Here is a 72,089-nt window from a genome sequence, read left to right on the forward strand (position 1 = left end):
TATATGATCAATCTCACGACAAGTTAGCTGTAGGGAAATTCGAGCCCATGTGGCATGGACCTTACATCATAAAATGCAGTTTAGCTAAAGGTGCCATGAGATGATTGATTACAATGGAGTTCCTTTGGGAAAACCCAGAAATGGTCTTTACCTAAAGAAATATTTTTCATAATTTTTTGGTGAAGATTTGTAGATTATTTACCATTTTTAGGTATGTGTGGTAGATTAGTGTTTTTACTGCTTCTTTTGCTTATCTCATTTTTACACTTGATTTGTAGATGTCGATTTTTTCTCAGACTTACACTGGCCTTGCTAATGGCACTAGTCTTAGTAATCAGAATTTATCTTTTGCAGCCTGGGTTATCTATTCACCCAATAACAAGCTAGTCTCTATTCATGGAATATGTCTCGGTCAAACAATGAACAATATAGCAGAATATACTGTAGTCATTGAGCTATTGGCTGATGCCATCACATTTGGTATCCGATGTTTGGTTGTTAGGTTAGATTCACAGCTCGTAGTATTACATTTCAATGGTGTCTATTTATTTAGGAGACCAACCGTGTTAAGGATGTCTGTACGAGTCCATCTATTGGAAATACAATTTGATTATATCGAATATCAACACATTCTGAGATATTTAAACACATTGAAAGATGCATTGGTGAATCATGTGTTAAATATTGTAACATTTGTAAATTAAAAACAATATTCATTCATACATTGATCGAGATAAACATAGTTGAAAGTAACATATTTTTCATTAACATAGAGTTTAGGTGTGTCTAAAAAATATGTCATCCGGGACATAAGGCCTCGTGGCCTTTTATTTTTTGAATAGTGCAGAAATGAAAAGGTCAATAATGGTCCTAGAAACTAGAACAACTATGCATGGTGATGCTTATGATAACAAACGATAGCACGAGCAACTCGATGCAGCCAACATCTAAGCAACCCAAGAAACCCAACTACATGCCTCTGATAGACGCGTGGAATGTCATCAACCCCAGTCTCTGGGATGTTGACAGTCAACCTCTCAAGGTTGTACTCCAACATTATTAGGATGTCATCCGCCTCTCGGTTTGTTGCCATAGCAACTATAAGATGATCATCTTATCTATCATACTATCTCATCCTAGCTGGTCAAGTTGGACCCACATCTGCACATACATTTCAGACAATTAGCCCCTGAAGACAAAAAACACTTAAAATTAAAAAACTTTGAAAATATTCCAAAATGAGAAAATCTTACCTAGATCACCCCACTGAGCTTCGACTGGAAGTGGGATATCAGGGTCACCTTTGTAATCTATCCCAACATAAGGAAAGTGCACGATCAAAACAATTTGCTGGCTTAGCCAGTCAATAAACTATATTGTATACCTCACTATAGGACCATCACCACCATGGTGTGCCATCAGTGCAACCCACCTCATCAAGCATGGATCCCTCGAACTCTCCTCATCTACCATAATATGTTGTGGCCGAAGAATAGGAACCCTTTATAGGGTAAAAGCAACTAGAATGGCACCATAACTAAAAATTTTCAATTTACTATTCTTTCACCTAGTCAACTAGCCCTTCATATTCAGCACTAGTTGTATGTCATGGAGTCCCAAGATTCCACGACCATCTACATCTATGCCTAGGTTTCTAAATGGAGGGAAACACTACCACGCAGTTTGAAAATAGTGAAATAAATGGTCCTCAAGGGTAAAAGTTTGATGGACTGAATGCTAATCCGTCCATTTTTGGGCAGTGGACCTCTACAAAAGCACTGTAAGTATCCATCAGTAGTTTCCCCCCATGCTCTCGATCCAAAAAGTGAAATATTAGCTCCCAAATGAGATAACACAATCAGGAAATATATGTCATCAACATCAATGGTGAGGTGATGATCAGTAATCACGAAACACTGTTCTTGGACATTCCATGTCCTCGCCAACCATGTCATCAGATCTACCCGGGCTTTCATCCTAGGGATTAGGTAGTATTTCAAAAGGCCACAATTGTTGAGAGCCTACAAAGTGGCCTGATTCACCAGAGCAACCACATCATTGGCTTTGTGCTCCCTTTCCCTCCATTCCATTTTTTAGCAAGAAAATGACATGAAATGACCATTTTAAAGCAGTTAGAATCTTTCTTGAAATTCATTTCATGTTTTTTGGACCCCAAAGTTTGTTTTAAAAATAGCCCATGGCACCTGTGTGATTTCCCTTTTATGGACAGAATGCAGTTGCGCAGAAATTTCTAGAAGAATTCCGCACAGGAAAAGAATTTCTATATGGAAAATTGTATCATTCTGCACGGGCCTGATTGAGCGAAACCCACGTAGGGTCGAGTGCGCATTTTTGGACAAATCTTTGACCCAAAAAACCAAATGCAAGCTTAAAATGAAAAAATAGATGGATATAAAGCTAAATTATGGAAAATCTTCTACCCAAATGAAATGACGCATGATTTTGTCCAGTGGTTGGATCATAATTAGGTCTGGAAGTTTCACGGTAAAAACCCCTCTCTCTACTCTCAACTCATGAAAATGGAAATGGTAAAAGTAAATTAATTTTTCCCACTTTTATAAGTTTTTTAAGCTTAAAAAATATTATTTTTTATATTTTGATTTTTTTTAAGAGGGAAAACACCTGTTTGAGTAGTTATGATGATTTATTAAGTTTGAATGTGTAGGATCATTTACGGAGTCAAGATGAATAATTTATGACATTTCAACAGACTTTTATCACTTTTCATGCTCTTTAAAAGTTAAGAAAAGTGAAAAAAATATGAAGTCTTCTTTTAAGCCCTTTTCAAAATTTTTCAAAAATGAAAAGATTGCCGAGTAGTTGCTTGTTCAAACTTGTAAAAGTAAATGAATAACTTTCCACTCAGCGTAATTTTATCCCTTTTTCGGACTGAGCCAGGACTATTTATGAAAAAGGTATACATTGATCAAACATGGTCAATAGAGTTCTCTCTTGTATTATTTTATCCTTTTTTGGACCTGAGAGAATAAAATGACGAAAAAGAACCTGATGGAGTCTACTTATGTTTTTATTCTGACTCTCTAAAAATGAAAAACATCGAGCTTTACTTTCTCTGGGCTCGTTAAATTTTTTTGGTTAAAGAGCTGAATAAGTTTTCTTTTTGTGTCCTTTTCAATCTCTTAAAGGAAAATGGCAGCGATTTGCTCCTTTATTGGACTCGTTAAAATTAAATGATATATGACTCATTAACCATGACGACACCGAACCATTCCTTCTTAGGGTTCGTTAAAAATACTTCGATGGACTCATCCAAAGGATGAGGTTACAATCCAAGCATATGTTATCCTCCTCAAGTTTGTAAAAAATAAAGGGGTACTTTCCATTAATGGTGGGGGGAAATTTGGGAAGGTGTCTATTTTACATCATTAGTTAAAAGGTAGCATGTTGCTATTGAACACGACACTCCATAATATTCATGTCTAGGTTGGAAAATCCATTTTCCTTACATTTAATCAAACCTCATTGAAAGTATTCATTGTTTTGGGTATTATCATTGAGTCAAATGCTTCCAAATCATTATAGTGTCGTTATGTGTAAGAGAAGTTCAACCTTGGTTCAAATCCTTTGCCCTACATCCTATACATCCGCGAAAAGCTGTTGTTATCAAAACTGAGGTTGACAATTTGCTAAAAGTAGGATACATTTACCCTGTTCCTTTAACTGACTAAGTATCAAATATTGTGCCCATTAATAAAAAGAAAGGAACTATTTGAGTGTGTCTTGATTACCAAGATATCAATAAAGCTTGTCCCAAGGACAACTATCCAACTTCATATATCGACCAAATTGTCGAGGACTGTGTTGGAAATGAAATTTTTTACTTTATGGATGGATTTTCTAGCTACAATCAGATAAACATACTCCCTTCCAATCAATATAAAACCGCATTTATATGTCCACGGGGAACTTTTTCTTGTCGCAAACTCCCATTGGCCTAAAAAATGTTGGCGCAACATTTCAACGAGCAATGTCTTACGCATTCCATGATATCAAGCATATTATTCAACCTTATTTAGATGACCTCTTGGCTCATTCCATGAAACGATAGGATCACCCAATGCACTTAAAAGCGATTTTCATTAGGTTTTGATGTTAAAATACTCGCTTGAATCCACACAAATGTGTTTTTTTTGTGTAATCCAGTCGCCTTCTAGGTTTCACCATTTCAAAAGAAGGAATTGATGTTGATTCACTCAAGGTAGAGGAAATTTTGAATTTGACTGCTCCTTCTAGCCCGAATCAACTCTAAAGTTTGCAATGGAAAGAAAAATCTTTGCATAGATTCATCCACAATTATGTTGAACTAACACAGGGTTTTACTCGACTATTGAAAAAGGGTATTCCATTTTTCTGGGATGAGCTGGCTGATAGAGATTTTGATGTATTAAATCATGCACTGACTAATGTGCCTTTACTACATCCACCTGATTATCATCAAGACTACTTTATGTACTTAGTTGTATCTGATGCCACTATTGGCATGTTGTTAGTCCAAGGGGATGATTCTAGCAGCGAACATGTGATCTACTATTTGAGTAGGAGTCTCACTAGAACTGAGATTAAATAAGCACATGTGGAGAAGCTAGCCTTGGCAGTTGTGCAAGCTATTCAACGATTCCATCACTATATACTTTTCTGAAAAATGACTCTCATTTCATATTGCAACCCAAAGATTTATATTCTCACACAAACAACTTCTAGGGGGAAATACTCGAAGTGGATAGTAATTTTACAAGATTTTGATTTGGAATTTGAAAAATCCAAATCAAAGAAATCCTTGGTTTTCATCGAACAATTGTGTGACTTCCCCCATACTAACATAGAAACTATAGCAGAAGATTATTTTGCTGAAAAACCTCTCTTTCTTATTAGTGTGATAGATCCGTGGTATGGAGACATCATGTTATCGAGAAAACTAGTGTCCATTCAGAGTTGCTAGTCCCACGAAGACAGGTCGCTATCTTAGAAACAAACAAACTAAAGTCACTTGTGTTTTGCTTTATGAGAAATAGATGAGAGAGAAGCAGAGAGTACCAACCTCAGTCTTTTTCTTGGCTCCTTGCTTGTTTCCTCTCCCCTTTAACATATCTTTGCCTCTCCTTCCTCACTTGTCCCACTTCAAGGAACACCTATAGAGTCAAAGCAGCATAATACCATCAAAGCATAGAGATCTATAATCATAAACAATATAGAATCAGATATATATTAACCATACAAATGCATATATCAATACAAGATCCAGAGATATACAAGAATATGGAGGAAAACTCAAATGGCTTTATTGATAGAAGTAGTAGAAGAGAGGATTACAACCCATTGGTCTGACCCAGCATGAAAGCCCTCTTCACCTCATGAAAAGCTAGATCACCCAACACTATGATGTTCCATAGAGAAACCAGCAACACTTCCTTACAAGATACAAAATTCCAACCTCCGGATCTCTAGGATGAGGGATCCATATATAGATGTTTGCAGGTGGGTGAGTCAGCTTCTGGGATTTTGATTAGTGTCATTTCTCTGATAGTTCTTGGTTCCACTTGGAGATTTCATGATCTCTTACTCATACCTGGGCGAATTCAGAGAGGCAAGTGTCACAGGAGAAGTTTTTGGAAGATTCCATGATCATCCACCTTGCAAATTGTCTCTTCCATTTGTCTACTCTCGCCCATTGCACCCTATAGAAGGGATTTTCAGTATGCATCGCACCCCCTGTGTGCATTAGGTGAGATGGTCCAGTTTTGACCAATTCTAAGTAGTTTTTCATGGAGAACTTCTTGGAGATGATGTAATCATATGACCTTGTTCCTTTAGTGTATGAAACAACACTTTTAGGGGCTTAGAAGCCCTTGGTTTATGGACATATGAGATTGGGGTTGCAGTGCCAAAATATGTCTATAATAGTTGCCCCTTAAAGCATGAGGTCATAAATCTTATGATGTCTGGTGAAATGATTTATCATGAGGATCCAAGGTTTTTCGAACTGAAAGGTGACCTGTAATAAGATACAATACAATACATTATCTTCATAATATTTTCATGATCTAGTTGAGGCGAGCATTCCCATGCTTGGATTTATAAATTCATTTTCATGTACATATGACAGACAACCGTCTGTGTGACAGAGATGATTCTGGTAGAGCCATCATCCTTTGACTTAGATTATTATCTGTGCAGCTATGATGTACATTTAATGTCTTTATTTTCCTGAATATATCGCAGCCCGGATGGATGAAACTAGATCCAAGGTCTTCAAACTTGTTCAATCTTCACCCGAAGTACAAGTCGATCCATGTGAAAAGATGTTCTGAAGTCGAACATGGAAAGACATCGCCTGATTACCAGCCAATTATGTAAGTTGTTAACAGGCGCGAGAGGAATCACAGATAATGATAATGACCCTCAAGGTACTGCAGTACAATTCACATGGTGTGGATATGGGACTTGACGTCGAACACCACACAAAATCTTTTGGTCAAAGGTCATTGATGTAAACCTGTCGCTGGAAGTGAGAAACTTGCCATTGAGGCATGCAAGCTTCAAAGTACCGAAAGGGTTGTTCCTAAGTCAACTTCTTGGATAATGAGCTGATGTCGACAAGAAGTGACCCGTCATAGGAGGGCCTTAATGAATCCCACATCTACGACACAAAACAGAGAAAATGATTTTGTGGAGGTGAAAACGATCTGATGATACAAGGTTCAGGGTGGCGGTCATGAAAGAATGAAGTGTGAAGGTATTGCAGTGGATGAGACATAAGCTAGGTTGGTGAATTCTCTGAGTGACTTCTCTTGAACATATCGACGACACTGAAATGGATTGGTAGCGTTAACCCCAAAAAATGGATGTTATGGAGGAACAATGATGATATGACCGGTGAACGGAATAACCCAAAATGACTCAATCATGGTGATGGAGTGAAAGTGTCATGCTCAAGAGCGACCTGCTACAAATAAAGTTTCTTCAATTTTTCTTCCCAATTTTTCCCCAGTCATTTCTGACGAGTACCTCTTTAATTTTTTCAACCTTGAGGAGGATAACATATGCTTGTTCTATAATTTTCCCTTTGGGAAAACCCATCGCTATGTTTTAACGAGCCTAGCGATAGTGAAACTCGCTCTTGTCTGTGTGGACAAGTTCATCACTATTGCTTATCGAGTTTAACGACAAAGAAAACTCGGCCTTTTTCAATTTTAGAGAGTCTAAAAAGAGACGAAAAGGAAACTTTAGTAATCCTTTTTTGTAATATAATCCCTTAAGTATGAAAAAGTATAAAATAATACGAAAGGGATGAATTTTCGATAGTTTTAACGAGCTGAAAAAGACAAGCACTCGATCTTTTTGTGCAATATTCCCTCAGGTCCAAAAATATTAAAATCTAGAGGAGGGATGGCACTTCCAATCACTTTAACAAGATGGAGAGGCCAATTGCTCGACAATCCTTTCATATTTTACGAGTCAGATGAAAAGAGCTTAAAGGAGACTTGTTTTTTGAGGAACAAGTGATGTTTTCGGATAGCAGTTGGTTCCAGGTAAGGTGTGGAACTTTTCAATCATGATAGTATAAAGAAGGTGGCTAATAGAATCACTCATCGTAGTTGTTCCTCAAAAGGGGTAAAAAATCAAATGGAGGCGTATGATCGGCTAAAAAAGAGTGGAGGTGATGGTAAGAACACGACCAAGGTTCAAAAGCTGATAATTATGCGACTGCAATGGTTATTTACTGGAGGTGGGTTCATTTTTTAATGAGCTTAAACTCTGGTGGTACATATGCTCATTGCTAGATGGTACATTAGATGGTAGACGGGGTCTGCCTAGTAGATTCCAATCGAAGGAAATGACTAGGTTGCTTGGAGGAGGGACCAAACAAACGGCCGGGTAAATCTCTGACGAAATTCCTTCCTGCAATAAAGGAACGGGTAGATTGCCCCCATGTTCATCAGATTTTGTGTTGACGAAAAGAATTTGAATGGTGTCATTCTCATTCTCTTTGGTGACTGTATCATCTAAAGGTAGACCTTCTGAAGACAAGACTGGGTTGACTGCCATATCGACCTGTTGACTTTGGTCTAGTGTGGACTCAGAGGGTTTATCTTCAATGATAGATACTTCGATCGACCAAAAAGGTGTGTTAGTAAGATTTTCAACTAGTGATGGACTCGGCAAGAGTTTATTGTATCCAGGAGGAAGCTGTAGCGGTGAAGCAGGACAGTTATCCAAGACTCTTTTAGCTTCATCTAGGAAGGGACAACGGTGGATGGCATGATTTCCTTCACACAGTCTACAATTAAATTTAGATCTTCCTTTCTGTCCATTGACTTCGTTTTCACTAGTTGACAATGTACTCTCAACATGATCGTCAGAGGTTGACGACATTGAATTATGCAAGCGGGGAGACTAGTCCCTTAAGATCTGTGGGATGCAAGGACAATCTCGATGATAGTGGTCCCCTTTGCAAATGACACATGGAGATTTAGGTTTGGATGGTGCAGTGTGTGGATTTTCGCTAGACGATGCTTGGTTTCCCCCTTTTGCCATTGGCTTCTTATTCTTCTTCTCCTTCCCCTTCTTCTTCTTCTTAGCTAATTGGTTTTTAGTTTTACTTGCTTCACCAAGCGAAGAGGAAGAAGGAAAGGGAGAAACAAATAAAGTAGAAGGTTGGGGGGTAACTCTAGTGTCATCCGATTGCTGATTTGATTGCTCGGGAATCACGGTGTTTTGAATGACAAAGGTCGAGAAGAGCCATACTGGTAGGCTAATTTTCAGCCTTGGAAGGGACAATGTGGCCATATGAGGTGCACCAACATCTCCCCAAGAGGAGAAGGGACTAGGATTTCCCCCAAGGGGAAATCCTTGGTTGGTGGTCTCCATTTTCTCAACCTAAATAATCGAGGGAACAATGATGTTATTCCGAATTAAAGGAATTTTATGAAGCTTTGACACAACTTGCTTTTTCAATTTTTAAGAGTCGAGAAAATAATAAAGATGACTCTAGTCACCTTCGATTTTTAATGAGCCTGAAGTGACAAGTTCTTAGATGGACCTTTTCTTTTAAGGAGTCCAAAAAGGAATGAAAATACACATGAAAATAATTTGGGGAAAGCCTCAGCTAAAAAAACCCCACACTATTGTATTATCATACATGGTGGAAATATATAGGAATTATACAAAGCCTTAGCTCTCATAGCTAGCCATCTCTCAATACAATCCTTACAGATGCTCACAAGAAATCTTGGCTTCTATCCAACCTTCCTCTCTGCCCTCCAAGCTCCTATTTCCTTGCATTGTTCCTTGCGGATGATTAGCCTTTACCAAGTGGAAAATAAATACTTCAAAACTATGCAATCCTCAAGGATAAATCCTTGACTGCATGCATGAGATTTCTCCATGAGAAAACACATGCAACTCATAGCACACTATCCTTGAACATTAATATCAACTAGGTCTTTCTCATAATAGACATGCATAAGTTTCTGAAGAGGGAATCTTCAGTTAACTGGAGTAGCACTAATTGAGTGCATTAATGCATCAACTGACTGTTAACTCACTATTAGTTCCTCAGATAGTTTGGAACTAATTTAACTGGACTTAACTCAGTAAACTGAATAAACTAATTACAACTCAAATATAACTCAATCTTATCTCCTTAATTTAAGGGATAACTCTTGCATGACTTCAGAAAGACTTCTAACTTGAATTTCTCCAACTAATTAATTTAAAATAAATTAATTAATTATTTCCAAGTAGCTATTAAGACTAAATTCGATTTTAATTCACAATTTAATTCAAGGACAAATTAAATTGGAATATTCTTGTTGCCATATTTCAACACTCCCTCTCAACAAGAAAGGGATTATCTACCACCCCGATCCTGTCTCTATGGAACTCGAATTTACACTTTGACAATGCCTTTGTCAAAATGTCAGCATCCTTCTCCTCTATTGAAATATACTACAGCAACATGATCCTCTCGACCTATGAAAAGCCATGGGCAAAAAGTCTTGCCTTATTCTTCTCCACACTACCATCAACAACTTCCTTTACCTTGTAAAGCCAATGGGAACTCACAACTGACTTGTTCTTTGGTCTCAGAACCACATCCCAAACATTGTTACGAACTATGGAGTTATACTCCTCCACCATAGCATCAACCCAAATTGGTTGTTTCACTGCTTCCTCAAAGGAAGATGGATCAGTCGCAACACATTCCCCAGCAAGGGCCATGTATCCAATGTACCTCTTAGGTGACCTCCTCTATCTGAGCTGAGAAGATGGTGCTCCCACATTCTCTCTCACATCCTCCAACAATCTGTCAGCTTCTCTTGTGTGCTTTCGTCCATCTCTGGAAGACTCTGCTTGAGTGGATGTCTCCACTCCTGGAACCTCTACATGTAGCTGCTCCGCATCTGTCTAAGGCTCCTCCTCCTTAGGAACCAATAGTTCCTCCACATCCTATAGTTGTAGCTCCCTCTCAAGGGAAACTCGCATGGCCTTCTACTCATCAAACTTGAGATCTTTGAAAACCACTATCCTCCGACTGGTAGTCAAGTACACCCGATAGTTGTGAGGTGTATCATTGTACCCCACAAATATCCCCAACTTTGTTGTTGGCTCAAGCTTCTTCCGCCCATCCTTTGTCACATGGCAATATACCGATGAGCCAAAGATCCTGAAGTGACCCACATCTAGTCTCTTACTAGAGAAAGCTTCCTATGGTGTCTTCATCCCAAGTATGTGATGTGGGCTTCTATTTTGCAAATAGACCATTGTGTTGCATGCCTCAGCCCACAAGTGAAGTTGTAGGCCTTGGTCATGCAACATTGCCCGTGCTACCCCTACAATAGTTTTTACTTCCTCTCAGCCACCCCATTCTACTGTGGGTTATGAGGTGTCGTCAACTCTCTTTTAATTCCTTCCACTGCATAGAAGTCCTTAAACTCTTGAGAGACATGTTTTCCACAGTTGTCACTTCTCAAGGCCTTGATCTTCTTCCCTAACTCTTTCTCGACCAAAGATTTGAACTCACAAAACTTTTTGAAAGTTTGGTCCTTCTTCTGCATGAAATAAATCCAACATTTAAGAGAATAGCCATCAATGAAAATCACATAATACCTTTGATTCGTTGTGGATTCCATTGAAAATGGTCCACACAAATCAGTATGAACTCACTCTAAGATAGCCTATGCTCAACTGTCTCGATCATGAAAGGAAGACTTGGTGTACTTTCGCAAGGTACAACCTTTGCATGTGTCAACTTGCTTAAGTTTACCTTTGGGAAGTCCTGTAGATATCTGTTGCATTATCTTCAAAGCCCCATGATGCAAATGGCCCAACCACCTGTGCCAGAACTCGCCAATGTCTTAGCTTTGCACCAATTCTGCTTTCATACTCAATGTTACACAATCATTTACCTCTAGTTTATAGAGATTCTACACCCGAATCCCTATCCTTTTGGTATGACCTGTGTCTATGTGTGTTAGGAACACCTTTCCTTTACTGAAGACAACATCATAGCCTTTGTCCCCCAACATCGCGACCAATACCAAGTTATTTTTCAGTCCAAGCACATACATCACATTTGTCAAGGTGAGAGGAGCTCCATGCTCCCTCTGAAAAGCAATCGTGCCCACTCCTGAAACACTATACCTTCTATCATCACTCATCTCTATGCACATCTTGAGGTCTTTCTCCTCACAGGCACTGAATAAATTTTTATCATCGGTCATGTGGAATGAAGCTCCATTGTCAAGATACCAGACACAACCCATCATTGATGACACCATGCATGTGATGAGGGTAAATCCCATTTCAAACTGAGAGGCTAATGCCTCACCTTCCAATCCTTCCAAGGAACCCTTCTTAGACTTCTTTGATGGGAAATTAGTCACATAATGTCCCATATTATGACAATTAAAGCATCTTACTTTAGATATGTCACCCTTCTTCCCTCCATGAGAAGAATTCTATTTGAAATGGGAAGCCTTTCCCTTCCCTCTCCTTGCCTTACTTGCTAAGACCAAATTTTCTTCATCATCATTCTTGGATGAAGAACCATCTCATGTGCTCCTCCTGATCTCCTCCTGCATAAGATCCAACCACATTTGTTTCCAATCTAGCAATTTCTCCCTTCCATTCAGGAGTCCTGGTAGCTATTCCAACTCTTTGGAAGGCCAAGGAGAGCAAGACTCACCATATCATAATCAACAGTAGTTATTCCCACACTTCCAAAGCTCATATCTATAGGTGGTGAGCTTGTTCAGATATGTTGAAATAGTATCTCCCTCCTCCATCTTGATTCTTCGAAGCTTATCCTTGAGCGCCAATTTCCTCTGGTTGCTACTGTTCTGGTAGAGGTCCTTCAATGTCTTCCACATTGAAAATGGAGTATCCTTCCCATGGATACTCGAGACAATATGGTCTCGAACTCCCTCAAGGATGATCCCTCTCGCCTTCACCACACACTTCTTCCACTCAACCAACTCTTGTGCATTAGTTGAAGTTGGCTTTGGGATTTCTTGATCAATGAAGTCCTTCAAGCCATTGTTTTCTAATATAGCCTCCATTATATCTTTCCATGCTATGTAATTCGAGCTACCCTCCAAGGCATACTCAAGTCTCAAGCCATAGAACGCCATTGGCCAACCTTGAAGTATGATATGAATTCGATTTTCACCTACAACACTGTACTTCAAAATTGGAATTCTCTTCTCATTATACTGTTCACAACTCCAATACCATGTAGAAAATTTGTTGGTAGGTTAACCTGATAATGCAATATAAATCAAACCAGAATATTGTAACCTACTTCTATTATCAATTTGTGGAAGCTTAAACATCAAGTTGAACAATATAACCAAAAGAAGAAGAATCAATGGCACAATACACATGAAAATACTTTGGGGAAAGCCTCAGCTAAAAAAACCCACACTGTTGTATTATCATACATTATGGAAATACATAGGAATTATACAAAGCCTTAGCTCTCACAGCTAGCCAACTCTCAGTGTAATCCTCAAAAATTCTCACAGGCAATCTTGGCTTCTCTCTAGCCTTCCTCTCTTCCCTCCAAGCTCCTATTTGCTTGTGTTGTTCCTTTTGGATGACTAGCCTTTACCAAGTGGAAAATCAATACTTCAAAATTGTGAATCCTCAAGGATAAATCCTTAACTACATGCATGAGTTTTCTCTATGAGAAAACACATTCAACTGATAATACACTATCCTTGAAGATTAATCTCAACTGGGTCTTTCTCGGAATAGACATGCATGAGTTTCTGATGAGGGAATCTTCAGTTAAATGGAGTGGCATTAGTTGACTGCATTAATGCATCAACTGATTGTTAACTCACTATAAGTTTCTCAAACAGTTTGGAACTAATTTAACTGGACTTAACTCAGTGAACTAAGTTAACTAATTACAACTCAAATGTAACTCAATCTTGTCTCCTTAATTTAAGGGATAACTCTTGCATGACTTCAGAAAGACTTCTAACTTGAATTTCTCCAACTAATTAATTTAAAATAAATTAATTAATTAATTCCAAGTAGTTGTTAAAACTAAATTCGATTTTAATTCATAATTTAATTCAAGGACAAATTAAATTGCAATATTCTTGTTGCCGTATTTCAACAAAGACACATTAAAATATTTAGGATCAAATCACCCTCAAGACTCCATTAGATCAAATACCCTTTGGAGGGTGAAGATATCAATGATCAGAAGCAGTATGAAGAATCAAGACACGAGTGGCAGCCATGTTACCACCAAAGAAATTCAATGTCATCAATCACTATTAGTCCCATTCATAAAGGATAGTGACATGTCATGTCTTCATCATATGATGATGTGGAAGTTATGATGTAATAATATAATCATTGTAATGAAAAATAAGTGGAAGTCCAAGATCCATGTATGGACAAAAGAGTCATGGAAATCCAAAAGACATGTAATACCAAGAGTCATATGTAATTCCAAAAGTCATTTGGAACTCTAAAGGTTGTAGAAATCCAAAGGTCATTAGGAGTTGGAAAGTCAAGAGTCACAGGGATTTGAAAGGTCATGCCTCAAGTTATAAAAGGATCCTCATTACTCATGTAAAGGAATTCTAACCTTGGCTTCTCCCACAATACATTAGAGAGACAAAGTTAGTACTTTTGGGGAGCAAGTAATGGCTCTAACGCCACTATTGGAGCTAGTGATGTTCATTGTATTTATGTATCTTGGGACTTTTGCTTAATACAAGAATATTTTCAAGAAAACACATTTCCACGCATGAATTGTGGATGTTTCTCAGACTATTATTTGGATGTTTATGAATAATTTTGCTTTCACATGTACTGGAGTAATTGAACTATTTCGGTGACTTCAATGCTTAACTTATTGGAAATGTGTTGTAATGTTTATAATGATGATTGCATCTATGTGAACTATTTCTCTTGATGTTAGATGAGGCTTTATCATTCATGTGTGTCTCCATTAGGGTACTACTATTACTTCTCTCTTAGAGGATCACTTTATTTCCCCCCTGTACAGTAAAAGAACCTTGCTACATCTGCAATCAAACATTCACAAGGCATACCTACTTGCTCATTCAAAAGCACATGTGTGCTTCTCTCTCGTGCTAACAACTAAAGCCAAGGCATATCTTTAAGTAAATGACAATCGGGTCGTATTCATGATGGGACTCCTACACCAAATGGTGTGAGGTCTAATTGGGGCCTCATATCGGGGAGATCCCCTGTATGTTGGCGGTATCCAACACCATCACCACCAACACAACGTATTAAAAGTGTTTTAATATTTCATAAAGTTTTAAGATGGGAATGTTGGCCGATAACCTATTATCAACAGAGGAAATATTTAAGTCAGACAAAGAATTAGTATTGTTAAAACAATTACTACATCTGACATGCAAAACCAACTCAACTATAATCCGCCCTATTTATTTTCCTTCCCATTAATGAGAAACAAAGAGACAATATATGGCTAGTGTACATCATTCACATGGAATTTTTTAATTTTTGGGATAGTTTGTCATAAATAAACAAATTTTATTTTTACGCATGTTCTTTATGCTATCGGTTCACAACCATCCTCAAAATTTTAAAAATATTTATCTGACATATGTTAGATCTTGGATATGTTTGCTTCAGTAATGGTGGTGAGTTATGTTGGCATTATGATACAGTGTTGTCCTTGATGGAAACTCACTCACAGGTCAACTCAGACTTGATAAAAGGAAACTCACAGTGTAACAGGTCAATTTAGAGGTAACAGGGCATTGGTACATAAGAACAGGAAGTTGGAACAAAGGTCTACTGATCAGAATCAGTAAGTTGAAGGAAAAGGATGTTTTTAGATAGTTTAAGTTGTATACGTAGGTTCACCTTGTCAAAGCAACATATACACATAGGTTCATAGAACAAAAAGAGTGTATACGTATGCATGCACTTTCACAAGAGGAAAAGTGCATATGGATTGGAATATCAAGGAAATGTTAGAAAATTATATATTACAGAGCAATGGAACACATAGAATATTGCATAAATTTAAACAAACAAAATGCATAAAGCCAGAGAAACATAGATATATGTGGTTCACACAGTTTTGGCTACGTCCACCTTGAACAACCAATCCTTCCTTCTATTATCCAGCAAAATGAAGAGACACAACCTACAACAAATCCGTTGTAATATCCTTTGTTTTCTCTCATAGTCTTACCTCTTTGTTTTTTCGCTCAGAGAATACACATCTATTACATAGCCTCAATACAATGCCCTCATACGAAGAGAAGGGTTGCCTTCTAGGGCAAAAAACCATAAACTAAACATAATTTCTACCGTCATATCATCCGCCAAATGAACGGCCCAGATTGACTAGAAATTACTATAATTTTAAAAGGCAATTTTATATTTGTTTTTAGCTTCAGGGGTGCTACCCCCGAAACCCCCATTGGGGGACCACTGGCCCCCTGACCCCCCCAGCTGGGGGTTTCGGCCCCCCCGAACCCCGTGGGGGGGACAAGTCCCCCTCGCACCCCCCCATGTGGAGGGGTGTACAAACTTCCTGGGGTGTACATCCGACTAAAGTAAAGACCTCTAAATAATCATGCTCCACACCCAACAATCTCCCACTTGGATAATGATTGTAGCAACTCCACCGCTGCTTCATTTGCTGAACAATGACTCCTCTTTGGACCTGGTTGTTTCTCATCTTCATCGTCATCCTTGAAGACCAATTGAAACTAAGCATGTTCTCAGTTTCTCCCTGGTTACAACTTTTGTTAGCATATCTACAGGATTCTGGATAATGTGTATCTTTTCCAGTTTCAACTCTCCATCTTCCAACATTGATCATATGAAATGGTATTTGAGCTGTATGTTTTTAGTCCTCGAGTGAAATGTTGAGTTCTTTGCAAGATGAATGGCACTTTGGCTATCACTGTATAACGTGCCCATATCATGCTTCTTACCCAATTCACCCATAAACCTTTGTAACCAAATCATTTCTTTACTACCCTCTGTAGCAGCAACATACTCTGCTTCTGTTGTTGAAAGTGCAACAACACTTTGGATTTTTGAAACCCAACTGACATTTGTTCCACCTACAGTGTACTTGCTTACAACCTCCACTGCATGTGAAATATTAGGCCTTGTGCAGACCATTGCATACATTAAGCTTCCAACTTCTGATGCATATGGAACTTTAGACATATAATCCATGTCTTCTTGGGTCTTTGGGAACATTTCCTTACTAAGTTTGAAATGGCTAGCAAAAGGTGTACTAGCTGGTTTTGCATTGTGCATATTAAATCTTTTCAACACCCTTTGTATGTACTCATTCTGAGACAATGTCAATTTGCAATTTTTCCTATCTCTAGTTATTCTCATACCAAGGATTTGTTTTGTAGCTCCCAAATCCTTCATTGCAAATGAATTTGCCAATTTTCTTTTGAGCACACTTATTTCCTACATGTTAGACCCTGCAACAAGCATCTCATCCACATACAATAACAATATAATATATCTGCCATCATTTTGGTTTTTCAGATAAACACAATGATTAGAGTGACATCTTGTATAACCTTGTTCAAACATAAACTTGTCAAATTTTAGATACCACTACCATGGAGCCTATTTTAAGCCATGCAAGCTCTTCTTCAACCTACACACTAGTTTCTCCTTCCCTTTCACCTCATATCCTTGTGGCTTCTGCATATATATCTTGTCTTCCTAATCCCCATGGAGAAAGGTTTTCTTTACATCTAACTGCTCAAGATGCAAATCTTCAACTGCTACTAGACTTAAAATAGTTTTGATTGAAGTCATTTTAACAACAGTAGAAAATATTTCATCAAAATCAATACCTTTCTTCTGTGCAAACCCCTTCACCACAAGTCTAGCTTTGTACCTTTGTTTTCCTCCATCTTCTTCCTTCAACCTGTAAACCCATTTATTCTTCAATGTAGTTTCTCCTGTAGGCAACCTGACTAAGTCCCAAGTCTAGTTATGCATTAAGGAGTCCATCTCTTCTTCCATGGCTAGCTCCCACTTCTTCGTGCTTTCAACCTGCATCACTTCTTCATAACATTTGGGTTCACCAGAATCAGTCAACAATAAATAATATAATGAAGGAGAGTATCATTCAGGGGGTATACATATCCTGGTAGATCTTCCAACACCACTTTCAAGTGTTTGGGGTGCATGTTGCTATTGTTGTGGTTGTTGTTTTTGTGGTTGTTGATTATTATTATTTTCAGGCACCTTTACTTTTTCAGTGATCTCATTAAGAATTATCTATTCCTTGTTTTATTTTTCCTGTTTCTTTTCCTGCAATTGATTCTTATATCCAATAAAGGTACATTTATTTGATTTTGCCTCAAGATTTGTTCTATTTTCTTTATTAATATGGACAAAGGCCTCACAACTAAAAGGCTTTAAAAATGAGTAGTTTACCTTTTTACTTGTCCATGCTTCCTCTGGAACACCACCATCCAAGGAACTTTAAGGCCCTCTGTTTATTAGATAAACAGCAGTATCTACAGCATCTGCCCAAAATTGTAAAGGCAATCCTGCATGAAATCTCATGCACCTTGCATGCTCCATGATTGTTTTGTTCATCCTTTCTAACACACCATTTTCTTTTGGTGTTCTTGGAACTATCTTCTCTCTACAAATTCCATGCTCTGAAAAGTACCTGTCAAACTCTTTGCTGCAATATTCACCTCCATTGTCTTATTGTTATAGACATTTTTGTGCCTTACAGCATGAAGCATGAAATGTCCATAATCTAAGGGATCCAAAGTCCCTAAACATGTTGTTCCTACCCCTAGAAGAACAAGGTCAGCAAACCACAGCACTGAATAAAAGTTCTCCACCTGAAAACACTCAAAAACAAGGCAATTCTGGATCATGTCAACTGCTCCACTGAGCATCTGCGCTGAATGTCAACTGCTCCACTGTCTACCTGCGTTGAATGTCAACTGCAAATAAGGCTACCTGCGCTGGGCGAGTTTGGACATGTGGCACAGTCATTCCTTAAGGTGTCAATGCCCAGGAAGCTTCCAAAATGACACTTGGATCAGGGAATTCGACTGGTGATGAGTAAGAGGTTCTAGACCTCCAAGTGGAAGCAAGAACCTCCAAGTGGACTCAAGAACTGAAGAAGAACTGAAGTGGGAGAGGACACTAGTCAGCTTCATGCCAGCCTCAAGCTGACTCATCCTTTCTCCAAAACTCCTATATATAGATCTCTCTCATGAGGTCTAGGGAGGCTGGAATCTTGTGAATGCAAAGAATTGTTGTTGGTTTGAGTTTAGAACTATTGGGTGATTTGCTTTGAAGGAGGTGAAGAGGAGATTTCTTTCTGCTAGGAAGGTGATGCTGGATTGGGCCTCTTATGGTTGTATCACTTCCTGAACCTTACTTCTTCCATTAATAAAGCATTTGAGGTTCTTCTATATGCATGTGCCTCAATGGTGTATTGTTATACTTGTGTATTTGATTTATTCTAATCCTTGAATCAATTATGAATGTATGCTTCTTGTAGTTTCCCTCTCTTACCATTTTGTAGGATCTTGGTGTAGCTAGGCCAGTGAAAGAGCAAGGAGCTGGGAGCAAGCAGCAAGGAGAGAAGATTGGATCAACCATTAGCGAAAGACATCGGTTAGTGGATCTCTTTCTCCCCTCCTTTACATCTCATAAAGAAGTAATCTCAGATAGCTTTGATTTGATTGTTGCTAAGGAACTATCACCCTTAGAGTGGGATAGGGTCATTCCGTATTGGATACTTTTCCCAACAACAAATTGGCGACTCCGCTGGGGATCGTATCTTGTTGGTTGTTTGTGTTTTTGCTATTCATTTCCTAAACACAGGGAGTACCGAATCGAACTGCATTTGGATCTTTCAAATGCAAAGTAGAGGGCAGCTACTCTAGCTCAGTTTCTGGGCATGTTTATGATTTGAAGAGCTGATCCACAAGGACTCTGAATAGCTCTTAGTGATAGCTTTTCATCCTCCTTTTCATCCTTTAGTGTGGACTTGATTGATAGCTTTGATTTGGCCAAAAACTGTTGATTTTTGAGCAATCTGTGACCCAGAACCCAAGAGAAACGAGAGTTTCTCTGTTCATTGCAGGCACTGTGAAGGCAGTCTGCATTTCATCGCAGGTCCCGAAGGGGCTACCTGCGCTGAACCAGTGTGGCCTTGTGCAGCTGGGGTTCTCTGCTTTTTGTTGCCCTGTTTTCATCCCTGTTTTTGCAGTCTGTTATCAGTCAATGTACCTATCTGAAACCACCTTTCTTTGCCACTATTCCGCCTCGGTTGTATAAAGAAACTGTATTTGTTCTTTGTGTATTTCTTACATCATTTGCAGTTTCCCATAACGAAAGTGAACTAGTCTTGCTGTGGCCTCTTAGAGCTAGACCTGTGATAAGTGTCGTTCTGATCTTAAGAGTTAGTTTGTTTGCTGTTCATAGCTGATTGAGCTTTTGCTTTCGTCATATGGTTTGAATTTATGTATTTCTAGTGTTGAAACAAGTAAATCTTAAGGTGTCTTTTGATTTTGGACAAAAGCTTGTTTTCTTTCACTTGAAATTGAATTCAAAGTTATACAACAACTTTCTTTTTGTAGTACACCAACATTAAGAAAGGGAAAAGAAATACCTGCATTGTGCATGTGCATTTTGACAGCTTGCATGTTGATTTAGGAAAAGTGCATTAGTGTGTGCTCTATGATCTGTGTGAAAAGATGATGTCTTTCTTTTCCCTCAGTAGTTAAGATTTTCATAAGTTGAAAAGATTGAAAAAGCTTGCTTCTCATCTTTAGACTGCATTTAGGAATTTGTGTCATACATCTCGTGGTGAACCTTGAAAGGCAAACTTTAAAAAGATCAACTTAAAATATATTGAATGAACCTAACAACGCTTTGAAACATAACGCAAACACATAGAGGTCTAAGCTAGAGACGTGTTCCGGCGTCGTTAAACGTAGTGACTGTCGATCTCGAAGAAGGTGGGTGATTCCTCCTGAGAGTCGGTGGCACTAATACGGATTGTGCTCCCACGTACCGTCACGTATATATTGGGAGACCCCTATAGGAACAAATCCTTTATCCATAGGAAGCCGTGTCGGCCGCCCTACTGATCACAATGCAGTGAACACAGCATTCACAAAGATCGACCACCCGTACCATAAAACGTATTCTGTGGTTTTGCGAAAAGTTTGGCACACCCTCTGCCTAGATCTCCAGAGCAGTTTCTTTTGGCCTTTTTTAGACTCTATAACAGAAAAAGTCCACCCGAGCATTTGTCACTTCAGGCTCGTTAAAACATCGAAGGAGACTAGAGTCATCTTTAGCATTTTCTCGACTCTTTAAAACTGAAAAAGCAAGTTGTGTCTAAAAGCGTCTAATAAAATTCATTCAATTCGGAAACACAAATTTCCCCTTTTAATATTTTGGTTGATCGAGTAATCCGCAATCGTGGAAGAAAGTCAATTGAAACCCCGTCGTTCGCGGAGGCTTACGAGTCAACCGTCTTTGTCTCCGGAATCGAAAACAGTACGGACAAAGCGAACTCGTTTAACCGGTTCAAAATCTCCTATAAAAGTTAGAACAAGTGTTCCAACTACATCTGAGGTTCCGATTACTCCAAACATTTCTGGAAACCCTGCCTCTATAGAAGAATTTCAACAACCACAGAAGGACAGTAATACTGATCCTAGTCTGGGGGCAAATACTTGTATAACTGAACCAGTTCCATCTGTAACCGGTCCAGAGAGTTTTGTCCCTCAAACAACTGTCGCTGTCGAAACAACCACTTCTTCGGCACCAGAAATATTTTACGGACCTGACGGTCTTCCTCTTCCACCGGGTTTGATTGCGATAGAGGAAATTGCAGAGGATCCGCAAGCAAGTACTCCAACCCATTTTGGAGTCGGGGTCACTCTATTTCCTTCCTCAGAAGTTAATCCACCACAAGTGGAGGTTCCTGTAGAATCGCTAGGCAATCTATTGGATAGACTTAAAATGTCTGAACAACCGTCATCATCTAGGACTGTGTCAAATGACACAGCGACAGCAGAAGCCCCTGCCATCACTCCGACAATGTTTGCCGGCATACCATCTGTCCCAACTAGCTCACAACCGCTAGAAGGAGTCCACCAAGGGACCATTTCGACAGTATGGTCTGTTCCAGTTTGTTCATCCGGGGTAATATCCGGCAACTCTTATGTTGACACTCACCAAATTGATCCATTTGGAGGTCAATTTGGGCAATCCAGTCCCCAAGGACAATCAATCCCCTTGAGTTCCGGATTGCTACCGTATGGGGGGCAGTATGCCCTTTCATTACCCCCTCCGGGAGGGTACCCATACGGGAGTTCACAACTGTATTCAGGTTATACTGGAATTGCATCAAGTAGTTGGGTACCTATGCTACCTCAACAACCAAGGGTTGTATATTCTATGCAACAGTGTGTACCTATGACAAACATCCCAACCACACCGGCTATTGTAACAGTGTCACAAGTTCAAGAAATGCCTGTTGCATGTCAACCTCAGGTTGTAATGCAACAGCCCCTTGACCTTGGGTCACAACCACAATCGCCAACTGGTGGGGCGACACAGGTCCAAACGGGTACAATTACCCCACACCTCGGTCCAACGGTTAGCATAGCACAACAGAACATGGATTCACAACCATGGCTAGTGCAATACCAACAACAACAATTCCAGCAAGTGTACCAAGGTTCTGAGCAGTAGATCTTTGCGAACAGTGGACAACCGTATATCCAAAACGGTCAAAACCAACCACTTTACAGTGGTCAAGTCCACCAACCGTATCAGTCATACCAACATCAATTACATTATGCTGGTATGCAAAGGCCCACTGCTCAAGCGATTCCATCGTACCCTGGTTATGCTTCACCTAACCTGAATCAATAGTTACCATTCGTGGCGACTTTAGAGTTACCCGATTTACACCGGTTAACCAACGATCTAATTGCTTATGCCCCTTGGTGGCCAGCAATTCCTCATAAACTTCCATCTGACATTCCTAAATTCAATGGAAATCCAGGTGAAGACCCATCGAATCACGTGATGACTTTTCATCTGTGGTGTTCGTCGAACACCCTAAACGACGATTCGATAAGGCTTCGCCTTTTTCAGAGGACATTGACAGGTCTAGCGGCTAAATGGTATATTGAATTACCTAGAGCCTCTTTCGACAATTTTAGTTCCCTAGCCACGACTTTCTTAACCCATTTTCAATTACCGATAAGGTATGAAACGGGAACAAAAATATTAACCAACTTCAAGCAGACAACTGCCACCCATATATCTGATCATATACATGAGTGGCGTCATCGTCGTAGGATGGTGAAAACATACGTTCCCAACCAGCTGTTAGCTGAATGGTTTATAAAGTCGTTACTTCCTGTTATAACGGAAGATGTGGCAAAGGGAGGAGTCGTAACAGAGGAGCAAGTTATCGCTCGTGCACAGTATTTGGACTTAGTTTATACTCAGTCCGGCATGCTCTACGACAAAATACCCGACGCCCCTAGACCAGAATTCTCAATTCCTCCTCCTCCTAAATCAAATAGTGACTCTCATGCCGGTGACGGTGTGATTGGCACGTCAAACGCGAAATCGATAAAGGCTTCATCAAAGAAAGCCCGTAAGAATTCGGATCAAAATGCAAAAGAAGAAATTCTTGCTTCGGAAGTAAATGTCGTATCAGTAGATAAAGGCAAAGAAACCGATCAACCAGGAAGCAAGAAGAAGCAAAACAAAGGGAAGAAGAAGAAACAGGGTGAGTCATCTCCTGGAAAAAAATCTTCAAACCCTCCTGGGAAAGGAAAACAAAATTATCCATGTCAAATATGTGATGAAGATGATCATTACACGAAGAATTGTCCATTCAAAACTGAGTTAAAGAGGTTCTTTAAAAGTTCCCAAACCTCAGCTGTGTTAACTGATCCATTTCCAAACCCAGGTCAAAATATGGTTGATAGTGGAAATGCTTCCCCGTCGCAAGTACTTATGTTGTCGGTTTCAAAACAGCAGAATGATGCTTTGATTTCGACAAGGAACAAAGATTATGGGAATCCTCAGCTGTCGAACGACAAAGGTAAAGATCAACCAAGTAGTTCGACAACAACTTCGACAGAAGTTGTACCACCCATCATTCCTAAATTAACAATAAAACCGCCAAAGGGTGTAGTACACAAGTTGACATTTAATCCTCGCGCCAGAGTGGCGCAGCATTATAACATAGTGGAAGATTTGGCACAATCGCCATCCGCTATGTCGACTCTTGAGGTACTACAAATTGTCCATCCAAAAGGCAGGCTTTGTTATCGGCTATTGGTGGGGTTGATCCTAAGGATTCCAATCTTGTATCCTTTGATCACAAAGGATACGATCCTCAGTTACCAGCTCAACTAGCTTTCCTTATTCAAGTGAAAGCCCTCAACAAAACTGTTCACAGAACAATTATTGATGAGGGAGAATCTACATGTATTATGTCGATGAGTTGCTGGAAAACTTTAGGATCTCCAACCTTGTCGCGATCTTCGACGACATTAAAAGCTTTCGACGGAAGGACTTATACCCCATACGGTATCCTCAATAACTTGAAAGTTGAACTAGGAGGAAAAACAGTAGAGATTGATGTTGAGGTCATCGATGGAAATCTTGACTACAACATCCTATTGGGTAGGCCATGGATTTATGCCATGGCAGCTGTCGTGTCGACTTATTTTAGGAAGATCGCATTCCCGTTTGAAGGAGGGATTACGGTCGTCGACCAACAGAACTTCCTCCCTAATGGTTCACAAGTTACAGGAAGCATTCCCATGACCCATGAGAGCAACCATTCACTTCAAGATATCGGAGTAGGATTATTGAAAGACCCCACATTGATGGGAACTTTCGCGCTACCACCTCCTATTTACATAGGAAATATACCGTTTGTAGCAACCTGCAACATGATATCTTCCACGAAGGTCGCAAAAGACAATGTCAACATGGATCATGCAATTGTTCTGCCCCCAAGCCCTTTAGAAATATTGTAGCAATCAATGTTTCAAGCATGGGAGGCGAACCCAAATCAACGCTCGTCAAGCGTTTGGGTAGATAGGTCTAGAGAATATGGTACCTCATTAGATCCTTGGTCGAAAGTACATGGGACTGACGAAGGAATCTTACAATCAATGTTGATTGAGGGGGCACCATGGAATGATCACCACCATCGTTCCCTTCTTCTGGAATATGAAGAAGATACTCAAAGTGACCTTTATCACCCTTCAGTTTTTGAATTCCTAACAAATACTGTAAATACGGTGGATTCCGAGCGAAACTTATCCAATATTGAAGAGACTATAGCCATAAATATCTCGACTAAAACAAATGTTGTAGATAATATTTATGTCGGCAAAGGTTGTTCCCCTTCAGAACTGGAAATATATAACGCTCTTTTTCGCGAATTTAGAGATGTCTTTGCTTGGTCATATGATGAAATGCCAGGCATTGACTCGAGTATCGTTGAACATGAAATTAAAATGTATCCTGATGTCAAACCAGTAAGACAACGGCTTCGGCAGGTGCACCCCAAGAAAGCCGCTGCCATTAAGGCGGAAGTCGAAAAACTTCTCCATGCTGGATTCATCTACCCGGTTCCTCTAACCGATTGGGTATCAAATATTGTCCCTGTTATGAAGAAACAAGGGACGATTAGAGTGTGTGTCGATTATAGGGATGTAAACCAAGCTTGTTCGAAGGACAACTACCCTACACCCTTCATCGACCAGATAATTGATGAATGCGCCGGATGTGAAATCTTTTCATTTATGGATGGATTTTCCGGGTATAATCAAATAAATATCCGCCCACAGGACCAGTCAAAGACTGCATTTATTTGTCCGTGGGGCACATTCTCTTATCAAAAATTACCCTTTAGTTTAAAGAACGCAGGGGCGACGTTTCAGAGGGCAATGAATTATTCCTTCCATGACATCAAGAACATAGTTCAACCTTATCTCGACGATCTTCCGGCTCATTCGCGAAAGCGGACTGATCATCCGCAGCATTTAAGAGCGATATTTCTACGTTGCCGACACTACAAGATAAGACTCAATCCACACAAATGTGTGTTTTGTGTCGGTTCTGGTCGTTTACTTGGCTTTGTAGTCTCTAAGGATGGGATTCATCTCGACCCTTGCAAGGTTCAGGCAATCATTAATTTGCCTCCACCTTCAAATTTGCTTCAGATTCAGAAACTCCAAGGGAAAGCGAACTTTCTGAGGAGGTTCATTCCAAATTACGCAGAACTTGCTAAAGGTTATACTCGTCTTTTGAAAAAGGATGTACCTTTCATCTGGGACCAGGTGGCGCAAGCTTCCTTTGATGCTCTAAAAAATTATTTAGTAAAAGCATCATTAATGTACGCCCCAGACTATCAAAAGGATTTTAACCTGTATCTGGCTGTAGCAGATACGACCATTGCAATGGTTTTAGTTCAAGAAGTCGATGGAATCGAACATCCTATCTATTATTTAAGTAAAAACTTAAATGATACAGAAAGTAAATATTCTTATGTTGAAAAACTAGCGCTTGCATCTGTTCAAGTGATTCAAAGGTTTCGACATTATGTCCTCTTTCGGAAAACTACCATCTTGTCAGATTGCAACCCCATGACTTATATACTGTCGCGACAGTTGCTTGGGGGAAAATATTCAAAATGGATAGCGATCCTTCAAGAGTTTGATCTGGAATTTGTAAAATCCAAATCAAAGAAAGCTCTAGTTTTCGCAGAATTATTATGTGATCTCCCATCGTCGTCCAACGATGAAACATCAGAAGAGTCAATCGTGGACGAAAGTTTGTTTCTGATATCTACAAGCGATGAGTGGTATGGAGATATCGTAGTTTATCTCCCAACCCAAAAGTTCAGGCCAAACACCTCTCACTCCGAACAAAAACGTATACGATACCAAGCAAAAGACTACATGATCGTCGGTGATACACTTTACCGTCGTGGTATCGATACAGTTCTGAGGAGGTGCCTTACCCATGAGGAGGCCGAAAAAGCCCTGAATGAGTGTCATTCAGGCACGTGTGGGGGGCATCAATCTGGATATGCAACAACACAAAAAATCTTACGAGCAGGATACTTCTGGCCAACCATGTTCAAAGATTGCATAACCGCAGTCAGAAATTGCCATGCTTGTCAAATTTTTGATAGCAAAACCAGACGACCACCCGCACCTTTACAGCCGATAGTTGCTGTTGGGCCCTTCGCCAAGTGGGGCATCGATTTCATGCAATGTAACCCCACCTCGACTGGGGGGCATGGGTATATTATAGTCGCTGTTGACTATTTTACCAAATGGGCCGAGGCGATGCCTACATTGGATAACACTGGTGAAACAGCTGCCCTTTTCTTTTTCAATCATGTAGTCGCCAGGTTCGGCGTACCACAAGCTATAGTGACAGGTCATGGGTCGCATTTTCGCAATCACATGATGGTCGAATTAGCTGCCAAGCTAGGGCTATCTCACGACAGCTCTACCCCATATTATCCGCAAGCCAACGGACAAGTTGAAGCAATCAACAAGGTCCTGAAGCGTATGTGGCAAAGGATGATCAGGGTTCATAAAAGAAGGTGGCACCTAATCCTATACTCAGCCTTGTGGGCTTACCGAACGTCGGTAAAGAACGCAACCGGGTTCACACCTCTTCAACTGGTGTATGGCCTGGAAGCAGTCTTGCCAATCCAGTGCGAAATTTCGTCGCTTAAACTCGCAATTGATCTCCTCCCCGGAACTTCAGAAGAAGAGGCTCGTTTCTTGGAATTAATCCAATTGGATGAAACCCGTCGTGATGCCGCCTTGGCTAACGAAGCCCATAAGAAACGAGTCAAGGCTCAGTTCGACAAAAATGTCAAACCCCGTGTCTTCTCAGAAGGTGATTTGGTCTTGCTTTATGACCAAGAATCCGATAAATTGGGAGCAGGTAAATTCAAATCCTTATGGATGGGCCCCTATATTGTTAAAAGGGTGTTAGCAAAAGGAGCCTATGAGTTAATGGATTACGACGGAATTCCATTGGCGCAGCCCCGCAACGGGTTGTACCTCAAGCGTTACTATGCTTAAATAGTAACCTGCATGCTTTTTTTGTATTTTGTTTTCGCTAAAGTATTTGTTCTGGTCGAGTGATCCACCTTTTTCATTTGTTGCAGATGTCGAACCTCCTGGAGACATGTGTTGGATATGCCGACGGAGCGAGTCGTAGTTCGCGGAACCTATCCTCCACAGCCTGGGCCATTTTTGACCCAAGCGGCGAGTTAGTAAGTTTCAGAGGTGTGTGCATTGGGCAATCAACGAATAACATCGCTGAGTATAGCGCGTTGATAGAACTACTCTCTAATGCCATCACACGTGGCATACGCCGACTAATTGTCAGGCTAGACTCACAGCTCGTAATACTACAACTCAATGGTATATATTCCGTTCGCAATCCAGCTATTTATCGCATGTTCCTAAGGGTTAAGATTTTGGAAAGGCAATTTGATTCAATTCAATATCAACATATTTCCAGAAACTTAAACACATTAATCGACTCATTAGCAAATTATGTGTTAGATAGACATTTGCGACATTTATAAAAGAGACGCATCATCAATGATTGTACATATGGATCATATAACTCAACCAGAATAAAACTCGAAAATAAAAATATATATAAGCTGTTTATAGTTCATAGATAATGTTCTGTAACCAAGAAAAAAATGGGTCATATGACCTAAAACTCAAAAATGCTAGGGGGCACCCTAGCCTAGTGGTGCTCATGATAGCACGTCACGGCCTGTGCAATCATGCGTAAGAGACGAGTCCATCGTCTAGGCACGCCAGTAGTATGCCGCTGCAGCTGTAAAGGTAACTCATCGATCCGTACATCTGGAATACCGAGGGTAAGGCTCTCAACCTACTCCTGCACAGCTGTAAGGGTCTCAGTATCCTCAAGGTCGCGAAGAATAACTCTCCTAGCAGGCTCCACTGCCGGGGCAGCAACTGGCGGTCTCGGACGAACTGCTGGACGAACAGGACCAACATCTGCATGCATCCAAGAGTATGATTAAAAGTCTTGATAGAATAAAGCACAACAACATTATGAATAAAATAGTAAACAATGATGTGGTCAAAGAGTTTACCAATAGAGCCCCACTGTTCGCCATCCAGTAACACCAAATCCGGATCACCTCGGAAATCCATACCCACATATGGATACTCGGAAAAGACCATCTCCTGGAGCTCGAACCACCTGAAGAAGGCTTCAGTGAATGTGTTCTGAGGTTGACCAGCATGCCTAGACATGTGATCAACCCACCTCTGCATGCGTGGCTCGGTCGGAGAAGGCAAGTCGAGTATAATATACTGAGGCTGCATCAGTGGGATTTTATCCAAGGCGAAGGCAGTCAGAATAGAACCAAATCCAAAGTTCTTCAGCTTCTCGTCCTTTACCTTGGTCAACTGACTTTTCATCTGAACAAGTACTGCATCACACCAGTTGAATACTTTCGGTTGGAGACACTCCAAGGCGTGCTGCACATAAGATCTGTTGGCAACATGTAGAGCTGCGCTACCGGCCATCCTACCAATGGTATACAGAATGGACCTGATAGACCTGTCAGTAATCTCACGGATAACAACCTTGCCGTCTCTGCTCGGCTGGGAACCTTCCCTGCAATACTGGAGGACATAATCTCTCACGGAGTCAGTCCCCCGGGCTGAACCTGACAAAGAAATGGGGGCACCTCGCCTTGACAATCTAGTCAAGAAGTACATGTCCTCTATGGTCAAAGGGATGGACTTTCCCCTAATCTGGAATACTTGGTTAATAGGATCCCAAGCATCAAGCATATACTGCAGCAAAGTAATCTGTGCTCTCATGCTAGAGATACGGAAAAACTTCAGCAGGCCACAGTTCCGCAGCGCGTTCACCGTGACAGGGTCATGGAGGGCAATCATGTCCTCCTCTTCATGTTCTCGTTCTCGCCATGTAAGGGACATTTTGTTCAAAAATCCCTGCAAAGCAAACAAGAGAAGGAGTAAGTTCCTGATTTTGATGAGAAACTGGCGAAAATTCATCAAAAAATGAGCTGAAAACTCAGTTTTCTGAGCCCAACGCAGGCAGAGAGTATCCCACCTGTGTTGAAGGTCAGGCTGCCTTAAGGCAGATTGACATTCAACGCAGGTTTCGAATGGGAAACCTGCGTTGAAGTTAGGGCGCCCTGGCAAAACCCCTGAGGTTCAGAAAAGCTGGGAAACAGGCACAAAACTGGAAAAGGAAACCATGAAAAGAAATAGCTAGGGTTTAGCTCCTACCTGGTCCAGACGGCGCTGAAAATCGTCCGCAGAATCTCCCGGAATCAGCTGGTGAAAATCAAGGGGGAAGAGGCACCTCCAGAGCTCCAACAAACCAAATGCAAATGAAATGGTAAAATGAGAGGTAAAAACACCTTTTAATGGCTTTTTACGTAGTTCAAAGCGAAATATTTGGGTTATAATCTCATTTTTATGCAAATACTATCCATTTCTAACAAATTTTGTTGCAGCAATTGAGAATGCAGTACTATCCTTGAAAAGAGAAAAGCTATTTATGGTAAAAATCAAAATTTGACTATATAAACGAGCAGTTTTAGCATAATGTTCATGCTCGTTAAAAAATAAACGCAAGATCCGAGCAGTTTTAACGCGGTCTTCATGCTCGTTAAAAAATAAATATAAGCAGTGAGAAATGTTTCCTCCAGAGTTTAAGCTCATTTTTAACTAAAAAATGAACCTATCCCGGTAAATAACCAATGTGATCGTAAATTTATCAGCCATAAAAAGCCTTGGTCGTGTTTGCACCTGCCACCTCCACTTTCATTTGGCCGATCGTTCACCTCCATATGATTGTTTACCCATTTTGAGGAACAGTTGTGAAGAGTGATTTCACCTAGCCATCCTTGTGACACTGCCGTGATTGGAAAATTCCAACCTGTACCTGGAATCTGTTGTTATCCCTGTTTATCACTCGTTCCTCAAAAGACGAGTCTTCTTTAAGCTCTTTTCAACTGACTCGTAAAATATGAAAAGTTTGCCGAGTTTTGGCCTTCCAGCTCGTTAAAATGACCGGAAGAGCTATCCCTCCTCTAGATTTTAATCTTTCTGGACCTGAGGGATTATTGCACAAAAAGGTCGAGCGCTTGTTTTATTCGGCTCGTTAAAGTTATCGAAAATTCATCCCTTTTTTATTGTTTTATACTTTTTCAGACTTAAGGGATTAGATGACGAAAAAGGAATTTTGGAGTTAACTTTATGTACCTTTTCAGACTCTCTAAAAATGAAAAGGGCCGAGTTTTCCTTGTCGTTAGACTCGTTAAAATGATTAAATAGCGACAAACTTGTCTTTAGACGAGAACGAGTTTCCCTATCGCTAGGCTCGTTAAAACATAGCGATGGCTTGCCCAAAGGGCAGGTTATAGAACAAGCATATGTTATCCTCCTCAAGCTTGACAAAAATAAAGAGGTACTGGTCAGAAATGACTGGGGAAAAATTGGGAGAACCTCAAAGCTTTAATGGTAGCAAGTCGCTCTTGAACATGACACTTTTCCTCCGTACCACATCGAGTTGGGTTGTTTCATTCACCGGTCTCATCACCATGGTCTCGCCAAACCATCCACATTTGGGTAATGCTACCGATCCATCGCATCAGTGTCGTTATATGTTCAAGAGATGTTGTTCAGAAAGAGTCAACCGTGTGCCATCCACTACCATACATCATCTTTCATCCTTTCATGACCGCCACCCTGAATCATATTTCACAGATTGTTTTCACCTCCATTAAAATCATTAGCTCCGTTCCGTGTCACCGATGTGGGATTCATTAAGGCCCTCCTTTGACGGATCGCTTCTTGTCGACTTTAGCTCATTATCCAAGAAGTTGATCTAGGAACAACCCCCTCAGTACTTTGAAGCTTGCATGCCTCAATGGCAAGTTTCTCACTTCCGGCGATAGGTATACATCAATGACCTTCGACCAGAAGATTTTGCGTGGTGTTCGACGCCAAGTCCTTTATTCACACCACGTGAATTGTACTACAGTACCTTGAGGGTCATTATCATTATCGGTGATTCCTCTCGCGCTTGTTAACGGTTTACATCATTGACTGGTAATCAAGCGATGTCTTTCCATGTTCGACTTCAGCGCAATTCTCACATGGATCGACTTGTACTTAGAGTGAAGATTGAACGAGTTTGAAGACCCCGGATCTAGTTTCATCCATCCGGGCTGCGATATATATTCAGGAAATATAAAGACATTTGACATGTACATCATTGCAGCAAATGATCATCCTACTCAAAGGATGATAATTTTTACCAAAATTATCAGTCTACCATCAGACGATCGTCTGTTCTATGTACCAAAATGAATTTATAAAGCTGAGCATGGGAATGCCCGCCTCAGCTAGATCATGAAAATAGTATGAAAAATAATGTATTGTATTGTATCTTATTACAGGTCACCTCTCAGTGATTGAATGAACTTCGGATCCTCCTGATAAAGCATTTCACCCGATAAACGACCTCATACTTTAGGGGGGAACTGTTATAGACATTTTTGTGCCTTACAACATGAAGCATGAAATGTCCATAATCTAAGGGATCCAAAGTCCCTAAACATGTTGTTCCTACCCCTAGAGGAACAAGGTCAGCAAACCACAGCACTAAATAAAAGTTCTCCACCTGAAAACACTCAAAAACAAGGCAATTCTGGATCATGTCAACTGCTCCACTGAGCATCTGCGTTGAATGTCAACTGCTCCACTGTCTACCTGCGTTGAATGTCAACTGCAAAGAAGGCTACCTGCGTTGGGCGAGTTTGGACATTTGGCACAGTCATTCCTCAAGGTGTCAATGCCCAGGAAGCTTCCAAAATGACACTTGGATCAGGGAATTCGACTGGTGATGAGTAAGAGGTTCTAGATCTCCAAGTGGAAGCAAGAACCTCCAAGTGGACTCAAGAACTGAAGAAGAACTGAAGTGGGAGAGGGCACTAGTCAGCTTCATGCCAGCCTCAAGCTGACTCATCCTTTCTCCAAAACTCCTATATATAGATCTCTCTCATGAGGTCTAGGGAGGCTGGAATCTTGTGAATGTAAAGAATCATTGTTGGTTTGAGTTTAGAACTATTGGGTGATTTGTTTTGAAGGAGGTGAAGAGGAGATTTCTTTCTGCTGGGAAGGTGATGCTGGATTGGGCCTCTTATGGTTGTATCACTTCCTGAACCTTACTTCTTCCATTAATAAAGCATTTGAGGTTCTTCTATATGCATGTGTCTCAATGGTGTATTGTTATACTTGTGTATTTGATTTATTCTAATCCTTGAATCAATTATGAATGTATGCTTCTTGTAGTTTCCCTCTCTTGCCATTTTGCAGGATCTTGGTGTAGCTGGGCCAGTGAAAGAGCAAGGAGCTGGGAGCAAGCAGCAAGGAGAGAAGATTGGATCAACCATTAGCGAAAGACATCGGTTAGTGGATCTCTTTCTCCCCTCCTTTACATCTCATAAAGAAGTAATCTCAGATAGCTTTGCTTTGATTGTTGCTAAGGAACTATCACCCTTAGAGTGGGATAGGGTCATTCCGTATTGGATACTTTTCCCAACAAAACTTATCTAAGTGTCACACAAAATATTGTCACCATGACATTCTGCAGTTAGTGTGAGTCTATCACCACTCATACTTTCCCCCTTTGCAATTCTTAAACCTCAGTTCTTCATGTCAAGCCTTGAAAATAAGAGAAAGCCCTTAAAAATCTCTAAAACTCTGGTTCCGCACTTTCTCTTAGCATTACCTGCGGTCCCGCGCCTATTGGTCATGTCCCCTGCATACTTGACTGATCTGTTTCTGTGTAATGGGTGCGGACCCCTGTAAAAGTCAAAAAAGGCACAAGTACATTCTTAAAAACTCACTTTGGGTTATTTCTGGAAGCTTCTAGAGGGAATCTTGAGGTGGAAAGTTCGCTCCTTTAAGGTTCATGCATCCCATACCTTAAGGATCTAACCCCTTGATGTGAGGAGCTTATCCCTTTGAAGGAGGACTCTATCCCTTCATAGGTGGACCTGTAACTTCCTTCCTCTACACTATAAAATGAGGCATTGGGGTGGTTACTAAGGAGGTTGAAAGATGAATATTTTTTAGGGTAAATGCTGTTGGAATTTAGTCTTCCTAATTGAGCTTGAGAGGAGAGATTACATACCTTTTTTGATCTCATTGGGAAGAGTGTGAGGCTTGTCAAAGTAGAGGATATTCTTGCTTGGACCCTGGGAGGAGCTTGTACAACATCAAGGCACCAAAGGTTGTAAAGTTCTTCTTATTTTCAAAGTTAATACAATCAAGTTTATTTTTCTCAATAAGCTGTGTTTTATGGTTTATTTCATGGATTCCTTGATCACCATGATGAATATGATTTATTATATTTGCTAAGTAGGTGTTATTTGATGTGTGCTTGTTTGTGATTGCAGGTTCTCAAAAGGAAACTTGTTCGGACAGTCAAAGCGTGGCTGCCACAAACTAGCGTTGGACTTAAAGGTAGGGTCTAAAACACCTCTTGGCTTTTATTTATAAATCACAATATATTTAGAGAAAGGTAGATTTGCTTGTTCTGCTTGTCGCTAAATATTTTTTGATATTAGGGAGATCAGTCTTGTCTGCAAGAATGATTTATCTGTCCGACAAATTGGCGACTCCACTGGGGACTTGAATTTTGGTTTTTTGCCTTTCCTTTTACTTTGACTTGAGAAACTTTTTCTTGTTTCTGGTTTTTGTTTTATGTGTGTGGGATTAGGTAGTTTTTAGATATCTGGAGCATATTTTGTTTTTTTCTGAAATTTTGAAGAGGACCGCACGTTCTGTTTGTAACACAATGCGGACATCCCCACACTGTTACTTTACTACACAGAGCGGTACCGCATTTGGTCATCCCAGAAGCCTGTGGACCCTGTCAAACTTTTTGAAATAACTAAATTGTTTTTGTCCAGTTAAGCTTAGGATTTATTTATGTTTTTTAGCCTCTGCCCAGATCTGCATGTGTCCTATCAGAAATTTCTTGTAAGTAAGTTCCATTGGAATTTTGGTTTTAGGTGATTTTCTAGAAGTTTTATGTGCCTGGTTTGATTTTCGCTTGGTCATTGTAGTAACTCAGAGATTAGAATCCTAAGAAACCTTAGATTACCCTGGTTATTTGTGTCTTCTTGATGAGTCTAACTGATCTGCGAAATCTGCCTTTGGTGAGAAATAGATCTTGTTTTCTCTTTGCAAAGATTTGAACGAACTTGTTGGAAAGTTTTGAATTTCATTTTTAAAAAGAAAACATAGCTGGGTGTTTTTTTATTATTAATTTGTTATTCTGAATGAATTAGTCCTTAGTTTGCTGAATAACTAAGTAAAATGTCCTCAAAAAGAAATTTTTAAAGCTTTTACTTCAATTAGGTATTTAGAAACTTTTAGATCTCAAGCTTAGTTTTTTATAGTTTTGAGTGTTTTTTAGAAATTATAGAAGCTCTTTTGAAAGAAATTGTTTACTGTAGTTTTTGAGTGTTGAAAAAGAAAAGGGATTTTTCGTGAGCATAATTAGCAGTCTCCTTTTTGAGTTTATTGAAAAGGACAAAAAAGATTTTCTTTTCATTTATATGTTGAAGAAAGATTTGTTTTTCAAAGAATTTCATTCTCAACTATTTCTTTAGCTACAAATTCATTGAAGAAAAATATTTGTTTATCATCTTAGGTGCATTTTTAGTGTTTTGGAGTTGAGTCTTCACACCATAAAGTTTCATCTCCATTCCTATTGACTTAAGAAACAACCTATAAAAATAACGCTTAAAATAAAATTGATCTAGCAATCTTTTTATTTCTAGGGCTCTTATCACCAACATAGCTTAGGCTAGTATCTTGGAGTAGGGAGTAATTAACTCTCCAAGATAGTTAAAACAAACAAGTAGCTATATCTTGTGGTAGGAGATAAATTCCAATTGTTACATATATGCTCTGGGAAGCTCCTCTTAAAGGAGTCAGGCACAAGATCATATCTGAACTAGTGGGGTAATCAATCCTTCCTCATTGGGAACGATAGTAGATATACACGTATTAAAAATAGTAAACCTCGGATTGACTATTGTCGAGGAGCCTGGGGTCACTTGTTGGTAAACCTTGGATTATGTCAAGGAGCCTTCAAGGGGATTGATCTTTGTTACTCTTCCCTTGCGTGTGTATCGGATCGTAGACTGTTCCCCCAGGTATATTTGTTTCTGTTGGTAACCATAGTGACCATAACCTATAGGATTCTTTCCTAAGGTGACGGTGGAGGGAATATCCCACTGTACCTTGAGCAGATGTCGACTAGACTCACTTGGACTCTCTGGGGGGTTCTCTTCACTCGAGACGATTTTGTGAAGAAACTTGTGCCAGTCTATTTCATTAAACAGGTTGTCGGGGTAACTGTTCCAATTGCCCTTTCTGTATTGAATTCTGCAACGTTGGATTTCATCACCAACTAGTGTTTTTGGTACGGAAAGTTACTGTTTATGTGTGGTTTGATCTCTTAGATTTTTTAGGCATGTGATTCAATTGTTTGTTTCTTTAGAGACTTTAGGTGGTTCTATTGATATTTTCTTTGTTTGCGTGTGAAGTAATTAAAATATTTAATCGTGGCTGACTTACCGAGAAAATCCCGTAGACTTCGGGGGCAACCTCCCGAGTATTCACCAAGCCAGCTTGAAGGGCTACGAGCTCTTGTAACTCCTAGTGACAGTAGCGTTTGGTCACCGAAAGCTGGAGATACTCCTCTAATTGTTCATCCTAATTATCAAGTTCAAGCAACAGAGTATATTTCTGAACCAATTTCATTTTCTGAAGTTACTGGTACTATTTCTTCTACTAGTGAATTAGCTGAAGAACCTGAAATTTCTGAGCCTGAAACTGAACCTGCTGCTACTCCATCCTCGGGATTTGCTTCTCCAACTTCCAGTCGTCCTGGTTCACCCAGGGTAGGAAGGATCATTACCCAAAATCTTCCTTCAGGACTCATTTCTATTGAAGAACTTGTTAGTTCAGAAGAAGATATAAGTTTCCCTGAAAATCCACCAAATTTAGAACTTAGGGAGCGTGAATCAATTTTCTACAGTCCACCTAGGAGGGATGCTTGGTACCTCTCATTGACCAAATTTTTAGAAAATCCGGGTCTTAGTTTTTCACCACCTTGAATTCTTTTTCATCCAACACCTAGAGGTTATTATCCTCCTTTGAATATGTCGAGGTAGTCATCCATGTTTTCCCAATCACCGGAAGCATTTTTATATGGCGTTTGTTCTGTTCCTTCTGGGTATCAGTCACTCACTGGAATTTTTTCAGGAGTATCTCCTCAACCCATTGAACATGGGATATCAATTGGTAATAATGAAACTCAACCATTGAGCATAGAAGAAATTCTTATGATGTCTGGTACTATTCCAAATCCGTAACCTCAAGGTAGTCGGTTACCGCCTGGGGGGCAACCTCAAGGTACTCAATTATCGCTTGGGGGGCAACCTGAAGGTACTCAGTTACCGCCTAGGGGGCAACCTCAAGGACAGTACATACCGTCGGGACAGTACATTCCTCAATGTCAATCCCAGACTTAGTACATACCTCAAGGTCAACCCCAGTATCAATATGTACCTCAAGGTCAACCCCAGTTTCAGTACGTGCCTCAAGATTATCAACCTCAAGGTCAGTACCCAACCCAAGGTTTCCAACCACCTTCTGGACAATCATTTGTTCAAGGAGCTAGAAATGTACCTTTGAATTACCAGCCCTACCCTCAACCTGGTTATGGCCCTCAATATGCTCAACCTTCTATGGGTCCATACCCTGGAATGAACATGGTGTGGGATTCATCTCAATCTCAATAGATCTTGCATCCTAATGTGCAGTTGTCATCTCAATCTGGACAACCTTTGGTTTCTGGTTCAACCCTGTAACCTGTCCAGCCTACTATTCAAACTTCTGCACCTGGTGTAGCTCATCAGTCTAGGCCTATTTCGCCTCGAACTCTGCCTCAAACGACTGCTGCAACTTCTTTTCAATCTACCCCACCTACTTCTGGAGTATCGACAGATCTGGTTTCTATTGTTACTGCATCAACTCCTCAAGCATCTTTACCTCAGTCGGGACCTACAATTCAGAATCCGGTTCAGATGCCTGTAGGACAACCTGGTCCAAGTACGGTTGTCACAAGTCAACCACAATTCACTTATCAACCGTACCAGGGACAGTACCAATTCGGTCCTGCTGTGCAAAGTCCAGTTTACCAGTATCAACCGTACCTAGATACACTTATCAGCAACCTCAACAACCCCAGTTTGGTCCAGTTAATCCTAGTTTTCCAAGAGGATATAATATCCCAAATGCGATTCCAATTCCAATTTATCCTGGATATCCTCCTCCTGGGGCTGGTCTTATGACCCAAGGTTTTTGAGACCCTAACCGTCAGTTATTGTTTATTGCAACTTTGGACTTGCCTGATTTGTTGCACCTTACGAATGATCTGATTAATTATCTTCTGTTTTGACTGCTAATGCCGAATAAGTTTCCCACTGATATCCCAAAGTTTGAAGGTAAATCAGGAGAGGATCCGTCAAACCATGTGATGACTTATCACCTCTGGAGTGCATCTAATTCCATTATAGATGATTCAATTCGCTTATGTCTCTTTCAACGCACTCTGATTGGTCTTGCGGCCAAGTGGTACATTGAGTTACCGCAAGCCTATTTTTATAATTTTATTCAGTTAGCCACTTCATTCTTAACTCATTTTCAGTTGCCTATCAGATACGACGATGGCACGGAATTATTAACTTCAGTAAAACAATCAACGTCCACATATATTTCAGATCATATTCATGAATGGCGATGTGGATGACGTTTAGTGAAAGTTTTTATTCCGGATCAAATTTTAGTAGAATGGTTTATTAAATCATTGTTACCTAAAATCACTGAGGATGTAGCTAAGGCCGGAGTTGTTACTGAAGAGAAAGTAATTGCTCAAGCTCAGTACCTTGACCTCGTTTATACACAGTCGGGTGCTTTACATGAAAAAATCCCGACCTTCCGAAACAAAATCAAATAACTGCAACTCCTTCAAGGTCTCATGCCGATGATGGTTTGATTGGTTCAATTAACACCAAAAGCAAGAAGAAATCTTTAAAGAATTCTTCTCCTATTATAACTTTACCAGATTCCCCGACAGGAAACTCTTCCATTGAAATTCCTACCGATATTCATGTCGTAGAATCATCTACGGCCAAATCAAAATCCGGAAGAAAAAAGAAAGGGAAGAAGAAAAATAAACAAAACTCAAAAGAGAAATCAAATAAAACAGAATCTACTGACGAGAAACGTAAACCTCGACATCCTTGTCTCATTTTTTACGAATAGAATTTTACAAGAGACTTCCCACATCGTGCTGAGGTTGTGAAGATCGTCAAAGGTTCTCAAACGCCTGTTGTCTTGAAGGATCCTTTTCCTAGTCAAAATAGTAAGATGATCGGTTCTTCCTCAAATGCCTCGGAAGAACCCATAATGATGATGTCTCATGTTAGGATTGTGACACGATCGCAAGATTATGGCAATAAAAGTCTTGTTGGTGGTAAGGAAGCAGAATCTTCTAATTCAAACCCATCAACTTCAACTCCTTCTGGTTCTGATCCACTACAGACCGAGAAACCTAATCCAGACTTAGTAATCAAACCGCTTGCTAAAGGTATACTTCGAAAGTCAGCTTTCAATCCGCATGTGAGAGCTGCTTAGAATTATAACATTGTTGAAGACTTAGCTATTTCCCCTTCAGCAATGTCAGCTTTGGAGGTGTTGCAATCATGCCCAGCACACCGTAAATTGCTATTGTCGGCTATAGGAGCTATTGATATTCAGGACTCGAACCTTATAATCTTAGATTTAGAAAATAGTACACCTCACCTACCTCATCAAATGGCTTTCCAGATCCTAGTGTTAGTCAAAAACAGACCTTGCTTTAGGACTGTAATTGATGAGGGAGCTTCTACGTGTATTATGTCAATACAGTGTTGGAGATCGCTTGGTTCTCCTACACTCAATCAATCCCTAACAATTCTAAAGGCTTTTGATGGCTGTGGGTTCCATCCTTTTGGCATTCTACAGGATTTACCTATAGGGGTTGAAGGAAAAACTGTTAATCTAAATGTGGAAGTGGTTGATGCCCCTCTGGATTACAACCTTCTCTTGGGTCGCAGTTGGTCTTATGCTATGACTATTGTTGTTTCATCGGCATTTCGGCTTATAAAGTTTCCTCACAATGGAAAGATCGTAACCATAGACCAGCTGACTTATTTTTCATCCGACCCAGCCTCTTCTGAAAGTATCCAGCATGTCAGTAAAAAAACTATCCCTTATAAAGATGTTGGGGTAGGATTGATTAAAGATTCTAGTTTACTAGGAACTTTTTCCTTTCCTCCTCCTAACGTATCGCCTTATACTGCAACCATTCATATGATTTCATCAAACACTATTGTTTTGGATGATCCTTGGATCGTACCTTCCGAATCTGAGGTGGATTCATTTGGTGATGCGATGCCTTTGAGTCCCTATGAAATTGTATATCAGGTTGTACAGTCGTTTTCCGACCCTTCTTCAAGATCTAATGAATGTGGTTCATGGAGAATCACTTTCAATATCAACCTCAGATTCAACAACTTCTTCCAAGTTTATTCACACTGATGAGGAGATTCAAGAACTTTTGTCTGCTGATGATTTACCATGGGAAGATCTTCATCATCGATCTTTGTTTTTACCTGAGCTTGATCATTTTGAAAATGAGTTTTCACCTATTTTTACTACTGATTATGTCAAAGAACCACAGAATTGATTACAACATCCTGATTCTGAGTTGAATTTGGGAAATATCTCTCGAACAGTTCCTATTGACATTTCATTTAAACCTGGAATTGTTGAAAACATTCATATAGGTGCTTCCTGTATGGACAATGAACTCCAAACTTATAAAGCCCTATTTCAAGAATTCCATGATGTGTTTGCCTAGCCATACGAAGAGATGCCAGGAATCAATCCAGCAATTGTTGTTCATGAAATCAAAACTTACCCAGATGCTAAACCTGTCTGGCAACGTTTGCGTCAGATACATCCGCGAAAATATGCTACTATTAAAGCAGAAGTTGAGAAATTACTTCGAGCAGGTTTCATTTATCCAATTCCCTTAACAGATTGGGTATCGAATATTGTTATTGTTAACAAAAAGCAAGGAACGATAAGAATATGTATTGATTATAGGGATATTAATCGAGCTTGTCTTAAAGACAATTATCCAACCCCCTATATCGATCAAATCATTGATGATTGTGCCGGCAATGAAATTTTCTCCTTTATGGATGGATTTTCCGGTTACAATAAAATCAACATACTCCCTGCCGATCAACCAAAAATGGCTTTCATTTGTCCATGGGGGACATTTACTTATTGCAAATTACCTTTTGGATTGAATAACGCTGGAGAAACTTTTCAAAGAGTTATGTCTTACGCGGTTCATGACATCAAGCACATTGTGCAGCCCTATCTTGATGATTTACCTGCCCATTAATTACGTAGAGCCGATTATCTCACTCATTTACGAGCAATCTTTATGAGATGTAGGCATTATCGAATTAGGTTGAATCCACACAAATGTGTTTTCTGTATAGAAACATGTCGTTTACTGGGATTTGTTGTTTCAAAAGCCTGCATTCATGTTGATCCCTCGAAGGTTGAATCTATTTTCAAATTTCCTCCTCCTTCGACTCTACGCCAACTCTAAAGTTTGCAAGGGAAAGCAAACTTTTTACGTCGTTTCATTCCGAACTACACCGAGATAAAAAAGGGTTTTACCAGGTTGTTGAAACAGAATACTCCATTCTTTTGGGATGAGATAGCTGACAAATCTTTTGATGCACTTAAACATGCATTGACCCATGCACCGTTATTACATCCTCCTAACTACAACCAGGATTATTTCTTGTACCTCACCGCCTCTCATTCCACCATTGGGATGGTTTTAGTTCAGGAAGATGAATTCAATAGTGAACATTTGATTTACTATCTTAGTCAAACTTTGAATCCGACTGAGCTTAAATATTCGCATGTGGAGAAATTGGCCTTGGCAACTGTTCAAGTTGTCCAAAGATTTCGTCATTACATCTTACTATGAAAAACTATTGTAATTTCTAACTGTAACCCTATGATCTATATTATGACCAACAATTGCTAGGGGGCAAGTATTCCAAATGGATAGTTATCCTGTAGGAATTTGAAAAATCCAAGGCAAAGAAATCTTTGGTATTTGCGGAACTGATGTGTGATTTCCCGCGTGCTGATACTGAAACTATGGCGGAAGAACCCATTGCGGACGAATCCTTGTTTCTTATCAGTACTCTTGATCCATGGTATGGAGATATCATTGTTTATCTCCAAACCCAATCTTTTTGGCCTGAAATTTCATGATCTTAGCGACAGAAAATACATTTCCAATCCCAACAATACAAAATCATTGGAGATACACTCTATCGTCGGGGGGCGGATTCTATTTTCCGACATTGTTTAACTCATGAAGAAGCTGAAAAGGTTCTAAATGACTGTCACTTTGGAGCATGTGGCGGTCATATGTCTGGGTATGCCACAACCCAAAAGATATTGCGCGTTGGTTATTTATGGCCGTCTTTATTTAGAGATTGTATTTATGTGGTCCGAAAATTCCACAATTGTCAATTTTTTTATCGAAAGATGCGTGCTCCACCTGCTCCTCTCCACCCTATAATTGCCATCGGTCCTTTTTCAAAGAGGGGTATCGACTTTATTACATGTAAACCTCACTCGGCCGGGGGGCATGCGTATATCATCCTTGCAGTAGATTATTTTACTAAGTGGGCCGAGGCGATGCCTACATTTTCAGCAGACTGTAAAACTACTGCAATTTTCGTTTTCAATCATATAATTACTAAATTCGGTGTTCCTTAAGCGATTATCACTGATCATGTGATTCATTTTCGAAACATCATGATGACTGAACTAACAGATCAACTTGGCATGCGTCACGATAGTTCTACTCCATATTAGCCACAGGCTAATGGTCTGGTTGAAGCCATCAACAAAGTTCTAGTCATTATGATCCAACGAATCATTGGTATTCATAGGTCAAATTGGCATAACATGTTATTTTCAGCGCTTTGGGCGTATCGAACCTCAATAAAAACATCAACTGGTTTCACTCCTTTTCAATTGGTTTACTGTTTGGAAGCTGCATTACCCATTGAATGCGAAATTTCGTCATTGCAAATAGCCATAGAGTTACTCCCAGCCACTTCCGAAGAGGAGAAACGTTTGTTGTACTTAGCTTAGATAGATGAGAATCGACGTGATGTTGGATTAGCAATTGAAACTCATGCCAAACGAATTAAAGCTCAGTACAATCGAAATGTTACACCTCGTAATTTTTCGAAATGAGACCTAGTCTTACTATACAATCAAGCAAACGATAAGCTAGGAGCTAGAAAATGTGTGCCTATGTGGCATGGTCCTTATGCTGTTAAGCAAAAGCTGGCAAAAGGGGCCTATGAATTGGTAGATTTTGATGGTGTCTCTTTGGGTAAATGCAGAAATGGTCTTTATCTAAAGAGATATTATGCTTAAATCTGGGTGTGGAGATTTTAGTTAGGTTAGTTTCTTTCTAGCTGGTGTGTTTTAGATTAGAAAAGTGTGCTTAGTTTAGAGAGTGTTTTTATCAGTATTCCCGCTTATCTTGATTTTACTCTTGATATTGCAAATGTCGACGTCTCTTCAAGCATACATTGGTTTCACTGATGGTACTTGTCGTAATACACGGAATATTTCTTCCGCAGCTTGGGTTATCTATTCACCCTCTGATGAGTTGGTATCTATGCATGGGGTAAGCCTCGGTCAAACAACGAACAACATTGCAGAGTATAGTGCAGTGATTGAGTTATTATCTCAATCCATCTCATTCGGGATTCAAATTTTGATTGTTAGGTTAGATTCTGAACTCGTTGTATTGCAGCTTAATAGAGTTTATGCCATTAGAAATCCGATGTTATTAAGATTATTTTTGAGAGTTCGTCTTTTGGAACGTGAATTTGACTACATTGAATATCAGCATATTCCAAGATATTTAAATACAGTAGCAAATGCAATTGCTTCTCAAATGTTAAATAGACATTTGCAATAATCAAACAGTAAATTTAAAAACATTCGATAATATGTTATACAAGATATCCAGTAATAGTGATATAGTATAGCATAGAAGTGTGTCAAATATGCATCGCCTTTGATCATAGGTTGAAAAACACCTTATGATCGGCAAAAATGATAGTACAAAAAGCAAAAATGTCGTATAAGTCTACAAAGACGATCATCCTATCACTGGTGATGATCACGATAAGAAACCACTGCTTGGCCCACCCTACAAAAGAACCTCCTGAAAGGTCCTGGGACCCCAATCACATAGCACTATAACCTAAGAGGAATATCATCTATGCTAGTCTCTAGTATATCTGTTGTCAAACGCTCTAGATGATTTTCCAATTTGATCAGGGTCTCTGTAGATTCGTCCTGTGGAGCCGGTACTGTTGCAGCTGGGTGTATCCTCTCATAGGGCCGGAGAGTGGCTAGTTGCCATGGACCCACATCTGCATTTGAAACTTTACTATCAGTTTTGGACGATTTAAAAACAAAACAAAAAAAGTTATAACTTAGAAAATGTTGAGAATGATTTTACCTTAATCATCCCACTGCTCTCCCGGTGGAAGATTCATGTCTGGGTCACCATGATAATCCATCCCAACATAAGGAAAATCCTGAATCACGAAAAGTTGGTTCTCCAACCAACGAAAATACTCAAGTGGAAATCGAACAACTTCTGAACCCTCCTCAGGATGACAGGCCATAACTGTAACCTAGCGCATTAGCTTAGGTTCTCAGGGAAGTCCAGCTCCAACAGAAAGATGTTGTAGGACCAACATCGGGACCCTCTCTAGACCAAAGCTCACAACTAGGAAACCATACCCAAAGTTTTTTAGTTGTCCGTTTTTTTCTCTAGTTAGTTGGCCTTTTACATTCGCCAACACAGCTTCGCACCAGTTGAAAATGGTGCCTCGATTACATTCTACTGCCATTCGCATTTGGGATCCGGTAGCTACATGCAGTGCTGCACTTCCATAGAGTTTGGTGACAGTAAATGAAATCACTTTAAGTTCAGGACGGGAGATATTTTTGATATCGATCCCTTTGTCCTTTGTTTGTTCATTACAAAACTCTAGTCGGATACTATCGACAGACTGGCCACCTAGCCTAGTCCCGAATAGAGATAAGCGTTCACCTCTTTTGGGCAAACCAGTCAAGAATTAAATGTCCTCTAGCTCCATTTCGAGCCGTGGCCACCAATAATGAAACATTGGTCTTGTATATTCCACCTGTCCACCAGCCATTGCAAAAAGTCTACTTGGGCCCTCATGCCAGGTATGGCCGAGAATTTAAATAGCCTGCATGCTCTCAATGCATCTATTGAGGGTTGATGATTTATCACGGCAAGGTCCACATCCTCGTGCTCCCATTCCCACCAAATGAGCATTATGTATATCCTACATTGCAAAAACGGCGGATTAGAACATTTTAGTTCAAAAATTTTGGGCAGAAATGAAAAATTTGAAGTTTCAAAACCTATTTCGCGGGGTCTGCACCTGCTAGTTAGGGACAGTGCATAGGTCTGCACTCTTCCCAAGCAGCAAGTGCGGGCCCCTGGCTCTTTCCTTTGTAGGAGAAAGTAGAGGTCCGCAGGGTTCGCATGCTGCACCTGCGGACCCCCACGAGCGGTCTTTTAAATTATTTTTTCCTAAAAAATCAAAATGGAAGCCTAAAAATGAAATTCAAATGGTTGAAATGCAAGATTAAAGTGATGTGGATTACCTGGAGCTGACGGTTTTCGGTTCCAACGAACAGATTTTCCACAATCTTCACAAGAAGCTTCTTACCCAAAAGCTCTTTTTTATCACTCTAAAGTCAAACGGTAAAAATGAATTTACAAAAGCCCTTTTTATAAGCTTTTTTGAATAAATGAATTTTTAATTTATTTATTTTTCACTTTAAAAAGGTAACTTTTGATGCATTTTTATTTATTTTAAACAAGTATGAGTAATGTTTGAATTTTTGTGCAGAATATTGGATTTTTCAGGCAAAATTAATCATTTTCAACAAAAAAACATTGGAGTCCTCTTTAAGCTATTTTCTGACTCGTAAAATATGAAAAGATTGTCGATTTTTTTCTTTTTAAGCTCGTTAAAACGGAATTAAAAAGACAGTCCACTTATAGCTCTTTTCTGACCATATAAACATGAAAATATTGCCGGAATTTTGTTGTTTCAAGTTCGATATTGGTTATAAAATGACGTGTTATTGATCGATTTTTTACTTTTTCGAATCAGAGACACTAATTACGAAAAGTACTCCTTGATCGTAATGATCAAGTGGTTCTCTCAAGTATTGTTTTATACCTTTTCGAGCTTGGGACACACAAATCTATGAAAAAGGACAACCATGGAGTTTTCTTAAGTTTTTCTTCTGACTCCCTAAAATTGAAAAACGCTGAGTTTCTCCTATACTGGACTCGTTAAAATTTAACAGTGAAGGACCTGTTCAATTTTAAACAGGAACAGACCACTCCTTCATAGGGTTCGAATTTTAAACTACGTTGGACTCATCTGAAGGGTGAGCTTATAATCAAGCAAATGTTATCCTCCTCAAGCTTGTCAAAAACAAAGAGGTACTTGCCAGAAATGATGGGGGAAAAGAGAGAAAAATGAACCTATTTGTTATACTTTGTCTTTCAGAAAAGCAGTCAACCACTCTTGAACATGACACTTTTTTTTCACATGGGTTGGGAAATCCTTTGCCTAACAGTTAATCAAACCACATTGAAAGTCTTCAGCTGGTTTCTGGGTATTAGCTTTGGGTCAATTGTCAACAAACCATCTGCAGTGTCGTTATGTGTTCAAGAGGCCAGTTCAAATAAACCATTCATCCACAAAATATCTTTCATCCATCTTGACCATCCCTGAGTTATTCCTTGTCAAATATATTTCTTCAAACTTGATCTATGATTTCTTGTTGTGGGCTTGCCTACGACGGATCGCTTTCTATCGACTTCAGCTCATTATCTAGAAAGATGATGTAGAAATCGTCAGTACCTTGGAATCTGCATGCCTCAATGACAGGTTTCTTGCCTTCGACGACAGGTTGCATCATTGACCTTCGATCAAAGGATTCTATGACATGTTCGACATCAGCTCATCTATTCACATTTCATGGATTGTACTGAGTAATTTGAGAGCTATTGACATTACTGGTGGTTTCTCTCACACTTGTTAATAATTTACATCATTGACTGGTAATCAAGTGGTTTCTACCATGTTTGACTTCGACACATTCATTCACATGGATAGAATCGTACTAGTTCGGGAAGTAGAAATCAAGACCCTGGATATAGTTTCCACCATCCAAGCTGCAAGGAATTTTGTTATTCATTATACAGTGGACTATTCATAAACAGATGGCTACACCCATACTATGTCTACATATGTCTATACTTGTGATGTATTACAAAATCATTCCTATATCATAGCAGTTTAGTTAGTTTTTCTAGTCAGTTTTGATTTGAGTATGGGAATGCCTACCTCAGTGATGATATGTTCACATATATATATTTTGTATTGAATGTTTTTACAGGTTCTGACCAGGCCGTTCACAAGATGATCTTTGAAATGATAAAGTACTTCACTCTTCTTAGATGACAAATGTTATCCTCATCTATTACAGACTTCGCACTTTAGGGGGCAATCTGTTACACAAAATATTGTCACCATGACATTCTGCAGTCAGTGTGAGTCTATCACCACTCATACCTTCCTCCTTTACAAGTCTTAAACCTCAGTTCTTCATGTCAAGCCTTGAAAACAAGAGAAAGCCCTTAAAAATCTCTAAAACTCTGGTTCCGCACTTTCTCTTAGCATTACCTGTGGTCCCGCACCTATTGGTCATGTCCCTTGTATACCTGGCCACTTGATTCTATGGAATGGGTGCGGACACCTATAAAAGTCAAAAAAGGCGCAAGTACATTTTTAAAAACTCACTTTGGGTTATTTCTGGAAGCTTCTAGAGGGAATCTTGAGGTGGCAAGTTCGCTCCTTTAAGGTTCATGCATCCATACCTTAAGGAGCTAACCCCTTGATGTGAGGAGCTTATCCCTTTGAAGGAGGACTCTATCCCTTCATAGGTGGACCTGTGATCCAGGTGGATGTTGGTGGCCACCCACCAACCCATTTGGACCCCCACAACTGTCTCTTTCAGTCTTTTCAGTTTCCTAAATTGTAGCACAATTTACTATTTTTAGCAGTTTTTCGGGTCCTGAACTTCCGAAGCCGTTTTGAGGCCCTAAACGACGTTTTTTTGGGATTCTGGGGCAACATGGGTCCATGGATTGATGTTGCCTCCCAAAGTGGTAGTACTCGGATAGATCTTTCTAATGAGCTATCGTACGCGTCAAACGGAGATCGTATGCCAAAGTTACGACCCCGGGAAATTGATGTACCAATTTACCCAAACGGGGCCCACAATTTGGCGTTTCATCATCTTGGGTTAGGTTTCAGGATGTGAAGGGTTTTCCATTGTTTCTCAACAATAAATAGGCCTTCGAGCCTCATTGTAATACAGTTCGGAACAGTTTAGAGGCATGTAGCCGCCACATCTCTTCTCAGAGATAAGCTACCATCGCCCTAGCTGGTTTCTTTCCATTTCTGTTTGTAAACATATTTCAGTATTTTACAGTAAAGAAATGAAGTATTATTTCCGCTGCATCTCTGTATTTATGGTTATCGCATCTCTGTATTTATGGTTATCTCTGTAATCTATTGCGTTCCTGTCTAAATCCGGATCAGTGGTATCAGAGTGGTCTGCTTTTTCTCTGTTTTTCTTTGCATGTCCCCAACGAGGTCGGGATATAAGGAGTTAGGGCTTGAATTGGTCGAACCTTTGCAAGACCAGCCTCACAAATCCCGACGGCCTCCCATGGTGGATGAGAAGAAAGACGAGGGGGCAGGAGATCCTATCAAAATCTTGCTCGAAGAAGCGCTCGAGCGGCAAAGGAACGCGATGATGGATAGCTTTGCGCAGATCCTTCAGCGGCTTCCTAGAGGCGACACATCGACTTCCAACAGCGACTCTGGAAATGCCACACCCTTCAAGGTACAAGTTAATTTTGAAATCCCCATCTTCGAGGGTCAAATAGACGCAGAGGCCGTAGACAAATGGTTAAATCTGCTAGATGGGTATTTTTTTGTTCATGAATTTTCAAGTCGGGAAAAGATTGTTTTCGCTCTTCTCAAAGCAGCCCCCCACATCAAGGACTGGTGGGAAACCTACTGCGAGCAGAAGGATGAAAGTACAGGCTCACTATTTTCAGCCGCACCCACTTGGAATGACTTCCGGGATGCCATCAAGGAGCAGTACTACCCTGTCGGAACCTATGAGGACAAATACATTAAATGGACCACACTGCGGCAGGGACGAGACCAAGATGTGCCGGAGTTCACAAACATTTTTCATACCCTTCGCACACAGTTGGGTATCAAAGATTCTGAGTTGCATCTGGTACTCAAATACCGTGGCTGCCTGCACAAATACATCCAGGAAGAGATGGGGTTCTTGAACATCCCCTCACTCGGCACAGCATACCGATACGCTGTCAAAATCGAGCAAAAGTTCAAACAGAAGAAGCGAGACTTTGGATCTACAAATCCGAAGCCCAAAGGACAAAGTCAAGGCGGGGTGACCCAAGACAACTCGTCGAAGCCGCAAGAAAAGAACAACACCACGAAGCCGAAGAAGGACACAGGGAAGTGGTGTGAGTTCCACAAGAGTCCCACTCATAACACAAGTGAGTGTCGGACCAAGCAGTCGCTGGTGGCCGAGTTGAAGGCTTCCGAATCAGATGCATGTTCCGATCCTGAGCCAGAACCCAACAAGGGGAATGGAAAAGGGAAGCAGATCATTGATGCGGATCCCAGCGCCACTGTTGCCACTGCCAAGATCCAGAAAGATGAACCCGAAAATCCAGAGGAAGGGGAGCGTCTTTTCCACTCACAGATGTGGGTGAAGGGTTCGCCGTTGCAATTCATTGTCGACAGTGGCAGCCAAAAGAACCTCGTTTCAGCAGAGGTCGTGAAGCGGTTGGGCCTACCGACTACACCTCACCCACAGCCGTACAGTATCGGGTGGCTTCATGAAGGACGAGATCTCAAAGTTCGCCAGCAGTGCCGCCTTCCCTATAGCATCAAGCCCTTCACAGACGAGGTATTGTGTGATGTTACACCTCTGGATGTTTGTGATGTATTACTAGGCCAACCATACTTGTGGAGGCGACATGCTGTGTATGAGTCAAGGCCTCGCGCTGTCATTATTTCTTTGAATAATTCGTTATACAGGATACCGGAGGTAGCCCCACCTACCGCCACATCTTTGATCACTACCAAGAAAGGCAGCAAGCTCATATCACAGACCAGGAAATTCATCTGTCTGGTTCACTCCCAAAATAAGGGGAAGGTCGTTGCTACCTCCATGACCCCTGCAAAGGGTTCCTCCATGCAGCAACAACAGTAAAGGGATACGGTCATGACAAAACACAGGAACAACTTCTCCTCATCCACATGGGTACCACACAAGTTTCAGGTGGGCAACAAAGTCTGGTTGCATCGACAGAAAGAACGCCTTACCAGAACCCATCAAAGCTCAGACCACTCCGACATGGTCCTTACAGCAGTACCAAGGCTATGGGGAACAATGCTTTGGAGCACATCATTCCTCCATTCTTTTGCTTGCACCAAATGTTCAATGTGAACCATCGTCGACCATGCTTCCCACCATCACTGGACACATCAGAGATTGCAGGACAAGTTCAGCAGATGGAGGAACTCAACGCAATGGGGACCATTGCTTCCTAAGGGGGGAGGAATGATCCAGGTGGATGTTGGTGGCCACCCACCAACCCATTTGGACCCCCACAATTGTCTCTTTCAATCTTTTCAGTTTCCTAAATTGTAGCACAATTTACTATTTTTAGCAGTTTTTCGGGTCCTGAACTTCCAGAGCCGTTTTGAGGCCCTAAACGACGTTTTTTTGGGATTCTGGGGCAACATGGGTTCATGGACCGATGTTGCCTCCCAAAGTGGTAGTACTCGGATAGATCTTTCTAACGAGCTATCGTACGCGTCAAACGGAGATCGTATGCCAAAGTTACGACCCCGGGAAATTGATGTACCAATTTACCCAAACGGGGCCCACAATTTGGCGTTTCATCTTCTTGGGTTAGGTTTCGGGATGTGAAGGGTTTTCCATTGTTTCTCAACAATAAATAGGCCTTCGAGCCTCATTGTAATACAGTTCGGAACAGTTCAGAGGCATGTAGCCGCCACATCTCTTCTCAGAGATAAGCTACCATCGCCCTAGCTGGTTTCTTTCCATTTCTGTTTGTAAACATATTTCAGTATTTTACAGTAAAGAAATGAAGTATTATTTCCGCTGCATCTCTGTATTTATGGTTATCTCTCTGTATTTATGGTTATCTCTGTAATCTATTGCGTTCCTGTCTAAATCCGGATCAACCTGTAACTTCCTTCCTCTGCACTATAAAATGAGGCATTGGGGTGGTTAGTGAGGAGGTTGAAAGATGAATATTTTTGAGGGTAAATGCTGTTGGAATTTAGTCTTCCTCATTGAGCTTGAGAGGAGAGATTACATACCTTTTTTGATCTCATTCGGAAGAGTGTGAGGCTTGTCAAAGTAGAGGAGATTCTTGCTTGGACCCTAGGAGGAGTTTGTACAACATCAAGGCACCAAAGGTTGTAAAGTTCTTCTTATTTTCAAAGTTAATACAATCAAGTTTATTTTTCTCAATAAGCTATGTTTTATGGTTTATTTCATGGATTCCTTGATCATCATGATGAATATTATTTATTATATTTGCTATGCAGGTGTTATTTGATGTGTGCTTGTTTGTGATTGTAGGTTCTCAAAAGGAAACTTGTTCGGACGGTCAAAGCGTGGCTGCCACAAACTAGCGTTGGACTTAAGCTAGGGTCTAAAACACCTCTTGGATTTTATTTATAAATCGCAATATATTTAGAGAAAGGTAGATTTGCTTGTTCTGCTTGTCGCTAGATATCTGTTGATACTAGAGAGATCGGTATTGTCCACAAGAATGATTTATCTGGCCGAAATTGAGACACTTCAATTTCTTTCCTGTCTTAATCTCAACCAAAGCTTTCCATTTCTTGAAAGTATCAAATACATCAGATTTATTCTGAATACAATAAATCCAAGTTTTTCTAGTTGCATCATCAATAAAAGTAACATAATAATGACAGCCACTGAGATTTGATACCTGAGCAGGTCCCCATACATCTGTATGTACAAGTTCTAATTTTACGCTCTTCTTTTCTTTCCCAACTCTAAGAAATCTGATTCTCTTATGTTTTCCATAAATGCAATTCTCACAAAATTCCAATCAACGTTATTCAAACCCGGCAATGAATTCCTTGAGTGAATAATCTTCATCCCCTTCTCACTCATGTGTCTGAGCCTATGATGCCATAATGTTGCATCTACTCCTTTGGAAGTTAAAGCATTAACAAAGTTAGAAATACCATTGCATAAATACAATGTACCAACCTTTTTGCCTTTTGCTATTACCAAGGCTTTATCTGTGAAATTTGTCACACAATCTTCACCACCTAACTGCCCTATTGAAATCGGCTTTTTCTTCAGATCTAAACATGCCTTACCTCCTTTAGTAGCCATTGGTTTCCATTTTGCTGTTTTACAAGAACCTTACCCATTCCAACAATTTTACAGGGTTTATCATCACCCAAACAGACTTGTCCAAAATCTCCTTGAACATAGTCATGAAAATATTTCTTATCAGGTGTGGCATCGAATGAGGCCCCTAAATCTACCACCCAGGAATCAGTAATATTTTCGAAAGAAAGAACCAAAGCATCTTGTAACACCTCACCTATCACATTTGCTTCATGATTGTTTTCTTGTTGTACATCTCCTTCTTTTCCCTTCCAAGATCTACAGTGTTTCTTTAGGTGTCCTTTCTTTCCGCATTTCCAGCACACTATCCCCAATCTGGACTTCGATATGCCTTTCCTTGATTTACTACAATATCCTGAGCTCTTTCCTCTTTCCATTTTTCTTCCCCTAGACTCTGCACTCAAAGCATTACCCAATGTCTCACCAGAGCTTTTCCGTCGCATTTCCTCACTAAGGATAGCACCAAAAACATCATCAAAATTTAAAGTACTAGATCCAGAAATAGAGTTACTAATGGCCATTACTAAACCATTCCAACTTTCTAGCAATGAGCACAAGAATAATAGAGCTCTAACTTCATCATCAAAGTTTACCTCTACAGAACTTAACTGACTTGTAACAATATTAAAATCATTTAAATGGTCTGCAATAGATCCACCTTCCGACATCTTCATATTAAATAACTATTTCATAAGAAATACCTTGTTTGAGGCCGAGGTTTTTTATATAGTTTCGCCAACACCTTAATCAAACCCTTTTTCATTGTTTCCTTCGAAATGTTGAAGGTGACCGACACTGCGAGGTACAACCATACTGTTCTGAGTGCCTTTCTATCGAGAAGGTTCCATTCTTCAACTGTCATCCCTGTCGGCATCTTTGTTTTTCCGCCCAATGGTAGGTACAGATCTTTCTGATACAGATAATATTCGATCTACATCTTCCAAAGCAAGAATTTTTGGCCGTTAAATTTCTCGACCCTAAGCTTACCATCTTCTGCCATTTCTCCCACTTGAACCAGGAATCCTTCTCTCCTGCAAGTTTGTTAGCCAAATAGACCTTTGGCTCTGATACCAATTGTTAGAAAATTATATATTACAGAGCAATGGAACACATAAAATATTGCATAAATATAAACACAAAAAATGCATAAAACTAGAGAGACACAGATATACATGGTTCACCCAGTTTGGGCTACGTCCACCCCGAACAGCCAGTCCTTCCTTTTTATTATCCAGCAAAATGAAGAGACACAACCTATAGCAAATACACTGTAATATCCTCTGTTTTCTCTCACAGTCTCACCTCTCTATTTCTCGCTCGGAGAATACACATCTATTACACAGCCTCAATACAATGCCCTCATATGAAGAGAGGGGTTTCCTTCTAGGGAAAAAAACCCTAAACTAAACATAAGTTCTACCATTAGATCATCCGCCTAATGAACAACCCAAATTGACTAGAAATTATTATACTTTTACAAGTCAATTTTACATCTATTTTTAGCTTCAGGGCCACTACCCCTGAAACCCCCACTGGGGGACCGCTGGCCCTCGAACCCCCCAGCCAGGGGGGATCGCCCCCCCAAACCCCCGTAGGGGAGACAAGTCCCCCTCATACCCCCTCGCATGGAGGGGTGTACAAACTTCCTGGGGTATACATCCGGCTGAAACAAAGACCTCTAAATAATCATCCTCCACACCCAACAGGAAATTCAAGAGTAAAGAATACCAAGGGTCAATACCATGGTATTAGCCCACAATATTGTGTATATTAACGACTATTTCATCTCGTCCAAGGATACCACAGGTTCTAAGTATTGTTCTGGTCTGAGGTTTTGAGAAAGGCCAAAAACTATATAAGGAGGAGAAGATCAAAGGGCCAAGTGTGCAAGTAAAAGGGTTTCTCAAGAATACTTTTATCTGAAGTATATTTTATGTTGCAAGGGCTATGATTATGATGTGATCTAAAATATTTTTTGCAACTTGAATTCAATTTTGGATCAGGATCATGACCTAAAATGACTTATCATTGAATTATCTGATATTGGTTGGGCTATATCTGATTGCTTACACATGTTTTCATTCTTTAAATTTCATGACCTAGGTATGTCTAAAATCTGAAATAGCGGCAAATTTGTAAGTTATTATTTGAAAACATATACGTTGGTTCGCCTTGGTGAAGGTGCGTCTATACGCTAGTTCAAAGCTTCCAAGTAGCGTATACAAAAGAAAAGCTTGTTATTCAAAAATGACAGATCTATCTAATCAGTGTTGCTAATTTACTGTTGTCTTTCAATGATGTCTTCTTAGATCTGAAAGTAGAACTGAATGCATAAGGAGATTGAGTTTGATTGATTTATTGTTTAAGTGAGAAGGGTTATATTTACTACTAACTATCTAGATCTCTGTAATTTGACAGTAGGGGTTCAGAATATTACTGGTTGGTACAGTTTTGATTCAGAAGGTTTATGTTTTAGTATTTTTGAAGGTATACGCAGGTTTGGTTAAAGGAAGTAGTGTATACACGCAGGTTGAGTTCAATAAAGTAGCATATACATTCTGATGTATGATTTTTGAGGATGCAGTTGGTTCTGAATGATGATGCAGGTTGTGTTGCACAAAGTATTGTCACCATGACATTCTGCAATCGGTGTGAGTCTATCACCACTCATACTTTCCTCCTTTGCAAGTCTTAAACCTCAGTTCTTCATGTCAAGCCTTGAAAAATAAGAGAAAGCCCTTAAAAGTCTCTAAAACTCTGGTTCCGCACTTTCTCTTAGCATTACCTGTGGTCTCGCACCTATTGGTCATGTCCCCTGTGTACCTGACCGCTCTATCTCTGTGTAATGGGTGCGGACCCCTGTAAAAGTCAAAAAGGCGCAAGTACATTCTTAAAAACTCACTTTGATTCATTTATGGACGCTTCTAGAAGGAATCTTGAGGTGGCAAGTTCACTCCTTTAAGGTTCATGCATCCCATACCTTAAGGAGCTAACTCCTTGATGTGAGAGCTTATCCCTTTGAAGGAGGACTCTATCCCTTCATAGGTGGACCCGTAACCTCCTTCCTTTGCACTATAAAATGAAGCACTGGGCTGGTTACTAGGGAGGTTGAAAGCTGAATATTTTTGAGGTGAAATGTTGTTGTAATTTAGTCTTTCTAATTCAACTTGAGAGGAGAGATTACATACCTTTTTTGATCTCATTGGGAAGAGTTTGAGGCTTGTCAAGGTAGAGGAGATTCCTGTTTGGACCCTGGGAGAAGCTTGTACAACATCAAGGCACCAAAGGTTGTAAAGTTCTTCTATTTTCAAGGTTAATACAATCAAGTCTTTTTTTTCTCAATAAGCTATGCTTTATGGTTTATTTCATGGATTCCTTGATCACCATGATGAATATGATTTATTATATTGGCTATGCAGGTGTTATTTGATGTGTGCTTGTTTGTGATTGCAGGTTCTTAAAAGGAAACTCTTCTACCTTGACAAGCCTCACACTCTTCCCAATGAGATCAAAAAAGGTATGTAATCTCTCCTCTCAAGCTGAATTAGGAAGACTAAATTCCAACACCATTTCACCTCAAAAATATTCAGCTTTCAACCTCCCCAGTAACTAGCCCAATGCTTCATTTTATAGTGCAAAGGAAGGAGGTTACAGGTCCACCTATGAAGGGATAGAGTCTTCCCTCAAAGGGATAAGCTCCTCACATCAAGGGGTTAGCTCCTTAAGGTATGGGATGCATGAACCTTAAAGGAGCGAACTTGCCACCTCAAGGTTCCTTCTAGAAGCGTCCAGAAATGACTCAAAGTGAGTTTTTGAGAATTTACTTGCGCCTTTTTTACTTTTATAGGGCTCTGCACCCATTACATAGAGACAAAGAGGTCAGGTACACAGGGGACATGACCAGTAGGTGCGAGACCGTAGGTAACGCTAAGAGAAAGTGCGGAACCAGAGTTTTAGAGACTTTTAAGGGCTTTCTCTTATTTTTCAAGGCTTGACATGAAGAACTGAGGTTTAAGACTTGCAAAGGAGGAAAGTATGAGTGGTTATAGACTCACATCGATTGCAGAATGTCATGGTGACAATATTTTGTGCAACAGGTTGTTGGGTTCAGCACAGTGCGTTAGAGTCGGTCTGGTCAGCCCTCCGTCAGAGATCAAAGCTCTTTGTGCATTTCAATTTTAGGTGTCCCACTCCATCCACTCAGCTACATTTCGCTAGGGACATGCCATGATCTGGCGGAGAAAGTCATGCTACTCATTTCCCCTCATGTCTGGCCTCTGCTGGTTCAGGTCTTGGTCCATAAATCACTGAAGTTCATGATAGTCAAGGTCTGGTCATATTACAAGTCAAAGTCCTTTTGATTGCTGGGTCTAGGAAATCATCAATGTGGTCTTTGAAAAAACATGTCCAGAACAAGCCATGCTGGCCAGAGGAAGATCTTATACAGCTACAGTTCGGAAAGCTTCATCATCACCTGAAGAGACATCGACTCTTCTTCAAAACTCTGTTTTGAAGAAAATTCAAACAAGGTAAACTATGACAAAATTTTCCAAAAGATCGCCAATTGAAATTTCAGATGCAGTCATGGATTTGAAAGCCAGATGCCCCAGTCACACAGTCACCATGAAGAAATGCCGAAAATTTTATCATGAGAGCCAAAATTTCAAAGAAAAAGGGAAAAAGAAAAATCTTTTAAAGTCAATAAAAAGTGCAAAACATAAACATTGTAAAATGGGTTTTCAAAGAGGAAAAAATTGAACCCAACTCTCTCAAAGCCTATATATATTTGTTTTAACCCAAGACTAAGACATTGTGTTGTGAAAAATCTTGAGAGAGGCATTGTTGAAGAAAAGAAAGCTAAGGAGGAGGAATTCGAGTAAGGAGGGTAGATTTCTAGGTGGCGCGGCGCACACACCAGGGCGCGCGACGCACACGGAGGACGCGACGCACCGGCAACCAACCCATAGTGGAAAATTGACAAGGGCGCAACGCACTCAGGTCGCGCGACACACTGGGTTTGGCGCGCGACGCACAGGGCCAGGGAGCTCAAAAACACTTGCAAATCTGTTTTATATCCCAGTTGAAGGCTAGCAAGCAAGAGGTAGGCTCTAATGAAACCCCTTCTCTGTAAATTTGGTCAATGGTTGGTGTTACTAAGATGTTGAAGGGTATCCGAAGCACGCTTGACCATCCATGAAAATACTCATCAAAGAAAAAGACAAATGGGGTTGCAAACTCGAAGACACCACCAAGGTTTTGTTTCCCCTCCCCCTTGTCCCCTCACTCCTCGTCATAGTCACCTCCATTCCACCTCATCTCCTAAAGAAACCACCCTAAATCACCCTAAAACCCTCTCCCCTGTTTTTCCAAGCAAATGAGTGTCGTTTGAAAGTGCGCGGTGCACTCAAGGCGCGCAGCGCACTAGGAGCCCGGCCACAGTGTTAACACTGCACTGGCGTGGCGCATACCCAGCGCGCGGCACACTGGGAAAAGAGCGCGGCGCACAGGCCTGTGAGCCTAAAAAAGCACCGAAGTCACCCAAATTTTTGTAATTGGCTCTCATCATTGCAAAAGTGGCCCTAGATCTTTTAATCATTGATCCTTAACTCAAGGAAAAATATATTTTGGTGGCCATGAAATCAAAGGAAAATTTTTATTAAGCAAACACAAAAATGACACAAAGATGGACAAAGAGCTAGGGTTTTGCTACAATAATATGATAACTAGATATGCTCCTATCCTATCTCTATTTGCTAAATTATCCTGGAGAAAGTTTTCCTAATAGTTACCCTAGCTACATTGTAAACATATCCCTTTGTCTCCTTTACTCCTATAGCTTAAAATGTCCTTAAACCTACCCCATCAAAACCATACCCCAAACACTCCCAAATCCCTGATAAATTTCTCCTTTAAAACCCCTATTCCCCTTTTCAACATTCCCCTCCTAACACTCCCCTGTTTAATTGTCCCCTTGGTAACAGATTTTCAGAGAATTCATCAGTGTCATTGGATTCAAAGGGCAGCATTAAACTCAGGGTACAAGCAGCAGTGATGGCATCAGAAAATTCATCGGATTATGAGGGGGATACACACAGTGACACATCTTCAGGAGAGAGGGCCCATAGGAGACATCATCAGAGTGGCAGACATCTCAGAGACGAGCCCAACACCCTCACAGAGCTACAGGCATGCCCACTTGCCATGTCTTGTTTCCAGCACTTAGCATGTTATGAATTTTGCCAAAGGGTGGCAAATGTCAGAGTACATCATGAGTTGGCCCGCCTTTTCGCACTTCATCTACAGGGAGGCCAATCTGTCCTGGCTGGGGTGACTTTCACCTTGACACCGGAGGTTATATGAGTGGCAACAGGGATACCTAACATTGGGGAGCAGTGGCATAAGAAAAAGAAGGTGGAGAGGCACCACTATGAGCCTTACATCAAGAACAGCTGCTTCAGCCAGCTCACTAGAGTTTTTCCATTCAGATTTTTGAGGGAGGAGTATGCCCCACTCATGAGATTGATCATGAAGTATTTCAGTTGCGAGGGGAGGTTTTCTCGCCTTTATGCCTATCACATCTGCTTTCTCATGCACTTCACCAGTGTGCGGATGATGAGCCTCCCATTTTTCATCTGCAACAACATTGAGAAGATGAAAAATTTCATGCAGCATAAGACCCCACGATAGCAGATAAATAGTGTCTATCATTTTTCTCTCATCTAGATTTTGGTGGACCATCAGTTGGGATTACAGGGTATAGCTTAGGAGGACTGCATCTCCCATGATTTCTTTAGTGCACCACCGGTGATATCAGAGGCAGAACATGAGGTGGGAGGTCCTTCACATCAGGCTGAGCATGAGCTAGGAGATCCTTCATATCAGTTTGAGCCTGAGATGGGAAGTCCTTCACATCAGTTTGAGAGTCATGAGGCTGCCACCATGCCAGTTTTCATCACATATCAGAGAGGCTATCCGAAAGGCACCAGACCATTGTTTGCAACAGCAAAGCGAGTGTTATCTCCACCCAGGGTGGAAGGGGCCTCGCTTCCGCCATCAGTACCATAGGAGCAGGTTAAGGGCAAGGAGCCAGTGTAGGAGGAGGGGCCATCAGGTGAGCAAGAAACTGAGTTTGTTCTCCTCCAGGATGATGAGAAAGACGCAGAACCCACCAATGAGCAGCTTATAGAGATCATCAAGGAGCAGCAATCAGAGATTGAGGACTTGACCATTGATCTAAAAAGTGCCAAGTGGAACATGAACTACCTGGAGTGGAGAAAAAAATAGCTTGAGGACCAACAGATGATCATGGAGCTGCAGAACATCCATGAGCAGCACCAAGTTGCTCAAAGAAGAAGGGTTCCACTCACATATTTGGAGCAAGAAATCAATGAAGACCGGGAGTCCAACCTTGAGAGGGTCAATATGCATTTGGAGAGGCTGTTGGACAAAGCAAACAGGGAGAAAAACATGCTGAGGTGCATGACTTATCACTACCAGGCCCGCAACATGAGTTCCAAGGCAAGAATCAAGAGCCTAAAGGCAAAATTGAGCAAAGCGAGAAAAGAGGCAAAAGAGGCAATGGAGGCAAAGGAGCAAGATCGGCTTCGAATCTTGGTTGAGGCTTCCTTCCCACAGCAAAGCACTTCATAGGGAACCTCCAACCCAAATTCCAAAAAATTTGGGCAAATTTTGGTCATAGGCAATTTTTTTGGGCACAAAACAGGAAATTCCTCCTTGTGCGCCGCGCCACTCACGCGACGCTAAAATTCTAGGACTCCAATCAAGGAACAGCTTGCATATTTCGATTCAGCATCGAAAACTACGTCTACTAGTGTCCGGCCAAGAAATTTTGACAAGTTTTGGGTCTCCTAAAGGTCAAAAAAAACACCCAAAAATGGCCTCTCTGCCACTTTTTGGACACACAGAAAGCAGGCTTGGGAGAATGAAGTTTTGGAGGGGCAAATTAGCTTCAAATTCAGAAATTCCAGTTGGGTTGGAAAGTAGACTAGACAGGATTTCCAACAAGCCCACTTGGGCACATTTTGGACACCTGGAAGTTCCCCAAAACAGGCTCCAAAGTGGCGCGACGCACAGGGAATTTGGCGCGGCGCACAAGGGAAAAAGCGGCCAAAATGCTCCCGCTTCGCGAAATTTCGGGTCGTGACTTCTCCAAGTGGACCCCGGTCATCTACTCTTCGGTTTTTTGGCACCAAGGGTGGCTTTTAAATACTTTTCTCTCCAAGTGGGCATCTATCCAAGTGGCAAAAGAATGCAAAGGGTCATCACAGCCAAATGTCATGCTTGAGAGCGCTGCACTTGTAGCTAATGGTTGGCTCTCCATCTCCTTTTCGAAATGATTTGAGTAACTTCCCAACCCCTGGGCATTCCATCTATTCTCTACACTTTCTATATATTGTATGCAAGCTATTTGCAAAGGGTTGGCTGGCTTGTAACTTCTGGGAGACTATAGGAAAGAAACTTTGTTTCTTCACTGTGTATTTTTGATAGAGAATTAATGAAAGGCAGCGGCTCTGTTTCATGAGATTCTTGTGGTTGTGAGTGTAGAAAATGTGTTCTTATGTTCCATATGTATCTTGTTATGTTTCATAATTTCATTCACGTTTCATTTCAGTGAAATTTTCTAAGTGAGATTAGGTAGAATTCAATTTATATTGCTCTACCTGTGGGAAAATTTCATGTGCAGTGTTGTTCTTTTGTTGAAAAGGATTCATGCGCCTATTCCCTTTTCACTTTCTTCAGCTATCTCTCCATTCCACGTTACCTTAAACCGAAATTGCTGCTCTTTCCGCCTACCTTGCCTCACGGAATAATCTGTGCTTTCATTTTCAATTCTCTGTTCTTTGCTGAGCGCTAGTCCCATATACATCCCAAAAGTTCGGTCACTTCATAAAATATTTTCCAAAATCTCTATCCACTTATTAGCATAAGGTAAACAGTGTATTTTAATTCATCTCAGAGTGTTTCCGATCATATATTCACTGACCGTGACTCGGAGAGAGCCCTTTCCTGCTCTGGTAGGGATAGCTACTAGACTGAGCGTGGTTTGTGGTTACCCTAATTTTTTCCTGATTTCATCCTATTAGTGTCAGTCTTTCCAGCCTTCCTCCAGTGATCAAACGTGCTCTTACAAAGTGATTTTGAAGTGTCAAGGTCAAATTTTGTCATTTCAGTGAGTCTTCAAGCAAAATTTGGTCACTAGGCATTAGGTCTAGGGTTTGCTCTCACTGTTTTCAAAGTGGCCCAAATGCCAATCTATGTCACTATTCGGCTGAGTCTATCATCATTTATAGGATTTTCATTATCATCTCAGTGTCTAATGAGTCATTTTACACTTTGTCCATGCTTCAGTTGCGCCTAGGCAAGGTTCATTTCTCTCTCCTAGGGTTTTGAAGGCAATTTCTCTTGGACGGTCAAATCATCGGCAAAACTTGTATCCTGATGTTCATAAACCTTCCCCTATCCTTAAAATACCTTATCAAATGCTTCCCATCACTGAGATTCTCCAAATTCCTCATTTTTCCACAAACCCTAGTTTCTTGCTACAACATGGCAATTTTCTAGGTTGGGCCTGTGTTTTGCCCTTTTGGACCCCTTCCTCTAACTCGATCTCTGCGATTCTACTTTCCCCTACTTCCTAACATCCCTCCCTACTTCCAAAAATTTCCCCAAGAATTTAGAAGCCTCTTATCCCCTTCATTTCGCTTCATTTCGATAAAATCCCTTGTTCCACACATCGGGATAAGTTTCACTCAAAAGCCATTTCAGAGCAATCAAAGATGAATTTTGGAAAACTGAGAGAGGTTTTTGTCCACAACAGTCCGAGGAAGAAAACCCTCCTTCACTATTTGCACAGGTGTCATGGTTTTAGAGAAATGTCAAAATTACAATCGTCAGATCCAAGGAGGTTGGCCAAGGCACTAAAACGACGGAAAAGGCCCGATCCACTCCAAATTTTGGACAAAGCCTTTTTTTACTGAGCATGCTACCTGATTGACGACTCCCAGCCCAAATTTCCAGAAATTTGGAGAAAATTTGGTCACTTGTGAATTTTTGGGCAAAAAACAGGTTTTCTCCACCAACACGTCGCGTGCCGCGCGCGACCCTTTCGATGGGAAACTCTGTTCAAGAAAACTCAGAATTTTTGGATTTTTCATGCAAATATACACTTTCTCAGCAATTTCCAAGAAATTTCACCAAGTTTTGGGCCTCCAGAAAGTCAAAAAACAAGCAAAAAATGACTTTCTGCCACCTTTTTGACACACAGGAAGCAGTCTTGGGAGATTGCAATTTTGGAGGGGCAAATGGCCACCAAATTCAGAAATTACACTTGGGTTGGAAAGTAGACATCCAGACCTTTCCAAAAAGCCCACTTTTGCCTCATTTGGACACCTAGAAGTGCCTCACAAGCAGCTCCAAAGGCGCGCGACGCATTCAGGATCAGGGCGCGACGTGTTGGGTAGTTTTCACAGAAATTCACCTACAACTCAGCAAAACGAAATTTTGACTGGATTTGACTTCTTGGAGTAGATTTTGATCTTCCTTGTTGTAAATGATGTAATTTTATGATATTTTGACACTTATTTATCTCTTCTAGAAGATTCATTCATGAGATAGGCAAAAATTTAATGAATGAATTGGTTTCCTAGCTTATAGAGGCAAGTTGTTTTGACTGCCTAGTTTTCAGTGCTCAGTTTAGAATTGGTTGAAACAGCTCCTAGGATAGTGAGCTCGACCCCTAGAGGCAAGGAAAGATGTTAGATTGCCTATATTATGTACTTTCTTGATCATTTTCATGTTGGACTCTTGAGGGAGAAAGCTATATTGTATTACTCATTGTATCTCTGCAATTTTGGCAAAGGAAGAAAGACCGGGGTTTTACAGTCCTTTTTGGGATTCCTGTGGTTACATGTATTGATGGTGTGTTTCTCTTTGTACTTGTAAGTTTGTTATGTGAATCATCTTCTTACTTTTCCTTCTGCAAATAGGCAAATGAAGTGTTAAAGTAGAATTCATGATTGTCATGCTCTGCTTTTAAGTTTGCTTAATATTTATGTTTTCATCTGTCTAAAGAGAAATCTTGAAGGTTTCTTGCTCTCTTTAGCTCCTCACCGGTCATTGCTATCCATTCACTTAATTCAAAGGCATCAATACAGTCTCCTATCTTGCCCCAAAGAACCCCCTGCAAAAACTGTGTCCAATCCCCGCACCCAAAATTACCTTTTCCTGATTTTCCACCAAAATCCTAAAAATCTCAAATCAAACCTTTTATCAGTTTACTAGCCTAAAATCAGTGTTTTTTATTGGTTATCTCACCCGTTGAAGATCTCTACCGAGATAAACCGGAGAGAGCCCTCTCCTGCCCCGTAGGGCTAGCTACGAGGCTAAGTGGTTTGATGTTGCCTTGGAGTTTACCTTTCTCAGCCTGAGGTGAAATTTCAAGTGCTAACATATTGGCGACCATACTGGGGAGAACAAACTTGTTTGTGGGTTGATGTGTTTGTTTCATAAGTCTTAGACGGAGCCTGAAGTTATGCCAGGTAGCCTTCGAAACGCTTTTGCTTTGCATAAGCAGAAGTAGATAAACGCTGCTTCAGTCCATCTCCGTGAGCTTGTGAATACAGCACTTCATTTGCATTTTACCCCAGTACATGTATCAAGTTCAGATCTGATTGTTGATAGTGGACAACAATCAGACATTGACAAGGCTGAAATCATTCACCTAGCGACTCTTTTCACTGAAGAATCCAGCAACATGTGCTTCATGGTGACTTCACTGCAGAGAGATCAGTAGCTTTGAGCTTTTCAAGATGGATCGGATTGCAAGAAGATATGCTCCCCTGAGCCGAGATCACATCCCTGGTTTTCCAAATAAAATTCCGAAGGTAGATTGGTCAAGGAATTTGCCTACATTTAATGATGATGGTAAGAAGGATGTTGCTTTACATATAGTTAGATTTCATATGCATATTCACAAGTTGAAGGTGGATTTTCCTGAAGATTGCTTAATGAAGATATTCCTGGCCACTCTGGAAGGTGAAGCCCAATCATGGTATGAAAGTTTGCCGCCTGCTTGTATTTACTATTTAAAGGATTTTCATGCTATGTTCATTGAACGATATAAGGACTCTTATCCATCATTAAATTTAGTTCAAGACTGTTGCAAGCATGCTTGTAGTTTTATTGAAAGCCTTGAGAAATATTACGAAGATGATAATTTTATGGACGTTGAGATTATGGAGGCTCTGTATGAGAATCCATTTCAGCAGCAGACAGAAATCTTAAAGGATACTTGTCAAGATCAGCAGGCTGAATATTTCCATATGGTTGAAAATGAGGAAAGAGAAAATGTTGTTTCAGATCTGTCCATAGAAGAAGACAGCATGCAGGTAACGCATGAAAGTAATGTTCCAATCTCATAAAGTGATGATGATAAATCAGATCGGGAGATAAATTGTGATGAGGAAAAACATGTTGTTCTGGATCTCATAAAAGAGATTTGTATTGTCACGGCTGCCTCAAATGAAGAAAATGGAGTAGCATACCTAAATGCTCTCATCTCACCAGCACTAGATCTTCATGAGGAGGTAGTTCATTGCCTCTGTGAAAAACAAGACAAGATCTTTGTTCAAGTAAGTGAAAAGGTTTCTCTGGATGAATCTATGATAGCTGATAGAAATGTTAGTGTTGGGTTTCACGAAACATCTGAAATTTCTTTTCTCATGATTGATGAATGTAATGAGAATCTGGCTATCATATCATATGAGGATGACTTACCATATATTCAAACTACAAAAGATCATACCATTCAGGATTCCATTTCAGATTCTTCCTCATATGTCTCATGTTTTGAAATGTTATTTCAAGAGGAGATCTTCTCATCTACTTGTTCAGAATTTTTTGAGGACCAGGAACATACTATTTCTGGAGTACATGATGAAGGAAGATCAGAATCAAGAGAAAAAGACACCTTGTTCTTTCAGCGGGAGGTGGCAGTGGCAAATCTTCATGTTTTTCACGATCCTCTAGCAAGTTTGTTGCAGCCAGCAGTGAAAATGTTTATTACAGTGTTTTGTTTCAGCCATGGTCACAGCCATGATCAACTATGTTTTTGGATGCCCAGTGATAGGTTTGTACTGTTGACCAGAAGTTCTGATAGGAAGAATCAGTCAAGAAGCCATCTTCTTGATTGGTTGCATTGGCATTTTGATATAGTTTGATGGTATATTGTCTTGTAAGAAACACAGGTGGTTGTCATCATGATTTCAAATCTTGATGGACTGCTGCCCTTCAATAAGATTTGTAAGTTCTTATTTTAGTTAAGTCAGTCATGTAGGTTTCATAATTGTGTCGGTTTGAATCAGGTTTCAGTCAATAAATGAGTCAAAGTCTTGTGTCGTTTGCCGAAATAATGGACTCCATAGCCCAATGGATGAAGGCACTGTCTAGCTCTTACAGAGATCTGCGGTTCTTGGCACTTCCAAGGAGCTACCATCCCCATTGGAGCCAATGTTAGTGTTAGTCTTTCCAGCCTTCCTCCACTGGTCAAACGTGCTCTTACAAAGTGATTTTGAAGTGTCAAGGTCAAATTTTGTCATTTCAGTGAGTCTTCAAGCAAAATTTGGTCACTAGGCATTAGGTCTAGGGTTTGCTCTGACTGTTTTCAAAGTGGCCCAAATGCCAATCTATGTCACTATTCAGCTAAGTCTTCATCATTTATAGGATTTTCATTATCATCTCAGTGTCTAATGAGTCATTTTACACTTTGTCCATGCTTCAGTTGCGCCTAAGCAAGGTTCATTTCTCTCTCCTAGGGTTTTGAAGGCAATTTCTCTTGGACGGTCAAATCATCGGCAAAACTTGTATCCTGATGTTCATACACCTTCCCTATCCTTAAAATACCTTATCAAATGCTTCCCATCACTGATATTCCCCAAATTCCTCATTTTTCCACAAACCCTAGTTTCTTGCTACAACCTGGCAATTTTCTAGGTTTGGCCTGTGTTTTGCCCTTTTGGACCCCTTCCTCTCACTTGATCTCCACGATTCCACTTTCCCCTGCTTCCTAACATCCCTCCCTACTTCCAAAAATTTCCCCAAGAATTTAGAAGCCTCTTATCCCCTTCATTTTGCTTCATTTCAATAAAATCCCTTGTTCCACACATCGGGATAAGTTTCACTCAAAAGCTGTTTCAGAGCAATCAAAGATGAATTTTGGAAAAATGAGAGAGGTTTTTGTCCACAACAGGCCAAGGAAGAAAAACCTCCTTCACTGTTTTCACAGGTGTCATGGTTTTAGAGAAATGTCAAAATAACAATCGCTAGATCCAAGGAGGTTGGCCAAGGCACTAAAACGACGGAAAAGGCCCGATCCACTCCAAATTTTGGCCAAATCCTTTTTCACTGAGCATGGTACTTGATTGGGGACTCCCAACCCAAATTTCAAGAAATTTGGAGAAAATTTGGTCACTTGTGAATTTTTGGGCAAAAAACAGTTTTTCTCCACCAACACGTCGCGCGCCGCGCGCGACCCTTTCGATGGGCAACTCCTTTTCACGAAAACTCAGCATTTTTGGATTTTTCATGCAAAGATACACTTGCTCAGAAATTGCCAAGAAATTTCACCAAGTTTTGGGCCTCCAAAAAGTCAAAAAACAAGCAAAAAATGACTTTCTGCCACCTTTTTGACACATAGGAAGCAGTCTTGGGAGATTGCAATTTTGGAGGGGCAAATGGCCACCAAATTCATAAATTCCACTTGGGTTGGAAAGTCGACATCCAGAACTTTCCAACAAGCCCACGTTTGCCTCATTTGGACACCTGGAAGGGCCTCAAAAGCAGCTCTAAAGGCGCGCGACGCGTTCAGGATCAGGGCACGATGTGTTGGGCAGTTTTCACAAAAATTCACCTACAGCTCAGCAAAACGCAGTTTTGACTGGATTTGACATTTTGGAGTAGATTTTGATCTTCCTTGTTGTAAATGATGTAATTTTATGATATTTTTACACTTATTTATCTCTTCTAGAAGATTCATTCATGAGATAGGCAAAAATTTAATGAATGAATTGGTTTCCTAGCTTATAGAGGCAAGTTGTTTTGACTGCCTAGTTTTCAGTGCTCAGTTTAGAATTGGTTGAAACAGCTCCTAGGATAGTGAGCTCGAACCCTAGAGGCAAGGAAAGATGTTAGATTGCCTATATTATGTTCTTTCTTGGTCATTTTCATGTTGGACTCTTGAGGGATAGAGCTCTATTGTATTACTCATTGTATCTCTGCAATTTTGGCAAAGGAAGAAAGATCGGGGTTTTGCAGTCCTTTTTGGAATTCCTGTGGTTACATGTATTGATGGTGTGTTTCTCTTTGTCCTTGTAAGTTTTTTATGTGAATCATCTTCTTACTTTTCCTTCTGCAAATAGGCAAATGAAGTGTTAAAGTAGAATTCATGATTGTCATGCTCTGCTTTTAAGTTTGCTTAATATTTATGTTTTCATCTATCTAAAGAGAACTCTTGAAGGTTTCTTGCTCTCTTTAGCTCCTCACCGGTCATTCCTATCCATTCACTTAATTCAAAGGCATCAATACAATCTCCTACCTTGCCCCAAAGAACCCCCTGCAAAAACTGTGTCCAATCCCCGCACCCAAAATTGCCTTTTCCCGGTTTTCCACCAAAATCCTAAAAATATCAAATAAAACCTTTTATCAGTTTACTAGCCTAAAATCAATGTTCTTTATTTTTTATCTCGCCCGTTGAAGATCTCTACCGAGATAAACCGGAGAGAGCCCTCTCCTGCCCCGTAGGGCTAGCTACGAGGCTAAGTGGTTTGATGTTGCCTTGGAGTTTACCTTTCTCAGCCTGAGGTGAAATTTCAAGCGCTAACACAGCCTAAGGAAGATTTAGGTGCTAACATAGTGGTGACCATACTGGGGAACTAGTTGAAAATCAAATCCCCTTGTTTCATAAGAATTCTAGGCTTCTGAATGATGAGCTTAGGATTGGAAAGGTTGAGTAAGTTGGTTGTGTCCCGAAATTCCTCTCAATAGCACGTTGGCTTCAAGACGATATACCAGAGTGAATCCGGACTCGGACCCTCCTCACATTTACGAAAATCCAAATTTGATCCCAAGATTCCTTCGTCAAGAAAGCACCATAACCCCCGTGTTCAAATCCCCTTCATGTCCCGACATTTTTGAGTACCTTGAGGAGCTTGAGTTTGACGAACGATTCGATATATCACTGTTTGAATCTAAATCCAAAAAGGCTATTGATTACACCATCCCCGATCCGCAATTTCTTGTAGACCTTGAGACGGAAAGAGATAATAGATTAATCGATAACTACATTGCCACATAGCCCCAAACTCCAAGTGCAAGCCCCTTGCAAACTGTGCACACTCCTCCAACACCTCCAAGGCCAAATCCACCGAGAATGATGGCTGCCCGTTTCGCACCCCTTGTTCTGCCCCAAGTCCTAGATGACATGCCAAATGACTATCAAAGTAAAATCCCATTTTTTGATGGCACTCCTAACAGTATTACAGCTCAACAACATGTGGATAAAATGGCAGATTTCTATGAACTTCATGAGATCGATGCGGAGAACGTGGCAATGAGGCTCTTTGTACAAACATTTGTAGGTGATGTGAGGAAATGGTTCAGAGGTTTGACAACTGCAAGCATCACCACCTTGGCTAAGCTACAGAGACAAGTTTTGAACAGGTGTGAAGTCAAAAAGAATCCCCTTAAAATTCTGGTCGAGTATGAACAAATCAAGCGGAATGCCGGTGAGTCGGTCTAAGATTATTGTGTTAGATTTAATGTAGTCTACAATGACATACCACACCATCTAAAGCCACCTATGGGACTAGCAATGATGAAATTTCCGGACGGTTTTGATGTTGACATGGCATACCAATTATGAGAAAGAGAACCGGCTACGATGGAAGATATGCAAAAAATTGCAGTCAGCGTTGAGGCTAACCTGCTGTCCAAAAGAGCAAGGGCGAAAGTAGAGAAGAAAACTACGGTGAAAGAAGAATCTTCTTCAATGGATCAGCTACTCAAGAAGGTAGAACAGATGCTTGAAAGGGTAAAACTTGACAAGCCAGAGCCACAAGTTAGGAATCCTAACTTTCATGGCCAACAGTAGCCACAATTAGAATTAGACAAAGGGATCAGCGGACTCAAGAGCAGACAACACAACAGCCAGTACAAACACCTTTGCAGCAGAATTTTGTACATGGACCGGAATCAGATGAGGAAGGGAATGTAATAGGCGAAGAAAACCATCTCTTTACTCCAGATGAGCTGCCTACTTACATCACCAAAGAGGAAGAATGTGCAGTAAATTCAGCTACTCACCAAGACACTAATTTTATTCTAGCTAACAAAATCGTGTTGGAGGAAGAGTCAGAAGAATATCAAAGGGGGTATATGAATGCTTTGTCCACACAACAACAGCGATATTCCCTTCGAAACAGAGATGTACCGGCTAAACAAATTCAGAAAAAGAAGGAGGATGAAACAACAAAGAAAGATCTATTAGCTACACAAAGAAAGGGAAAGGAGGCGGTTGTTCCAGAGAGCAGCAAATCGAAATCAGCAGAACAATCACAGCAACCAGCCACCTCAACAAGGAAAGGAAAGAGATCCCAGTCAAAGAGGTAGAAAGAACTCTCGCTTTCAGCCTAGAGAATGAGATTTCTAAGCTAAAGGTATCCATCCCTTTGACTGAAATCATGAAGAATAGCAGCTATAGAGGACATATTTCTAAAATGTTGAACTTGGAACCAATGTCTGACATGGTAAACGTGGAATATGATCAGCCTGAAATGATTTTTGGGCCAGCGACAAATGGTGAGTCCCCTGAGAGCGAGGTACCACCCTTCTATATTAGTTTATGATTGCATGACTTTGTCCTACACAACGCCATGTTCGATTCCGGAGCCTCTCATAATCTCATGCCCAAGGCTATCATGGATAAGCTTGTTCTGGACATCACCCGCCAATATCATGATCTCTATTCATTCGACTCCAGCAGAGTAAGGTGCATAGGGCTCATCAAAGACTTAGTTGTGAGTTTGGATCAGCTTCCTATGAAAAATGTTCTGATGGATGTAGTGGTAGCAAACATTCCTCCAAGGTTTGGTATGCTTCTTTCCAGGTCTTGGGTATCAAAATTGAAGGGGACACTACAGTTGGATTTCTCCTATGTGACAATCCTGGTGTTTGGACAGATGAGGAAATTATATCGGGAACAAAAGATGAAGTATATGATCAAAAGCAAGGAGAAACCGAAAAATCATCCTATAAACTATGTACATATAGATTTAGAGTCTTTTGTTTTTTTTTTCTGATAGTTTAAATGAAATAGATAGTCAATAGTAGAAGCAGACGACATTCCAGAAATAACAGAAAATTTTAGAGAGATTTTGAAGAAAGAAAGACAAGAAAAGCAACAAAAGATTGGGCAATCAGTTGAAAATGATGGACAACAAACAAACAATGGACAGTAAAAATATTTTCAGCACTTGCAAGAAGAAGAAGAAGGTTTATGGACCATGGATTTTGATGGAGCAATAGGGAATGATGGAGCTGGTATTGGTATTTGGGTACGCATTCTTTTCTCCACCCCAAACAAAGTACCTAGCAGCGTGAGAGTTTGCTCCTACAAGCTGGCCTTCGAATGTTCCAATAATGAAGCCGAATATGAAGCTCTGATTGTTGACTTGAAGATTCTTAGAAAGCTTAATGCAAAGAGGATTTCAGTATATGGCGACTCTGAGTTCGTGATAAAACATGTCAGAGGTGTGTATCAAGAAAAACATCCTAGGATGCGGGCCTATCGTAATGCAGTTTTGGACATCTTGAAGCTATTTTCCGAATACATCTTGACATGTGTGCCACGAATACAAAATAGTATTGTTGATGCTCTTGCCAAGGCAGCGAGCAGCTTGAAGATCCCCATGAACTCCAGCAATAAATTTGAAATCCATGTCAAGCACCGTCTAACCATTCTAGAAAATCAACGACATTGGCAAGTGTTCCAAGATGATGAGGAGATTAAGGATTTTCTGCTCAACAAAGGCAAGTTCAAAGAAACCTTAATCGATGTGGAAAGCAATGAGAACAAAGGGAATGGTATAGAAGAAGTACAAATCAATAAAATGGACGTATTGAAGCTAAAGAACAACATCATTCCTAAAGGCTTGATACCCCTAGAAGAACTTTTCGATCAGGATGATGTAGCCCGCAAGCCAACTTTGCAGCCCATGGAGAAAGGTGTAGAAGAAGTCAACATCGGTACAACAGCAAATCCAAAATTGGTAAAATTGTCCAAGACACTACCGCCAAAGATCAAGGACAAATATATCATTTTGATGGCTTCATTTGCAGATGTATTTGCTTGGGATTATTCTGATTTAAAGACCTATGATACCAACATCATTCAGCACACCATACCTATCAAGCCCAATCAGAAACCATTTAGAC

The sequence above is a fragment of the Pinus tabuliformis genome, chromosome 1_2 (assembly GCF_031772625.1).
Source record: "Pinus tabuliformis cultivar Carrire ecotype Pingquan chromosome 1_2, CPIR1, whole genome shotgun sequence".
In the NCBI taxonomy this organism is placed as follows: Eukaryota; Viridiplantae; Streptophyta; class Pinopsida; order Pinales; family Pinaceae; genus Pinus; species Pinus tabuliformis.